General features: G+C 47.2%; 2 protein-coding genes across 2 annotated transcripts; one reads left to right on the top strand and one right to left on the bottom strand.

Annotated features, from left to right (window-relative positions):
• Positions 1-13,046: 13,046 nt before the first annotated feature.
• Positions 13,047-20,262, top strand: LOC144274816 (C-type lectin domain family 2 member B-like). Its single transcript, XM_077833907.1, has 5 exons — positions 13,047-13,192; positions 14,533-14,634; positions 17,388-17,578; positions 19,833-19,939; positions 20,154-20,262. Exons 1-5 carry the CDS (start codon positions 13,096-13,098, stop codon positions 20,260-20,262), a joined length of 606 nt encoding a protein of 201 aa, XP_077690033.1. The 5' UTR covers positions 13,047-13,095.
• A 17,349-nt stretch (positions 20,263-37,611) lies between these two features.
• Positions 37,612-50,327, bottom strand: LOC144274624 (killer cell lectin-like receptor subfamily B member 1B allele B). Its single transcript, XM_077833611.1, has 6 exons — positions 50,228-50,327; positions 44,023-44,121; positions 43,532-43,645; positions 39,230-39,384; positions 38,789-38,898; positions 37,612-37,949 (listed from the first exon to the last, which is right to left on the bottom strand). The coding sequence occupies exons 1-6, from the start codon at positions 50,310-50,312 to the stop codon at positions 37,829-37,831; spliced, it is 684 nt and encodes a 227-aa protein (XP_077689737.1). The 5' UTR covers positions 50,313-50,327; the 3' UTR covers positions 37,612-37,828.
• Between the last annotated feature and the right edge of the window lie 10,047 nt (positions 50,328-60,374).

The raw sequence follows: 60,374 nt of genomic DNA, 5'->3' as shown, positions 1-60,374 counted from the left end.
GAGTCATGCACCCACCTGGGGGGGTGGGGAGGAAGATCCTCCACACACACGCGCACACACACAGCCCTCCTAGGAGCAAGCATGAGGAGGATGTCCTGGGAAGGGTCTGGGGGGCTCGAACCAGCCCTCCCGTCGGGGCTTGAACCAGCGCCGCTCCCCGCCCACGGCAAACCAGCCCGCACCGTGGAGCAGCCAGCGGCACCCTCCGCCCTCTCCCAACGCTCAGCCCGGGTGGCCCTGGCCCACTGCAGCCACATCTCACCCCGCGCCGCAGCCTACAGGGCCCCAAGGCCTCCGCCGACCCGCACCCGGCTCCCGGGATGGTGTCCCCAGACGGTTCACGCAAACCCCGCCTCCCGCCAAGCCGCCCACACCCTCACGCCCTCCCACACACCAACCTCCTACCCCAGCCCAGAGCCCGCTCCTGCACCCCAAACCCCTCATCACCAGCCCCACCCCAGAGCCCACACCCCCAGTCGCAGCCCTCACCGGCCCCCCCCATGTCCATCACTAAGTCCACTAAGTCCGGCAGGAGCCAGGGCAGCTGTTACGCTTATAAAAAGCACACAGGACCTTTTTCAGGGGTAAGGCAATACGCCGTGTTTATTGAGAATACAATAGTAAGGCAGCTAGCATATGCTGACATAAACACACACTTAGACACACCCCCATTGTCCCCCCGCCAGTCGATGTTATAGTTACCAGTTACCAGTCCAGGGTCTGGAGCAATCTAACGGCCAGCTAGATTGATCACGGGTAGGGAAGAGCCAGGTTCCGTCAGTCACATTGTGGGATGCTGGCGGAAGCCAGTTCTGTGGACAAAACAATCAGCAGCATTTGTGGATGTTTGTGGACAATAAAGGGAGGGGAAAAGACAAAAGTCTCTCGCAGCCCTGACTCCTGCACCCCCCCACGTACCCCCAGCCCCCACACACCCCCTGCCCTGCCCTGATTCCTGCACCCCTGCCCTGAGCACCAAACGGGAGCTCCTGCACCCCCACCCCATCCCCACGTGCACCCCTCACACCAAACAGAAGCTGCCCCAGGTAAGCGCTCCACACCCCAACCGTCTGCCCCAGCCCTGAGCCCCCTCCTGCACCCTAACTCCTGGCCAGACCCTGCACCCCAACCCCCAGCCTGCTCCTGTACCCTAACTTCCTCCCAGACCCTGCACCCCCAGCCCTGAGCCCCCTCCCACACCCTAACTCCTGGCCAGACCCCGCACCCCAACCTCCAGCCTGCTTCTGTACCCTAACTCCCTCCCAGACCCTGCACCCTCAGCCCTGAGCCCCCTCCCACACCCTAACTCCTGGCCAGACCCTGCACCCCAACCCCCAGCCTGTTCCTGTACCCTAACTTCCTCCCAGACCCTGCACCCCCAGCCCTGAGCCCCCTCCCACACCCTAACTCCTAGTCAGACCCTGCACCCCAATGTTTTTTTACATTTTTTTTTATAAAGTACCCTTATCCAAAGCGCTTTACACTCGTTGGCTAATGGTACAAACAATATTTGGGAAGATCACTACGTGCTCCGTCGAGACCCTCGGCGATTTTCAAGTGGTCTGTGAAAAATAAGTTAGGCTACAAGAACAATCAGGGTCCCTCACTTTATTTTCATTTACTTCCTATTACTTACAGGAGGAGGATGAAGAAAAAAAGAATGAAAAAGAGGGTCTTGGGGGGGGAGATCAGAGCGAGTGTTCTTTTTCTTGGCTGGGTCCCAAGGAGGGGCCCCAAAAATGAAGCTGAGCACAGAGCCCCGTTAACGCTAAATCCTCCTCTGCACAGCCCGCCGCCGGGGTGAGGGGAAAGCCCTGTTTACACAGCCCCAAAGCACGGCTGTGAGAGCTCAGGCCTAGCGGCTCTGTGCTGAGACACAGGGCCACCCTTACCCATACGCAAAGTACGCAGCTGCAAGGGAGGGCAAATTGCCCCAAATTTCCTGGTGCCCTACATTGATGTGCACTGCTCCAGCGGCCAGCCCGATCCCCCGGCCGGCTGAGCCGGTGTGAGGACACAAATCTCAACCCTCCCCTTTTGCAACTAGGTGCAGTTTCTGCCATGCAAAGTGAACATCTTGGCTACTTCTCAGGACTGGCTACTGCCTGGCCAGGGTTGCGAATCAGGAGGGATGGGGTTTTGGTCGAAAACACGATTTGCTTCCTGCTTGCTAATGTGCCAAATTGATTTTACCGCCTGGTCCAGGGGTTGTGAATCAGGAGGGATGGGGTTTTTGTTTGAAAACAGTCTCAATTCCCTCCCTCCTAGCTAATGTGCGCAGTTGATACGTGAAAAGGGAGGTAAGGTTTGGGGGTACCGAGCATGCCCATGAGCACAAGGTGATACCACAGTGCCCCTTTGATTTTATTCACTGGCTTCCTCCTTGCTTATTTCCAATGACTTGGCTGACCATGTACCTGTCACTGGTCCAGGGATGGTTGCAAATCAGGAGGGATGGGGTTTTGTGGTCAAAAACACTCACGATTTGCTTCCCCTTTGCTGCTTTTAGAATTTGCATTATACACATGGACACAAATACCGAGAATATCTTTTCTCAAATGAAAAACATTTATTATTATAATCTGGTATATAAATAAAAAAATTTCTTTTGGTTGCATTATGTTTTGAACAAGAGACATTTAAACATAATGGGTTTTGGGGGTTTTTTTCTTTTTGGTAAAGAAGGGAACTATGCACAATTTTTGCAGTTGTACCCTTTCTTCTCATCCGTCAAGCTGTCTTGATTGGTTCCTTCTGTAATGCAGGGCATATGTGCCCACCTCTTGCAAGAATCACACTGGGCCTTTGATAAGTAACAATTGAGAAAATGAAATCACAGAAATTATAATGTTACACATACTTTGCATTCACCCACGCTATTCCTTCCACATGTCAGCAGTACCTAACAGATGCCTATCAGCATGATGAAAATGTTTACTGATGTGGAATTTTTACAAGAATCATGATCCTTAGGCAGTCTATGGCATTTATTTCTCATACAGTTCTATGTTTCTTACCATCGTGCAAGCCTCACTTTCCTTTTCACAGTTGACAAGGTTGCAGTATATGCAGTAGTCCTCCACGCTTTCTTGGAAATAAATATAGCCCTATGAAATGATGAATACGTTACGACCAACACTGAAAATGCAAATCTTGATGTATTAATTAATGTCAATATTTTAATCCCGTCACTGATTTGAACGTATCTTTTTCTTTTTTGTGAGTCATATTTTCTCAAATTTTTACTTTACTGCACCTCTATATAAGAATACCAATTTCATTCAACTGGTCGATCAATAGCAACCATTCACCCCATTCAGATTTTTGAGTACTTGAAGATATTATTGATTCATAGTCACCATTACAGAACCAGACCTGTGAGATATCCCACTTCAGGGATATTAAGATAACTGTCTGCTACGTGACATAATTCCACTCTTCCTGTTATCTTCACATGTACCTAATGAGTCCACAGTACATGGTAGAAAGTAATTACTTGACTCTTTCATTAGAAGAATTGCTATATGTTTTCTAAATGCCGTATTAGCCTCTTGAGTTGTTTCTACCGTACTGATGTCTTTGTGCTGCAAATACGTTTCTAACAACACTGATATTTAGAATAAACATCATAATTACCAGAGGTGAAAGTGGACCAGTCCAGCATACCGGTAAGAACCGGCCACTGGTACCAGCCCGTACACGGCTGACGTTACACTTCCTCTCTGGCAGTGCGTTATGTTTTAACATCGCTGCCCCCTTTATCACATTCCCCCCGCGTCAGCGGCCCTGCCATAGGGTCTGGCAACGCTGTTGCATGCTACTGGCAGGGCCGCCGACAGTGGGGGAGCAAAAGGGGCCCTGTGTTCTGGCAATTTACAAAAGCCTGGTGCTCGGGCCACTGCAGCAGCAGCAGCTGTCAGGAAGGGCTGGCTGGTGGAATCTGGCCCCCAGCACCGCACCTTCCGCCGGACGCCCCATCCCTTCTGGGGGCCACAAGCCCACCCCACACACCTTGGCAAGGATGCCGGTGCAGTGCCCACTGGTAATCTCTGGCATTTACTGTCACCCTGGATAATTACACGAACATAACAAATGATAATGGCAATTTGGTGTTCAATACCTTGAAGATGAGTGGTCCGCAGTTGTGGCCATCACTTTGTCTGGGATGCTGAACAATTTTACTATTCCAATCAGATGAGGATTTTCTAGTTAATCGTTTGATGAAGTTTCTGAAATTTTTAGAGAGTACATTAGCGGACTGCATAAATGAGCTTTTCTTTCCTTTTTTTTTTTCCCTCCGCTTTCTGGACATAGATACAAATCAATTCTAGCTCTTTTTAATGAATGATTGAAATGACTTATTGCTCACATATATACACACTTGCTGTCATAGGATTGTCTCACTCTTACACAATGTATCACCCGATTTGCCGTGCCCCGTGTTGATAATAACACATTCTCAGTCATGCAACATGCTACCGTTTCGTGTCCGCATTCTGTGAAGTCGTTCGCCCCAGTCAAATCACACAAGTTCACTCAAAGTCCGTTACTAAGCATATTTAGTACAAGTCCATGCTGTTTCAATTTTTAGTTGTAGCTAACAGGAAGATATTACTCTCACTATTGTTACATTCCCTTTAAAAAAATTTCAGTGGAACAGTTCAGGTCCACTGTAAAAGTAAGTATCTAATAAATCACCTTCAATTCCTCAGGCATGTTCTTTCATATCTCATCTCCTCACACAAGGGGTCAATTATTAACAATTCCATTTTTTTCACCAAGGCTATCTGTAAGTGTCAATATATTCACAAATTATACTGGAAATGCGATTATTTCAAAAATTTTATACTGATTTATCAAAAATCATTATGCAATTAACATATTCTCGTTTGTAATGTCTCAGTAACACACAAGAGAAAAGAATATTGTGAAATCATTGATCAATTCAATACAGAATGCATTCTTCCAAGTTACATTATCAACGAAACTTGAACAGAAGCATTTTATTTTTAACATTCACACTCCACTTTCCTTTGCATGCACTGAACTCACTGAAAACCCACAACACAGGAAATTATATCATTACAAATTACAAATCTCTTATTTAATACCACATTTATTGCCCATAATCCAGAAGTACAATACAAAACATCTTACCACAAGAACCCAATGACCTAGTGTGTGGTAAGGAAGCAACAATATATCATTTTGAAGTAATTCACTCTGTATTTATTTTAAAAAAAATAGAAAAGCAATTATAGTTTCCAGTGAAGCACACCATGAAATGTACATTATACTGTTTTTCCCAATTTCGTTAGCTGTATTACTAGTAGAGTACTCCTCCACATCAAACATCGGAGTGTATTTGCTGTTTCACCCTGTGTTTAACTCACTGAATGAAACTGTGCTTTGCTCATGCTACGTATGAAAGTGTGTTAGCATTTACCTTCCCTTTCATTTGTGGAGCTCTGCCTGAGAGAATGACAGTGGAAACTACTGATGAGATGGCTTGTACCTGTTGACAGTCAACAAAGTTATTAATGCATTAATAATTCTGGCACATCAAGAACAGAATGAATTTAACATAGATAGACATGCAAGGGATCCTTAGTGTTACCAATCAGGTATGTAAGAGAGTCCTGTAGAAACAAAAAGATTTGTAATCAATGTGGTCTGTCTTACTTAATGTAAAAACCGACTAAGCTGTTCGCATATTTGTGTTTAATTAACGGACCCACTGAACTGTACAGCAAAACTGTACAGCCACTAACTGTGGCCCACAGGTAGTCTAGTATTGTATGTCCGATATGCACCTCCAAATACATTTCAGTAAATGTTTGGCAGCAGTAAATACACTGAAATGTTGCAATTTCAGGTTTATGTTGATATTTCAAGGGTATTCGGACTTAAATATGTTGTGCGACATATTCACGTGATTGTTTACTTATTGACTCCATGTACGCTTTCGTGTACCATCCCAGTAAGTAGCCGACCTTTCCATCTGCTTTCTCGACCACACAGCTCAAATATGCATCAATAACCTACAACACGTGATGAAAGAAAAGGCACAATTTCAATAATATTTGCTGAATCAATGCCGTCAACAAATACATGATTAGTGGTACTTAAATGTACCTCATCACTTATCCAGCTTCTCCGTTTCAGGCAATGAAATGAAGAGCCATGCAATTTTATGTTTCTCACTTTGGCCTCCAGTCTCTCTGTGTGTTTGCCATCATTACAAATTTGACTAGGAAAATTGCTATTCCCAGAAGGCTGTGATGGGTGCCGGTTAAGGAGCGTCGCCGCTGAAATGCTGCCGATAAATGGCAACGCTTCTCGGCGGCATTTTGGCGGGCGGTTCTCTGGCGGCCGCTCTCGGCGGCAGCATTTCGGTGGCACGGTGTCCTGTGGGCGCACTAAAATGTCCCGGTGGGCACCATGGTGCCCGCGGGCACCGCGTTGGGGACCCCTGTCCTAGGCTAATCAATGCTTGGCATTGCAATGCTGAATATCGAACACCAACGTCCCTTTGTGGATCTTGGGCTAAGTGACTCACCTGGGGCCAGGCAGGGAGTCTGGCACAGCTTGGAATTGCATCCAGATCTTCTGAGTCCCAGTCGTCCAGGCCACAGAGCACAAGACAGTCGCTCTTTTCCCGATTCCAGTCCCCTCTGTTGCTCTTTTTTACACTCAGGGACTCTCTCTTCACACATAGCCCCTGACCCCCCCATTTCTGGCACCCCAGCTGGGCATATTCTTCCCTTGCTCTCAACTTTCCCACTCCCTTCACTGCACACTTTGTACATCACCTAGCACGGTGGGGGTTGTGACCTGGTTGGCCTCTGGCACTACTGCAATGTGTGTGTTATAAGAAACTCAAACAAAAAATATAATGGGATTGGAGGGCCATGTTGTCTGAAGCAGCTTTTGTCGGCCACTCTCAGACCAGCCCATCTATCCCACTAGTCTGATCTGATCGGGCAGTTCTTGGTTCTGTTCCTGCTTGTTCTCCACAGAGATGAGAAGGGACGATCTCTCACCCAGTGTTTCGTTTTTTTCCTAGTGGAAAAATCTAAGCCATCTCCTCCATGCCCGCCTGCTGCCTCCTGGTGCCTGGATGGCTGGTTCAGGAGCCAAGGGAAATGTTACTATTTTTCTAAAGCCGAAGGGAACTGGACCTACAGCGAGAACAACTGCTCTTCACACGCTGCCTCCCTGGTCGGGATTGATAATCTGCAGGAGCTGGTGAGAAGCACAGATGCTTTGTGCCAAGCCCAGCGATTGCTGGCACCACAGACTGGGTTGGAGTCAGGCTGGGCTCAGCCCCTGTAGTCCAAAGTGGATCCCGGATGCATCTCTGGCTGGGCGGCCAGAGTCAGTGCGGTTCTGGCAGCTGAATCCTGGCTGGACTTAGGGCTCCAGCCTCCCTGACGCTGCATCTGCTCAGCGCCCCGGTGACTCAGTCAGATCCAGGCCAGTGGGCTGCCCTGGGATTTGGAGGGCATGAGAACCTGCCTCCCCAGCTCAGCCCAGCCCAGCCCCAGGGTTTCCTCAAGAGTGGGGCAGGGAGAATCCAGCAGAAGGTAAAGCCGGCTCTATGCCCCCTCCCCTCAACTTCCCTGCCCTAGTGGCAGGAATCTGGCTGCCCCACCCCTGCAGCTCCCTCTCCCTCCTGGCCTTGCTGTGCTCTGAGAAGAGCTCAATTCCCGCTTCATCCAGTAGATGCCAGAGCTCCAAAAAAGAAGACTGGGGCGGGAGAAGGGTTAATACGTACTGGTTCCTTCACCCAATAACAAAGGCCGAAGTCTCTAGAAATCCCCTGTTGCTCTGTGAGGTGTTGGAGCAGCACAGAGTCAGGGTCTAACACAGCTGTTTGCTTATATTGCATTTGTAAGAGTTCCCTGCTGCCCTACAATGGCAAACTAGACCGCTGGATCGGCCTCTGGAAGGACACAGGCCAATATCCCCCTCCCCCTGTTACGCCTCCTGCCCCGCCAGAACCCACAGATCTCACCCAGACATGGAGATCACAGGGTCTGGGATTTCTTACACCATTTTCAAAGGCCAGTTAGACTCCATTTCATTAATTGTTTTATTTCTGCCCCTCCCCACACTCTGGGGAAGCACCGAAACAAGAAACAAAAAAAATCAACTCCACACAGCAACACACACCCTGACAACCCGTCTGGAGGCAAGTGAGTCAGATCCTCAGCTCACCACAACAAGTCACATCTGTTGCCGTAACATTCTGATCTGTTCATGCAGTTTCTGACTCCCAGCTGGTCTTGGGAATATCACTCTCAATTGGCAGGAGTTTACGACTGTTACCCTGTGGGTGGCCTCACTCTTTTCTGGGGCCTTTTGCTCATTGATCCTTTCTCAGGTTCACACTCCTCTCTCTGCTGAGCAGCTTTCATCTCTCAGGTAAGACGTGACTCTTGTATTGTGCAGAGGGATTGAGTTAGTGCCATAGTCAGAGGATATTACAGAGATGGGTAGCAAGATAAAACCTTAAGATAGATAGTATGGTGGGGCACTGTGAGAAAGAAAGAAATGGGCGTGTGACTCTACATTACATATATATATATCTCCATTCTGTATCAGGGAAGTATGTTAGGCCTTAGTTCTGAAATGTAACATGTCGGATTTCCCACACAGAGCAGGGGAGAGAGCACTGAAGGGGTGGGTGTGTGTAAAATTTAGATTGTAAGATTTTGGAGACTTTAATTTTTCTATAAAGTCCCATGCCCCTTAAGCTAAGCAACCAGACTAATTGATACAATCTCTCTTCAAGGCAAGGTTGCCTAGCTTCAGTGGTTCTCAGCCAGAGGTATGTGTACCCTGGGGGTACACAGAGGTCTTCCAGGGGGTGCATCAGCTCATCTAGAGATATTTGCCTAGTTTTACAGCAGGCTACATAAAAAGTACCAGCAAAGACAGGACAAACTAAAATTTCTTACAGACAATGACTTGCTTATACTGCTCTATATTACACTGAAATGTAAGTACAATATTGATATTCCAATAGATTTATTTTATAATTATTTGGTAAAAATGAGAGAGGCAGCCATTCTCCAGTACTAATGGCCCTGACACTTTTGTATTTTTAAGTCTGATTTTGTAAGCAAGTCGTTTTTTAAGTGAGGTGAAACTTGGGGGTATACAAGACATTGGATATTAGGAAACACTATTTCACTCGGAGGGTGGTGAAGCACTGGAATGGGTTACCGAGAGAGGTGGTGGAATCTCCATCCTTAGAGGTTTTTTAGGCGCGGCGTGACAAAGCCCTGACTGGGATGATTTAGTTGGGGTTGGTCCTGCTTTGAGCAGGGGGTTGGACTAGATGCCCTCCTGAGGTCTCTTCCAACCCTATGATTCTGTGATTCTAAGACAAATCTGACTCCTGAAAAGGGGTACAGTCATCTGGAAAGGTTGAGAGCCACTGGCCTACATCATGTTGTTGTTATTGCGGGAGGGTGGTGAAAGAAAATAAAAGTAAGAGAGAAGCGTGACAGGTTATCCTGATGTCCCTATCAACTTGGAGGAAGGGAAGAGAGAGAATGCTGCCAAGAGGTGAGAAGTGTCCAGAAGGAATCTGTACCCTCAAGCCAGCCAAGTAGTAAACTGCGTGTATGTGTGTGTGTTCATTCCATATTTTTTCCCTTCTATGACTGCTCCTCTCGTCCCCTCAATTTTTCATTTCCTCTCCCCATGATAAACCTTTCTTTCCCCGCCCTCCCTCTGAGTCTCCCCCTTCTCCTCCTCTGACCCTTTCTATGCCTTTCTGAGCCTTTCTATCCCCAATGTACTTTTCTCAGCCTGGCCCCAATTTCATCCTGTGCTTCTCCATCACCCTGACTCCCGTCACCCACCAGAGGCAGGGAGGAGGAGTAAGAACGCACCTTGTGGCTCAGCGTGGCTGAGAGCAGGGATTGAAATGTGCCATCCTTGGAGGACAGGCGGCTGTGGGGAGTGGTTCAGGGGTGAGGAAAGGGCACATTCGCTCTCCTTTTAGCAGAGAGGAAACTGATGCTTCCTCCATACTTTAACTCCTGGTTGACCATTCTCTGCTTCCTCCCATGTGTCTCCTCCCACTCCGCCCTCCATCATCCTCTTCCATTCACTCCTTCCCAAGTCCCTCAGCACAGCCCCATGAGATATCCTGGGGCTAGGAGCACCTGCCAGGCTCTCAGCCTTTGTCTACAGAGTCCCAGCTCACCTGTTTCACTCTCTCCCTTCACTCCCAGCGTGTTCTCTCCCACTTTCACTTGCACCGGGTAGAGACTGAGTCAACAGTGGTGCAGTGAGGAATTTGGGCACCGTGCCAGCTCTTTCTTCCTTCCCATGAGCTCTTAGTTCTGTCCCACCATGACTTCCAGTCTGATTGAGTTGCTCTGGACTGCCTGCCAAGTCAGCTTCCTGGTAGGGCGAGGAGCATGTTCAGTTCTGCCATGGAAAACAGCCAGCCTCTGAAATCTACTGGTCAGAACCCCCAACACCAAGGCAATTGCCTTTAACTCACCCATGGAAATGGAGCTTGGGCTGTAGCATCCCTGACATCACAACTACCTCCCGCCTACGTGGCTCTGGAGCTGACGCTCCCCATTGTATTAGAATGTGGGAGGCACCTGCACCGCTAGATCTGGCTGATATTTTTCATCCTAAACTTTTTGCAGGTTTGGCAACCCCAAAAGGTTTTATGAATTTGTGTCGATGTTGACAAATTGTTTTGGGCAATAACAATAATCATAAATTATTATTATTATTATTAATATTAAGAGCGATATAATTAATGGGGAACATGTATATTTCTTTTATTCTCCTCTCACCCCCCAAAAACAGTGAACCACTTTTGCTCAAAATCTGGAAAAATGTCCCCTGAGCCAGACCTGACATGGAAAATTTGAGACGGAGGGGTGAAAGTCTCAGAAAGTGATCGAACAGGGGATTGTGATGGAAACACATAGGCAGCCTTAATGGCTGCTATGGCCAGTGCTGTGCGGGTGCGAACCGATGGGAGATCCTGACTATGGGAGAAAGCTCAGGGCCAGCATTGCTTATAGCTGTCTCTTATGACGTGAAGTGAGCTGTAGTTCACGAAAGCTTATGCTCAAATAAATTGGTTAGTCTCTAAGGTGCCACAAGTACTCCTGTTCTTCTTATGACATGGGTATACAGTACTTAGGTTGTTGGGGCCCTGATCTCAGTTGAGGCCTCTAGGTGGTACTATAAGATACTTGATAACAGAAACTAGCTCCACCACCTTTGAATAACACACAGTTCATCAAAAGAACAGGAGGACTTGTGGCATCTTAGAGACGAACCAATTTATTTGAGCATAAGCTTTCGTGAGCTACAGCTCACTTCATCAGATGCATAAAAGTGGAAAATGCAGTGAGGATGTTTTTATACATACAGACCATGAAAAAATGGGTGTTTATCACTTCAAAAGGTTTTCTCCCCCCACCCCAATCTCCTGCTGGTAATAGCTTATCTAAAGTGATCACTCTCCTTACAATGTGTATGATAATCAAGGTGGGCCATTTCCAGCACAAATCCAGGGTTTAACAAGAACGTCTGAGGAACAGTGGGGGGGGAGGGTAGGAAAAAACAAGGGGAAACAGGTTACCTTGCATAATGACTTAGCCATTCCCAGTCTCTATTCAAGCCTAAGTTAATTGTATCTAATTTGCAAATGAATTCCAATTCAGCAGTCTCTCGTTGGACTCTGGTTTTGAAGTTTTTCTGTTGTAATATCGCAACTTTCATGTCTGTAATCGCGTGACCAGAGAGATTGAAGTGTTCTCCAACTGGTTTATGAATGTTATAATTCTTGACATCTGATTTGTTTCCAATTATTCTTTTACGTAGAGACTGTCCAGTTTGACCAATGTTCATGGTAGAGGGTCATTGCTGGCACATGATGGCATATATCACATTGGTAGACGTGCAGGTGAATGAGCCTCTGATAGTGTGGCTGATGTTATTAGGCCCTGTGATGGTGTCCCCCGAATAGATATGTGGGCACAGTTGGCAACGGGCTTTGTTGCAAGGACAGGTTCCTGGGTTACTGGTTCTGTTCTGTGGTGTGTGGTTGCTGGTGAGTATTTGCTTCAGGTTGGGGGGCTGTCTGTAGGCAAGGACTGGCCTGTCTCCCAAGATTTGTGAGAGTGATGGGTCGTCCTTCAGGATAGGTTGTAGATCCTTGATAATGCGTTGGAGAGGTTTTAGTTGGGGGCTGAAGGTGACGGCTAGTGGCGTTCTGTTATTTTCTTTGTTAGGCCTGTCCTGTAGTAGGTGACTTCTGGGTACTCTTCTGGCACTGTCAATCTGTTTCTTCACTTCAGCAGGTGGGTATTGTAGTTGTAAGAATGCTTGATAGAGATCTTGTAGGTGTTTGGCTCTGTCAGAAGGGTTGGAGCAAATGCAGTTGTATCGTAGAGCTTGGCTGTAGACAATGGACCGCGTGGTGTGGTCAGGGTGAAAGCTGGAGGCATGTAGGTAGGAATAGCGGTCAGTAGGTTTCCGGTATAGGGTGGTGTTTATGTGACCATCGCTTACTAGCACTGTAGTGTCCAGGAAGTGGATCTCTTGTGTTGACTGGTCCAAGATGAGGTTGATGGTGGGATGGAAATTGTTGAAATCATGGTGGAATTCCTCAAGGGCTTCTTTTCCATGGGTCCAGATGATGAAGATGTCATCAATATAGCGCAAGTAGAGTAGGGGTATGAGGGGACGAGAGCTGAGGAAGCGCTGTTCTAAGTCAGCCATAAAAATGTTGGCATACTGTGGGGCCATGAGGGTACCCATAGCAGTGCCGCTGATCTGAAGGTATACATTGTCTCCAAATGTGAAATAGTTATCGGTAAGGACAAAGTCACAAAGTTCAGCCACCAGGTTTGCCGTGACATTATCGGGGATAGTGTTCCTGACGGCTTGTTGTCCATCTTTGTGTGGAATGTTGGTGTAGAGGGCTTCTACATCCATAGTGGCCAGGATGGTATTTTCAGGAAGATCACCGATGGATTGTAGTTTCCTCAGGAAGTCAGTGGTGTCTCGATACTGATTGCAGCCAGAAGGCACGGGAAAGCAATGTGCCCCACTTGCTACATGGATCAAACAGAGAATGGAGAAGACACAGCCAAAGCTCTTACTAACCCTGCAGGCTCACAGACAAAAACCAGACCAGGTAAGCGAAGCTTCGCAAGTGGAAGAATGATAAAGAATTATGGAAAGTATTGCTGTGTTTACAGTGCGCCTTTAATCAAAAGGTTTTCTCGTCCAGTGCTCAAGGCCTGAAAAAAGAAATGCTGGGGTAACATTCTGGCACTTTTTGGGGGAGCCAGAATGACGTTCACAACATTCCAGTACTTCTGATAATTGGACTTTGAACCGACGTACCAGAACACTGATCTCCTCCCAACAAAAGTCCCAGAACAGTGTGCCGGAGTGTTCTGGCAGGACTCAGACCGTGTTCTTGTCTGATCCTATTTAGTAAGCGTGGGAGGACAAGAAATAGCTGCACAGATGCTCAGTAGTGTTTCCTTCACACTTCTTAGAAAACAATGCACATCTCCAAACTAATTGTTCTATAATATAACATTATAGCCCAGTCCCTATGTACTCTGTGGCGACCTGGGTTTAAATTCTGCTTCACTATTCCTGGATTCTGTTGCATCCGGTGGAAATTCTCCGGTGGCGTCAGATAAATTAAAAATGTGAACTGTTGTGGAATTAAATATGAAAAAGATAACGCAATGAGTGCAGCATCCTCTGTGCTATTTAATATGAAAAGCCCTGGTCAATTTTTTTTTAAATAAAAAGTTGCTTTTTAAAAAATAAAACTTTTATTGATGCTTTTAGCAAACATTTTAATTTAATGGTTTTCATCTTGGGGACTCTCCTTTTTTTCAATTGAAATTTTTGAAAAAAAAATTGCAAAATTAAAAAAAATGGAAAGGGGATTTCAACCGCAGCAAAATGAAAACAATTTCACAGTTTTTCTGCAATTGTTCATTTTTCAACCAGCTCTTATTATATTAAATTCAGCTTATTTCACTCACTTCCTACATTTTCCACATGTGTCACGTTGTTATCTCTAGGTTTCAGAGTTAATACTTCATAGTGATGAATCGGGTATTGTCCTATCTCAGAGCTGTTGGTTCAGGCTCTCTGCAGACTCAGGCAGATACTGCTGCATTGGTTGCACTCATGTCCCCTTTTCAAGCTGTTCTTTGAAGCCACAAGGACTAGAAATATGTATTTTTAAACTAAAGGTCAGATTCTGGAGCACAGTTATTCAGCAAGGTATGAATCCTGCAGCCATAGAATTGTAGAATAAACAGGGCTCTGGCTATAATGCACAATATTACATTTCCCAGGATTTACTGGCAAATACAGTTCATAACAGTGTTTGCAAAACAATACTTGGCCACTGGGGACTTGGCTGCAGGACATTGTTGATAAATATGTTTCCTCTATCTCTCCTAAAGCAGCCTCAGGAACAATAATGTATTTTTTCTTTTTCAGATAAATCTAACTTCTGGCTTTGCCGTATCCTCTGGAAATATTATAGGCTAGTCACGGTCCTGTTTATACTTTTTCTCATTATTGCTATTATTGTTTTGGCAGGTGAGTTGACAGCAATTCCTAATTGAGTTTTTGGTGTTTGTTTACCCTTCACAGTCAGAATCATGGAAGATGCACAATCCAGCCTCCCCAACCTTAGTAGTGCTGAACCAGCTTGCGATAGGAAAGCAAAGAGCCTGAAGTCTGACATTTCTGCTTTGCTTCATCCCTCTTGCTGAATCGTGAACTGGTTGTTTCACCCCCGTTTCTTACAACCTTCTAGTTGAGAATCTCTAGGGCCTCTGTGCCTTGGAGAAGGGACTTGAGATTTGACAGGGGCGTTGGCTTTGGGTATGTCTACATGGCGCAGATAACCCAGATGATGGACACCCAAGTCTGAGCACCCAGGCTAGCCTCGCCCAGGTGCAAGCATTCCCACAGCAAAGCCCTACCTGAGTTACTGTGTCCTCATTAGTTATGTGCTTCCCATGTCTCGCTAGGACTTCTGATGGTGTATCCCATGATTCTTTGTGGCAAGATGCTTTGGGATTCCTTCCCAGTCACTTGTGGGAGAACTTGTCTGTCCTTCAGGGGGCGCTGTGGGGAAAGACACTGGACGACTATGAGCACTTGAATGATTTTCATAAATTCATTCACTTGAGCAATTTAGCCTGCATCTTCCGTTCTAAGTTGGTGGGTTCCGGCCTGAGTTAAACCAGAGTCTGGATTCTAATCCATCCCCCAGCCACTGTGGGCTTAAATCACCTCCAAACATGTTATTGTTTTTTCCTTTGCGGATGGGGGGCTAAAACCTGGGGAAGAGCCTGAGTTAAGTTCAGTGACCCTTTGTGTCAAGGTCCTGCCCTGGCAGTTCCCATGAAAAACCACCCAAATTTAGACAAGTCATAAGCCTTTTAAAAATTTCCATTCATAGATGCTCAGTAGAGATTTGTTAGAGGCTTGGACTTTGAGTAGCCTCCTGGACTAACTTTTGCGTGTTTGACTTTACAAACTTAACACTTTTTTTCATGTAGTGTTTTGTCTGTATTAGACTGTAGGTTCCTCTGGGAAATAACTGAATCTTAATTCTGACCTGTAACATTCCACGCACACCGCTGTCACTAACTAATCATAAATGGGGCACAATGACAGAGATTTTCCTAGAACATGTAAAATTGATAGAGATTTAAGGGCATTTTTCATTCCTGAAAGGTCACGTTTGCAGATAGGAAAGCCAGAGCCCTGGGTGCAAAAATGCATGCCCCTGTCTGCACGTGCATGTATCATAACTGCACATATAAATAGGTTCTCAGCACCTGAGATCATCATTTTGATGCCTACCTAGTGTTTAGCCAGGAAAATATCTCATGTGATTTCAGACCAACCCATAGCAGCCTCTGCTAGCCAAATGGCACCCCCCCCCAGCCTCAGTTTCCCTCACCAAGATGGGCATCCTTAGTTTTCCAGACATATCTGCCTGAGTCTGCAGAGAGCCTGGACCAACAGCTCTAAGAGAGGGCAACTACCTGCTGGAAATGAGGCTGGTCCCTCCGGCTAAGTCACAAACAAATGTAACACCCTTCCAGGGTAACAAAAGTCCAACTAAAAGTCCCACCCTCCAGGGTGAGTTCCCAGTTCCTTCTGGGTTAACTTTCTGTGTCTCTGGGATGGAGAATTCCCCCCCACCTCCCCCCAGGCTGGAGTAACAGCCTCCTGCAGACCCTGGCTCAGACCCTTCCATAGAATCTTACCCACGCTCTGTGGTTCCACTCCAGATTGATTTCTTTCAGCCCCCTTAGTCCCACCCCCTCAGGCCGGGAAGCCCTAAATTATTTATGGCACAGATCAGGCAGTTCCTGTCTCTCCTTAAAAGCCTAGTCCCCCATGACAATGTTATTCCACAGTATTTGCATACCTATTTCATAAAACCCCACAGTCAGCCTGACGCTCTTGTGTCTGGTTTCCAGCTTGCATGTGCATTGCACATTAAGCCACTCACCTCCATTGCTTGCTAATGTGCTATGATGGAATTATACTGGGGATTTGGGGCCTTGCGTTCCTCCCATTAAGATCAACGGCAAAGCTCCCGTAGTCTTTCATGATGCAGCGTCAAAGCTTTGTGGGACTGTTCAGCCTAGAAAAGAGACAATTAAGGGGGGCTATGATAGAGATCTATAAAATCATGACCGTGTAAAGAAAGTGAATAAGGAAGAGTTATTTACCCCTTCTCATAACACACAAACTAAGGGTCACCCAATAAAATTAATAGGCAGCAGGTTTAAAACAAACAAAAGGAAATATTTCTTCACACAACGCACAGTCAACCTGTGGAACTCATTGCCAGAGGATGTTGTGAAGACCAAAAGTATAACTGGGTTCAAAAAAGAACTAGATAAGTTCATGGAGGATTATTAGCCAGGATGGGCAGGGATGCATCCTTATGCTCTGGGTGGCCCTAAATCTCCAACTTCTGAAAGCTGGGGGTTGGATGACAGGGGATGGATCACTTGATAATTGCGCTGTTCTGTTCATTCCCGCTGAAACATCCAACAGGATATTGGGCTAGATGGACCATTGGTCTGACCCAGCATGGTCATTCTTATATCCTTGTCCATGACGATAAAATTCACCCAAGTATAGACCCAGCACACAAACTTTGTGCCACTTGCATCCTATTTGGAGAATTTAAGTGGGTGTGGGGTATAATCCATGTCCACAGGTTCTCAGTCCAGGGTGGAATATCACTCTTTGCCTCTGAATCCTGTACAGAGAGGGGATGGGAAAGATCCTCACTGTTGTGTTAATTTCCTTTTCAGTGGTTAGAAGCAGGCCCTGCCCAAATCATGCCGCTACCACATGTCCAGTCAATTGGATCGGGTTTCAAGGGAGAACATACCAATGGAAATGCTACTATTTCTCAAAAATCGATGGGGATTGGAATTCCAGCCAGAACAACTGCTCTTCGCTCAGTGCCTCCCTGGCTACAGTTGACACCCTGGAGGAAAAGGTGAGAAACTCTGTGATCCCGATAGTCTGGGCTTGGCAATCGCTAGGTAATGATTGAGGAGGTGCTGCTCATAACTCTATAGTTAAACCTGAGGAATATTTTATGCTAGGGCTCAGCAACTCTAGAACAAGGAGATGCCTCAGTACCAGGTCTCATGATGAGAAGCCAAATTAAGGCCCTGATCCGACAGTGAGCTCCAGGCAGATAGATTCCTGTACTCACAGAGGCAGGGGGCTGCCCAAGATGAGTCTATTCTAGTCCAATCTAGATAGGTTCTTATGCCACACTCATCTCTGTAGTATATGAGCAGAATCATGGGCTTAATAATATTCTGGGAGTCAAATTCCTACACCGTCTCAATATTCCTAAGCAAAACACTTTAAAGTTTCTGAAGGAATTCATCTAATAATTAGACAAGCTACATAACTGCAGTACATCACCATTTAAAAAAAAAATAACTAGCACAGAAACAACTGGAAAGTGAAATAAAATTATTTTAAAACTGGCAACATTTGCCCCCTGTTGGCTGGCATTGACGCGCCCAAGAAAGGGTTATGGTCGAACCTCAAAGAGTTATAAACACCTCAGGACTGGAGGTTGTTTGTAACTTTGAAATGTTCATAACTCTGAACAAAAGGTTACGGTGGTTCTTTCAAAAGTTTGCAACTGAACATCAGCTTAATACAGTTTTGGAACTTTACTATGCAAAAGAAAAATGCTGCTTTTTACCATCTGCTTTTAAATATAACAAGCTCAGAAACAGTTTCCTTACCTTGTCAAATCTTTTTTTTTTTAAACTTTCCCTTTATATTTTTAGTAGTTTATGTTTAACACAACACTGTTCTGTATTTGCTTTGTATTTTTGGTCTCTGCTGCTGCCTGACTGTGTACTTCTGGTTCCAAATGAGGTGTGTGGTTGACCAGTAAGTTCATAACTCTGGTGTTTGTAACTCTGAGATTCTACTGTATATGGATTATGCTGACTCTCTGAGGCAGGTGGATCATCAACTCATCCCACAAATAAGTGAAGTGAGAGTGGTTTTCTTAAGAGAGGATCTAGGTTGAGGGCTGAGTATCCAGAAGGAGGAATTCTAGGAGCAGTCATTCCTGGGCGGGGAGGAAGATTAGAGCTGATCTTACCTTGTTGTTGATTTCTGTACTGGTCAAGCAAAACTAAGCTTTGTTCTACTCTTGGTGGACTTGGAGAACAACTGATCGTTGTCCTCTTGATGACAACCTTTTACATATTTGAAAACTGCTGTCATGTCCCCACCTCAGCTTTCTTTTCTCAAGACATTCCCAATTCTTTGAACCTTTCCTCATACGTCATGTTTTCTAACCCTCTGATTATTTCTACTGCTCTCCGCTAGACTCTCCCCAATTTGTCCACATCTTTCCTAAAGCGCGGTGCCCAGAACTGGACACAGTAGCCCAGCTGGGGCCTCACCAGTGCTGAGTAGAGCAGGACAGTGACCTCCTGTTTCTTACACACAACACTCCTGTTCATACACCCCAGAATGATATTAGACTTTTTTGCCCATAGCATCACACTGTTGACTCATTTAAATTTCAGAGTAGTAACCGTGTTAGTCTCTAAGGTGCCAGAAGTACTCCTCGTTCATTTAAATTTGTTATCCCTCTTTAATCCCTTGTGGGATCCGGCCTAAATGTCTATTTTTCAATGAATACATCTGGGGATAATTGGCATGTTAAAATTGTTCACAAGGTCATAAGTTCCAAGTATAAAAAAAACTGTTGGATTTTTTTTTTCATTCTTTGATATGTGCTATTGTAGGGGTTCTCAACCTTTTCCTTTCTGAGGCTCCCCCAACATGCTCTAAAAACTCCACACGGTCCAGCTGTGTCACAACAGCTGTTTTTCTGCGTATAAAAGCCAGGGCTGGTGTTAGGAGGCATTGCAAGGCTAAGTTGCTCAGGCTCCAGCGGCGGGTGGTGGGGCTCAGGGTCCCGGGCTGCAGTCCCATGTGGTGGGGCTTTGGCTTTCTGCCCTGGGCCCTAGCGAATCTAATGCCGGCCATGCATGGAGGGCCCCATGAAACCTGCTTACAGCCCCTCAGGGGGCCGTGGGCCCCTGGTTGAGAACCACTGTGTTATTGCATAGTCTGGTGGTCTTGTAAACTAGTTACATGCGTGGAATGTGATGCAGACACTTGTGTCTTTATTGTATCTCCTCTCTTAGCTTCTCAGTAATATGTACGGCACAATTTTCATTTTCACTTTTATTTGTTATAAGGATTTTATGCTGCGCTATAAGGGACGCTTAGAAACCTGGATTGGCCTTACCAGGGAAGAAGAAGACAAGCCCTGGAAATGGGTAAATGGCACTCCGTTCAACGACCTGTAAGTCCCTTTCTTTGCATCCCCTTTCTATCATTTTGGTCTAAGGCGACTAACGTGCAGGGAGATAGTCTCAGCTGGTGTGCACTGGGGTAGCTCCATTGACTTCTTCAACTTAGGCGGAGCTATACGACTTACGCCAGCCAGGAATCTGTGCCACTGACTCCAGCGGTGTTGTTTGATTTGTTTTTTAAATCCCATGGCCTTTGTGTTGCAGGTTTCCAATAAGGGGAGGAGGTGAATGCGCATATCTGAACGACGAACAAGGTATCAGCAGCTCAAGATGCAGCACGGGGAGGCACTGGGTCTGCAGCAGGCCAACCTGATGCACAAAACCATGGCAAAAGGCAGTGCAAGGCCTTCTGAGTGAGGGAGAGTGATGAAAACCACTGTTGATAGGTTTTACTCTCACATTATTTGTCACTTTGCTTTCTAAACTGGAGATGTCAACCACTGTCGACCCACTTGAGTTTCGATGGAAAATTGGGTTCGGAAATTTTTGATATTTTGTTAAAAACAAACCCCTGATAATCAAAATGTTTTGATTTGGGAATGCCACCGTTGTGTCGGGCGGTGCATCATGGGAGTTGTAGTTTTGTTTCCTCATGCCCCCAATCTCTTTTGTGGACCAAGCTCCCAACCTGGACTACATCTCCTATGATGCACCATGGACAGGGGCTCCCATGATACAGCACATCCCTTCTCCAAGAGGGGAGATACGATGCATTATGGGAGATGTAGTTCTCATAGATTTATAGGTTCTGAGGCCAAAAGGGACCACTGTGAACATCTTGTCTGACCTCCCGGGTAACACAGCCAGAGAACTGCCCCAAAATCATTCCTTGAGTAGATCTTTTAGAAATACATCCAATTTTGATTTAAAAATTGTCAGTCATGGAGAACCTATCACAACCCTTGGAAATTATTCCAGTGGTTCATTAACGTCACCATTACAAATTACACCTTATATCCAGTCTGAATTTGTCTAGCTTCAACTTCCAGCCATTGGATCATATTCTACCTCTCTCTGCTAGATTGAAGACCAATTATTAAATATTTGTTCCCTATGTAAATACTTATAGCCTGTAATCAAGTCACCCCTTCATCTTTTCTTTGTTAAGCTAAATCAGAATATTTCAGTTTGGGTATAAAATTTGAAGTTTTCTGCACAAAACGTCTGCCCTATATTCTGACCAGCTCAGGTCTCAAATAATGTTCCAGAGTGTCCAAATTAGGTCCTTCAAGTAACATAAAAGTTAATTTTCTGGATATTAGTATATTTTTACATATGACCAACTACAAAAACCATCAAAGAAAACACTATGTTCTTCCCTTCCTCTGGAAGCAATACCTCTCCTACCCGGGTTCTCAACCTGGATGTTGCAAACTGGCTGTTACAAAAGGGCTGTAACCACACCACCTTTCCGATAGTGTTAAATGAGAAGTCACTCCTGATGTGGAAAAGGTTGAGAACCCTTGATCAAGCAACTGCACAAACAATTCACAAACAGGCATTCTTATCTTAGTCAATAAAGAAAATGGGAGAGACACTTTGTGTATTGGATCTTATTCACTAAGATGTGAGCGGTGGCTGTGATTAGGTGACAAATATTGCCATAAGCCACCGAAGGATATGCACTGGTAGGCTCCTGGACTGTCCTATCATGGGCCTTGTTCTCCGTTATTGTTATCATGAGTCATTGTGTATTATGGCTGTGCATAAAGGCCTCAGCTGAGATCCAGGCCCCATTGTGCCGGGCGCTGCACAGACACACAGAGAGACAGTCCCTGCCCCAGCTGAGATCAGGGCCCCATTGTGCCGGGCGCCGCCCAGACACACAGCGAGAGACAGTCCCTGCCCCAGCTGAGATCAGGGCCCCGTTTTGCCAGGGGCTGCCGAGACACACAGCGAAAGACAGTCCCTGCTCCAGCTGAGATCAGGGCCCCGTTGTGCCGGGCGCTGCCCAGACACACAGCAAGAGACAGTCCCTGCTCCAACTGAGATCAGAGCCTTGTTGTGACTGTGAGTCACTGGTACATGAGCATGCAAGATGAAAGTCTTCATAGAAAGAGGACACAGCAAACTCAGGTAACTGTGATGGTTAGGAGTGGAGAGGAAGGATATTGGTTAAATCCCTCTCCCAGGGGCAGGTGAACCTTTCTAAGGTTCCTTTTGGCTGCAGAACAGCTGCACGAAAGATGGTTAATGGCCCAGATGCTTTTTAAGCCCGCGTGATCCTAGGTGAATGGGGAGAGACAGGTGCCTCCAAATGGGAAACCACAACAGCCAGCTGGCTAGGGGTCTCCTTGCCTGAGCTAGCCAATGGGAGATGCCAGTGAGAGGGGGCATGTTGTCACTGGTGCTGAGCCCACACTCAGAAGGGGCCCTGGTACTTGGACCGTGGCCCTCGCCCCCTGTCTCCGCCTGTGCTCCTCCCCGAGGCTCCACCCCCACGTGGCCTCTTCCCCCAAGGCCCCGCCCACTGCCCGCTCCTCTCTGTCCCATTTCCCCCATGTGAGTCATGGGCGGGGATTGGGGGAAAGAGGCCCAGTGGGGGGCAGGGCCTTGGGGGCCCAGTGTGGGTGGGACAGGGGCGGGGCCACGGTCCTAAGGTTGTGTCTTAAGCCCCATCTCTCTCATAGAGTTAGGGGCTTAAATCCGGGCTACAGGGAAGCCTCTCTTTCCACTTGCCAGGAACCCCTCTCCTGGAGCCAGGCGGCTTCTGCACCGAAACCATTTCTTGTGAAAAGGTTGGGCCCCCTGCTTCACGACATACATGAAACAAGCTGCCCTAGGAAAACATCCGGACTCTGAACACAGATTTCTCCTCCAAATGGGAAACTGACCGGCCAGGCCCTGGAAACCTGCTCCTGCTTGGCAAAAGGGCAGTGCTGTCCATATGCTCCTTGCTACTTTCTTCGTGATGGGTGTGACGTTTTGCACACTGCTCCTTTACCGCTGCGGCAGGAAGCCAGGCTGAGACGGGAGCTAGGGAAGCGTCTAGGAAGAAGCTGACCAACGGCGCTGGGAGAGTGAGAGACAGAGAAGCTTTAGACATCCCCAGGGTCCCCAACTTTCCAGTGAGTGCAAATTTTGCCCCCTTTTACTGTTGCCTCTTTTCGACCTGAAAAATTGAGGCAAATTTTTAGTGCGGTGGGCTAGACAGAAAATTGGGGGAGGCCCCGCCCCTCTACGTGACCCCACCCCCTGCAACTCCTCAGTTAAGTGATGACCCCTCCTCCTCCCCCTGATGTCCTGCCCCCTGGCCAGGTGGGAGGCTAGAAGCTGGAGCCAAGCAGCGCTGGGTGGCTTTTGCGCTGGCTGGTGCCATGGTGCAGAGGCGGCGAGTTATATGGGCCCGTGGTGCCAGGGCTCTAGCAATATTCAGGGCCCAGGGGCCCAATCAATGTTCAGGGCCGGGTCTCTCCCCCGGCCCCACCTGCCGCCCCACTGCACCTCCCCCGAGTGTCCCCCGGCCTCCCCTTGCTGCCCCGGCTCCCCAAGAGTCCTTGTCTCTCCCCTGCAGCTCCCCGCTGCCTCCCTGCATCAACTGCCGCCGAAGGGTCCTAGCGCCCCCCTCCCCACAACTGCCAGAACAGGCTGACCCTGAGCCTGCCCTTCCCCCTCAGACACTTTCATTTTCCAACGGGACCCTCCACAAGCACAGGGGGCCCCTCTGCCCACAGTCACCGCTCCTGCCCCACGCTGGACAAGGGGCAGCCCCACCCCCAGTGAAGCTACAGTGAGGGGCAGCAGCAGGGGAGGAGGTGCACATGTGATGGCAGCCCCCCTCCCCCCCGCACGGCACCCACCACAGGGGAGGCGAGGGGGCTTCCTGTACCTGAGAGGGACCCTAGGAGCACGTGCAATGGCAGTCGTGCGAGGTGAGTGTGGTGCAGGGGGGAAGTGGGGGGGCCCTCCCCCGGAGCTCACTGCTGCCTGCGGGGAGAGGGCTGGGGGGAATCCTCCTCTCCGGCAATTGCCCCGGGGCAGCCTGTCTGCACCCCAAACCACTCATCCCCAGCCCTGTCCCACCCCAGAGACCTCACCCCCTGCACCCCAACCCTCTGCCCTAGCCCTGAGCCCCCCCCAACCCCAAACCCCTCATCCACAGCCCTCACCCCTGCACCCCAGCCCTCTGCCTGAGCCCCCCCCACACCCAAAACCCCTCATCACCAGCCCCACCCCAGAGCCCTCACATTTTTACATTATTTTAAGAAACATACAGTAACTCCTCACTTAACCTTGTAGTTCTGTTCCTGAAAAATGCTACTTTAAGTGAAACGATGTAAAGCAAACCCAGTTTCCCCATAAGAATTCATGTAAATGGGGGGGGGGGTTAGGTTCCAGGGAATTTTTTTTATTTTTTTGCCAGACAAAAGACTATTTTATATATACACACACAGTATAAGTTTTAAACAAACAATTTAATACTGTACACAGCAATGATGATTGGGAAGCTTGGTTGAGGTGGTGAAGTCAGAGGGTGGGATATTTCCCAGGGAATGCCTTACTGCTAAATGATGAACCAGCACTCGGCTGAGCCCCCAAGGGTTAACACGTTGTTGTTAATGCAGCCTCACTCTATAAGGCAGCAGGAATGGAGGGGGGAGTGGGGAAGACAGCATGGCAGAGAGAGAGACAGAGACACACACCCTGTGTGTGAGAGAGAGGGGCTTTGAGACAGCAGCTGCTGCCAGCAAGCTCCCTCCATTCTGAGCCCTGCCGTGTCCCCCCTGCTCTGTGGAGATGGGGGTGCAGGAACGGGGAAGGGGGACACCCTGACAACAACACCCCTCTTCCCCCTCCCCACCTGCACATCGGGTGACCAGACAGCAAGTGTGCAAAATCAGGACAGGGGGTGGGGTGTTATAGGAGCCTATATATGAAAAAGACCCAAAAATCAGGACTGTCCCTGTAAAATAGGGACATCTGATCACCCGACCTGCAGAGCGAGCAGGAGGCTGGGCGAGCAGCTCCAAGGCAGAGGGCAGGAGCATCACAGGGCAGTGGGGGGAGGGACAGCTGAACTGCCCGGTAATTGACAGCCTGCTACACTTATACAAAGCCAGTCATTCATAGATCCCAAGGTGCTTTGGGTGAGCCCCTCTCCCCATCTCTCCCCCCTGGGTCACCCCTCTTCCCCCCTGATGGGCCCTCTCCCCCTCAGGCCACCCTTTCCCCTTCCCCACCCAGATGGCCCCTCTCCCCCTCGCTCCTTCCCTCCTTCCTTCCCCGTGGTCGCCCATCCCCACAGAGCCACCCCTCCTCTCAGGGCTGCCCCTCTCCTCCTCTCCCCTCATGGCTCCCCCTGTCCCCCTCCCTCCCCTCTGGGGCCACCTCCTTCCCTCTGCCTCCCTCCCTGGGGCCACCCCTTCCGTGAGGCTGCCTCTCTCCTTCTCCCCAGCACCACTCCTCTCCCCCTCCCTCCTTCCCCTCAGGGCTGTCCCTTCTCCCCCCATCCCCAGAGCCGCTCCTCTCCTCCCTCCCTCCCCAAAGCTGCCCCTCTCCCCCTCCCTCGTTCCTGCCACCCCTGGGGGCCACCCCTCTCCCCCTCTCTGCACCCTAGGGGCCGCCCTTCTCCCTCTCTCCCCCGCAGGCCACCCCTTTCTCCCTCCCTCCCTCCCCCTCCCTAGGGCCACTCCGGGACTATCATAATGGTCCCTTCTGACCCTAAAGTCTATGATTCTATGAATATCCACCAGCTTTTTGGGGTTTGGCTGCCCCATTCTTTGCAGTTCACCCTAATTGAGTGACCATAGCTGGCTCCCCACTGGGACCCGGTCACAGAGGCAAAAAGGCATCCTTTAAAAAGTGGAAGTTAAATCCTAGCGAGGAAAATAGAAAGGAGCATAAACTCTGGCAAACAAAGTGTACAAATGTTAGGAAAGCCAAAAAAGAATTTGAAGAACAGCTAACCAAAGACTCAAAGTAATAGCAAAACAATTAAGTACATCAGAAGCAGGAAGCCAGCTAAACAACCAATGGGGCCTCTGGGTGATCTAGACGCTAAAGGAGCACTCAAGGACAATAAGGCCATTGTGGAGAAACCAAATGAATTCTTTGCCTCAGCTGTAGGAGGGGGCCTGGTGATTAAAGCAGGAGGACGTATTATGATCTGTGTGAAGGAGGGAGCCTCCTTTGTAGGTGGCTGGTGGGGTGGAGGATCTGTAACCCTATGGCTGCTTTGTGCACTAAAGTGACCCCGAGTAAGGAGCTGCTGCTGGAACAGAGGAAAGTCACTCTCTGCTCTCTCAGGGAGAGCTCACATTGCATCTTACTTTGTTTCCTGTTCCTCTTCATCTCAACTAAATTGCCTAGCTGGTGGTGCAGGCTCTGCTGTTTCTGTAACATGATGGGTTTGAGGGGGGAAGTCTTGAGTAATTTTTGGCATTCAGCTAGTCCTGAACTGAATGTATTTGTAACAACAAGGCCCCATGTGGAGCTGGGCCAAAACATTTCCAAGCTGACTGTGTGCAGAACAAACTAAAAAGCCCAGCTAAAAATAGACCAGCATTTCCTAACATCCTCTAGCAAACCTCTGAAGACTCCTACAGCAAAGGGACCAGCAGCAGCAACAAGCCCTGTTCCAGAGAAGATAAAATGTAACCCTATCCCATGGCATGAACCAGCCAGAGAGGTGACTCTGGGCCACTGAGAGTCTGGTTTATCCCTCAGCCACCATGAGCCTCAGCCTAGCTCCACAGGGGAGAAGAGAAGGTTACTCACCTTGCAGTAACTGAGGTTCTTCGAGATGTGTCCCCTTGTGGGTGCTTCACTTCAGCTGATGGTGCATCCCGGCGCCATTGATCGGAGATCTCGGTAGCAGTGCCTGGTCGGGACGCACGCGCTCAGCTGCTGTCTTGCAGCATCGTTAGGGTCTGCCTAAGCGCGTGTGTCCCGCACCCCCCTCAGTTCCTTCTCTACCACAGAGTTGTCTGATTCCTACTCCGAAGTAGAGGGGAGGAGGGTGGGTAGTGGAGCACGCCAGGGACACACATCTTGAAGAACCTCAGTTACTGCAAAGTGAGTAACCTTCTCTTCTTCTTCGAGTGCTGTCCCCGTGGGTGCTCCACGCCAGGGGAATGTGAAGCGGTACCCACTATGGTTGGTGGGACTTTGGAGTTGCGGCAGTGATAAGGGTAGACAGTACTGTGTGGCCTACTATGGTGTCTGCCGTGGTATCCTGTGTGATAGCATAATGTTTGGCGAATGTGTGGTCAGATGTCCACGTGGCCGCCTTGCATGTGTCGGTAATAGGTACGTTGTGGAGGAACGCAACGGATGTTGACATCACTCGAGTAGAGTGAGTTCTGATGCCCTTGGGTGGTCGAGCGTTCTGGGTCTGGTAGCAGGATCTGATGCCGTCAGAGATCCACTTGGAGAGTTGTTGCTTAGAGATAGCAGCACCCTTTGATCTCTCAGTAGTGGACACAACTAGTCTCGGGGATTTACGGAATGCCTTAGTCCTGTCCAGATAAAATGCAATTGCCTATCTGACGTCGAGAGTATGTAATGCTGCTTCCTGTGAAGTCTTGTGAGGTTTGAGGTAAAATGCAGGTAAGTGTATTGGCTGGCTAAGGTGGACGCCACCTTGGGAAGGAATTTGGGGTGGGCTCGCATTGTTACCTTGTCTTTAAAGAAAACCGTGTAGGGAGGGTAGGCCATGAAGCCGCTTATTTCACCGACCCTTCTCGCTGACCTTATGGCAACCAAGAAAGCTACTTTCATAGACACGTGCAGCATGGATGAGGTAGCCAGGGGCTCGAAGGGAGGTTTCATAAGACCTCGAAGAACTAGGTTGAGATTCCTGGAAGGCGCTGGTGAGTGAATCTCAGGGTAAAGATTTTGAAGGCCCGTGAGGAAGTGTTTTAGGGTGGGGTGGACAAAAAGTGAATATCCGTCCAGCGGATTGTGGAAGATGGTGAGAGCCACGAGGTGTACTCTGATAGAGCTGAGCAAGAGCCTGTCCTTTTTAAGTTTTAAAAGGTAAGCTAAGATGTCAGAGAGGGTCATGGTCTGGGGTGTCAAGCATCTGTGGAAGCACCAGATGGAGAAGCGTTTCCACTTTTGCAGCTAAGTCTTACAAGTGGAGCCTCATCTACTGTGCAGGAGGACGTATTAGACCTGCTCCAAACAGGATAATTCATGGGTTTGAAACCATGAAGGAACCACGCCATCAGATGGAGTTTCTGGAGCTGAGGATGGAGAAGCCGACCGTTGTCCTGGGAGAGCAGATGTGTCCAGTTGGGGAGAGTCCTTGGAGGGCGGATGGACATGGACATGCACAGCAGGTAAGGATACCATGTCTGTCTGGGCCAAGCTGGGGCAATAAGTATGTGTATCAGTGGGATTGGCAGAAAAGCATACATGAGGGATTTGTTCCAGGGAATGCAATTCCCATTCGTGTTCTTCGGAGAAGTGTCTGCTGAGTGTGTTGGCGGTAGTGTTGTGACACTCAGGCAGGTAGGAAGCGGTGATTTCTATGTGATGTTGTATGCACCAATTCCATAACTGGATGGTTTCTGTGCATAGGAAATGAGATCTTGCTCCCCCCTGCTTGTTGATGTAGAACATACATGCTATATTGTCTGTCAGGACTCGGATGAACTTGTTCTTTATGATGGGGAGAAAGTGAAGGCAGCCATACCTGATGGCTCTGGCTCTAGAAGATTTATGTGCAGATGTGTCTCTGATAGGGACCAGCGGCCCTGTACCGTGTGTTCCCCTAGGTGCGCTCCCCACCCTATCAGGGAAGCATCCGTGGTAAGCACGATTACTGAGGTGTATAATCCCGTGTCTGCAGAGGTGGGCCACGACTACTGCTAGGGTCTTGGAGAATACCCTCAGTGCTGTGGAGAGACTGAATGGAAGTACTCTGTATTGGAAGTGGTCATGTCCGAGTGTGAATTGCAGGAAGCGTCTGTGTACTGGGTGACTGGATATGCGGAAATAGGCATCTTGTAGGTCGAGAGCTGTGAACCAGTCCCCTTGTTCCAGCTTGGGTATTATTGTGCCCAATGTGACCATTTTGAATTTCTGTACACGTACAAATTTGTTCAGTTGGCATAGGTCTAATATAGGTCTCCATCCCCCGCCTTTCTTTTGGGTCAGAAAGTAGAGGGAGTAGAACACTTTTCCCCGACATTGCATTGCTACAGATTCCACTGCACCTAGGTGTAGAAGATGAGCCACTTCTATGCGAAGTAGGTGCTCGTGAGAGGGGTCCCTGAAGAGGGACGGGGAAGGGGGAAGGGTGGGCGGGCAAGATATAAAGGGGATGGAGTAACCTGACTGAACTATTTCCAGGACCCAGTGGTCCTGGGTGATCTGTTGCCAGGCATGGTGGAAAACCTGGAGGTGGTGGCCAAATGGGCAAATAGGCAGTGGAGTCAAGGGGTGGTCAAGCAGACCCTCGACCAACACTTCAAAATTGTTGTTTGTTTCCCGATGGGTGGGAGTTAGCTGGTTGCACCTGGCTCTGCCTGAACCAAGCAGGTCTGTTGCAGTTCCTCCCTGTATCATATGGTCTGGACTGGGGCTGGTGATATTGTTGTGCGCGGGCCCTTGATAAGGTTGATACCGTTGTCTCCTGGGAAGGGACGAGTATATGCCCAGTGTGTGTAGGGTGTCCCTAGAGTCTTTCATAATGTGAAGGACTTTGTCGGTTTTCCTGGAAAAGAGTTTACCTTTATCAAAGGGAAGATCCTCCACTTTGGTCTGCAGGTCTTTGGGGATACCGGATGCAGACAGCTGGGAAGACCTGCGCATCACCACTGCAGTTGTGTAGTGCGCGCTGCTGTGTCCGCCATGTCCAGGCATGCTTGTAACGCCATCCCAGACACCAGCTGTCCTTCGACAAGGACTGACTTAAAGTCCACTCTCCTGTCCTCCGGGATATGGGAGGCAAAATCAAAGAGCTTGTTGTAGTTGTCGTAGTCACAGCTTGCGAGGAGGGTGGAATAATTTGCTATTCCAAATTGCAGAGTGGAGGAGGTATAAATCTTGTGGCCGAGGACCTCAAGACGTTTATGGTCTTTGTCTTGCGGAGTGGGTCGGTATTGTGGCTGCTTTGTTCTGTGTGTCACTGCATCCACCACAAGAGAGTTGGGTTGTGGATGGGAAAAAAGGAAATCTATGTCCTTCGCGGGAACATAGTATTTACATTCAGCTTTCTTGCATGTTGGTGGGATGGAGGCAGGGGTCTGCCAGAGCTTATCAGCTGGTTCTATGAGGGCTTTGTTTATGGGAAGCACAATCTTTGAGGACGCAGAGGGTTGGAGGATTTTGAGGAGTCTATGTTGTGTCTCCTAGACTTCCTCTAGACAAATGTCCTGGCTGAGTGCCACTCTCTTGAAAAGTTTCTGGAATTGCTTAACATCATTCACATTTTGTGGAGATGGAGGCATGAGGGGTTCATCTGCGGTTGATGGTGAGGCAGGAGCCAGTAAATCCGGGAAGGGTTCATGGCCCGCCTCTGCAAAAGGCGGTTCAGGAGCTCTAGATGTTGATGGAGCTGGCGAAAGAGGTGCAGAACGAGCTTGCGGTCTGGTGGAAGGGGTGCAAGGAGGAGTGGTGGCAGGAGCCAGCCACAGGTACCACTGAGGCCAGGGCACAGGGTAGGAAAAATGTTGCCCCACCCACAAAGGGGCAAAGTAGGGAAACTGAGGCTGGTTCTTGTTATGTACCATGCCTTAAGCTTGATAAGGTTCCGGTGGTGGTGGGGAGAATCAGGCGGGGAGAACTCTGCCTGCTGCTGCATGTCGTTCTCACTGTCAGTGAAAGTAGCCAGGTCGGGTGGCGAGAGCTGTTGTTCAAACAGTGAGTGCTCCATGTCGAGGAGTGGAGAGTCGGGCTCAGGGGCCACTGAAATATCATGTTGGTGCAGGAAATGTTGCTGCTCCGTGGGCTGCGGGGCTGTGGAGCGTGGAGAGTGAGTGGCAACCCAGAGCAATTTGTGTTTGGCTTTAGCGGGAGACGCAAGAGGCTTGTAGGAGCCCTGCAGGGCTTCTGCGTCTGTTCCGAGGGTGATGGGCAGGCTCGGTGATGACATTCTTGTCGACATCAGGGTGGGATGCGCTGCTGGTACCGGGTCCATTGTCGGTGCTGGGGGGGCCGGTGCCAAGGAAAGCTTCCTGCTGTGGAAAGTCGGGTCCCTGCATTTGCACCCCACGTGAGCCGCTGCTGAGGTACTGGGGCAGTCGGAAGTGCCTGCTCTTGGCACTGTCAGCACCAAGGGTAAAGACCTTGCAGGAGATCTTTTAACCTTCTGAATGTTCCTGCGAAGAGACATTGGGACTTCGTGCCTCTTCGCGTGAGAGGGTGAAGCCGCGATCCCGGTCGGTTCCGACTTGGCAGGGGAGTGTGAGGGAGAGGGTTTACTGCCTTTCTCCATGGCGGTTGCAGAGCTTTCTCCATCAGGAGCATTTTTAGGTGCAAGTCTCTGTCACGCCGAGCTCTTGTTTTCAGGTTGGTGCAGTGGAGACATGTGGCAGGAACGTGTGTCTCGCCGAGGCATTTCACACAGAGAGAATGCCCGTCAGACCGCGGCATAGACTGCTTACAGGAATCACATTTTTTAAAGTTTGGGGACCCCGGCATAATGGAATTATGATTGCCTTGGGGGGGGAAGTCTCAAAGGGAGACTAACGTTAGAAAAAAAATTTTTTTTTTAACTAACGAACTATTCTAAAGGAAAGGGAGAAAACTGGGATATGTCTAGCTAACTATTTCTATTTCTATCTACTTATTTCCTTCAGAGACCAGGGAAGAGGTTAGCAGTGCCCCGAGTCCTGTCTTCAACCGAGGACGGTTGAGAAGGAACTGAGGTGGGTGCGGGACGCGTGTGCTCAGGCAGACCCTAACGCCGCCACGAGACAGCAGCTGAGCACGTGCGTCCCGACCAGGCACTGCTACCGAAGATCTCTGATCAGCTGTGCCGGGATGCACCGTCACCTGGAGTGCCCCACCCACGGGGACAGCACTCAAAAGAAGAAGGCACCACTCCAGGGGTCTCCACAGCCGACCTGATGGATACCGCTAGGAGAAAAGCTTTCTGGTGATTGTGCACACGGCACACGCACACACCTATTGGAATGCACATGAGCAATCACTCGAAGAAGAAGACAAGATCTACTAGTTCTAAATCCTGAAGGACATAGTGACCAGAAATAATCAGTTCAATTCACTAACTGTGGCTACTACTGCCTTTGCTTAATAAATCAACTTTAAATGCAAACCTATGTTTTGATAAGAAAAAAAGTTTATGCATCTAACACATTTAAGGTAGTTTTATTCAATAAAACATTAAAATTCTGAGGTTTGTGCACTTGTAACCCTTCTGCCCGTCAGAGTTGGCAGCAACAAGGGCCGGGTTCAATATCTAGGGGATCCATTCCAATAACACAATGCAAACCGGCTCGAGCCCCCACCCAGTGACCTGGGACAAATATATACCACCCCCGCTGGGCGCCTCCAAGAGGCAATACTTCCCCTCTCGCAAGCACATAGCCTGAGTGTAGCAAAAGCCTTTTAATAACAGAGAGAAACAATGTGGCATTATGTTGGGGAAACACCACCAACAGGATTCATAACACAACCCATGAGCAAAAAAAAACCCACCCCAGTCAAATTGGGGCATGCCCTTTTCCCTTTGGTTCTTGAGTCCAGCAACCCCAAATCACCCAAAGTCCCAAAAGTCCAATGCCCCAAAAGTCTCTGTCCCTGGTCAGGGCAGCCCCAGAGTTCGAAAGTTTATCTGCGGAGCTTTACCTCCCAACCTGGGTGGAAATGGGACGGGGGTAAGAGGCACCTTACATGATCTGAAGCTGACCGCCCCATAGCTCCATAGCGGCGCTCCGCTCTGCCAGCCACCCCACGAACTCCTTCGCTCAGCTGCGCTCCGCTCCGCCAGCTGCCCCACGAACTCCTTCGCTCAGCTGCGCTCCGCTCCGCCAGCTGCCCCACGAACTCCTTCGCTCAGCTCCACGACCCACAAGCAGCTCCTGCCATCCACACACTGCTCCGCGTCGAACTGCTTCACCAGCCGTGCCGCAAACTGCTCCACAATATATCTTCAGGCTCCCCCACTACTTAACACAACACTCAGTGATTTCAGCTCTTAGGTGAATTCAGCTTGTAGTAGGGGAGCCCCAGTGCTGGTGCACTGTCAGCCCAAAGTGAGCTCAGCAGCCTATAACTAGACTTCTAATGAAATCAAAATTAGCTCTGATATTCCACAGTGGAGAGAGAAGGAAGTGCAATTAGCATGGAAGGCCCTCACCAAGGGGCCCATGCCACCAAGTATTAATACTTGTCCCCAGCCTCTCTCTATTCACACAGTTTTGGAACCCATGACCCTTGCCTAGTGAGTGCTACTTAGTTGATGGTGAATCCCTCCATCATAACAAAAGGCCACGTACAGTTCCAAGCACAGTTCCCATAATCAGGGTAAAAACAATTTATTCTTCCTGCCCCAATAACAGAGACGCTGGGGATCCCACAGCAGCCAAAGTGACCATTTGAGCAGCTATGGTCTCATTCTAGGCGTGGTGGGTGTGCCTATGCAAATGACATCGGCCCCTGAAGTTCTTTTCCACAACTTGCCACACCTCACCACCAGATGTCAGGGTGGAGCTCATCCTGACACTGCTTACACACTTTTAGTTGAATTTCCGTCCAAATAGTGCTTGACATAAATCACAAGTAAAAGATTCATCTAGTAATAAAACACATGTACAAATTAATCTGAATAAATGTACAGTAAGCTCTATAATTGCTCAAATAAATGTGTATAGGTATGGTGTATCCTCCTGGTTAGTGTAAAGGCTGTATTTAAAGACATGCTCATCTGAACTAATGGTTATCAACCAAGAAGAATCAATCTTTCTTTAGGAAAATAAGAAGTACAAATGCAAAACAATTTAAGTTGATTATTTAAATCAAGTGTTCTTGTTTGCTGATCTGAATCATGATTAAAATTGTTAATTTAAAATCAAAGTGATTTAAATCAATCCACCATGGGCATGATAGAGACAAGAGTCTGTCTCACAGTTCTTAAGGACATGAGCGGGAAAGTGGGGATGGCAACCCCAGTGCTGGGGGCGGGGTAGGGGGTGAGCCACAAGGGGGCACTTGGAGCTGAGGTGGAATCATGTACAGTTCCCTTGAAGGGGTGGTGGAGCCTGGGGTTAGCAAACCCTGCTCCATGACATGGCTCTGTTAAGGAAAGAGGTACCCAAAGAAGCAGCAGACCAGCTGAAGAAGGTGGCTACCTTCTTAACATGATAAAACGCAGCTGTTAGGGTAACTGCCAGGAAGAGGGTGAGGGCAGAGAGACTGGGGAGCAAAACTGAAGGGGAGCCTTGAGTCCAGAGACTCTGGGATAGGAACCAGCATGGAGACTGGGAGGCTAGGGAAGCCTGCTTGAATTGCAGCACACCCCTAAGGAGGGTTGTGGGGTCCCTTGACCATGGGGAGGGAGTTGAGTCAGGCATCAGGGCAGGAGGAGACCAGTGGGAAAGACTCGCTGGCGAGACCAGGGGCTGCAGTGGGACTGGCAGAGCTCTCTGGCTGGGGAGAGAGGGGGGAGACAGGAATCTAAAGCCTTGGCACAAGAGTGAATTGAGACTAAAGCTTCCTGCTGCCCAGGTAAAGCCATTCCCAGCTCCAGCCAAGACTCCTTTCTCTACCCCTCCTTGCCCCCTCCATGCCACTAAGGTCCCTCCCTGCCCTTTTTTCTCCCCCAGCCACCTCCAGAGCCCCCTGTGATGAAAGTGGGAATTTACTTTTATGAACAATACATGCAGGGGGTTAAAATGCTCCCCCTGGCCAGAGAAAGCAGGTGGTGTTTGGGACATGGAGCCACTAGGACTTTCTAGTTTCCAGTCTACAGGGTTGAATGGGAGACCCTATGGACCAGTGGAAACCTCAATGCCTGGGCATGACACCTACCAAAGGGGAAACTGAGGCAGCTGAGCTTGCTGTGGCTGGAGAGCAAAGGGATGAGGTTGCTGCTGGAGTCAGAGCAGGATAAGGAGAGAACAAAGATGGAAGCCAGGGAAGCAGGGCATGGTGAACCCATGGGACCCTGCCCCCTTGGATCTCTGGCCTACGACTACCTCTTTGATGCTAGCCTACAGCCTTTCAGCTTCTGTATGGCAGGTGACTGATGAATTGGTACCTTATGTTGAAAAGGCTGCCTGGGGTCACTGCAGGTACTCACTGAGGGCACTGCACCCTGGAGAGGAAAGTCTGAACAGGACCCTACCTCAGTTCAGCTTGCCAAATGGGTTGCTTGGGCTCCAAGGCCCCGGTCTCAGGGTCGTTGAGGCTACAGGCCAGCTGTTGCAGAACAGTGGGGATCCTTGGGGTCCAGGACATTAAAGTAGTTACTAGCAGGAGACTGATGGAAGGTTCGGGCATAGCACAGACCCTGTGGGTCAGTGACACTGCCCTGCCTCCACCACCAGAAAAGCTGAAAAACTGGCCAGTCAGGCTGGAGGAGCAGTTTATGGCCAGAGGGTGACTATCAATGGCTAGCAAGTGCCGGCTCTGAATCCTGTGAATTCCCAGAGCAGTGTCTGCAAAGATTAGGATCAGATTTTCCAATGGGAGGTCTCACTATGGACTGTAGATTAGCACACAAAGAATTGTACCTACAAGGGTGTTTTGGGGGGCAAATGCCATGACAAAGTGGGCATTTTCTGCAATATTTTGACACCTATGTGTGCCTCAGTTTCCCTGTGTGCTTTGCATTGCTATCCGGGGGGTGCAAAAGGGTAACATCTGCTCTTGAGGGCAGATTAAGAGACAGGAGGTGTTTGCGTCACACAGCTGTCTGGGATGGTATGAAGGGGTCATTAAAGGACTGGTAGAAACTGACCCAAATCAGTGGAGAATCTGGAAAGGCAATGGGAACCCCACTGGCCATGATGTTCAGACCTAGCAAACACCAACCAAAACAAAGGTGATTTCCCCTGTCACATCTTGGAAGAGAACCAGGACAAAGGCCCCAGCTAGAGAACAAAGGGGAAAGGTGATGGCTGGGAGAAGAGCTGGCCTCTGGAGAGACAGAGAATCTCGCACTTGGGACTGATAAGGAGACGGAGACAAAAATGGATCCCATACCAGCTTGGCTGGCTGATTGCACTGGCTTGGCAACTGGGGACCAGGCCTTAACCTTTGCCTCTCTATGCTGCCCTAAGGACTTACAGATTCTGTAGCCAGGCGGCTAATAAATTGTTACCGTCTTTTGAAAAGGCTGCCTGGTGTTGCTGCAAATACTCACTGGGAGCACTGTGTGCTGCAGGGTACAGTGTACACAAGCCTCCCAGGGGAGCAGAGGCAGATTTACAGTAAAACACAGGGTGCTCTGGCATGGGCCCCCCCAATGACAGGGGGCCTCAGGGCCAGGCAGCTGCGGGGGCAGAAGCTTGGTCCTGCCAGCTCGTGGGGTTCCTGCTGCAGGCTCCGCCCCCACCGGCAGTCAACCTCCTCCCTCCCCCAGCATGCTGCATTCCCGCCCCTCCCCCCACCACCAAACAGCTGTTTTCCAGTGCTCAAGTCGCTGGGAGGGAGGGGGAGGAGCTGGGCTGCAGCATGCTCCGGGGAGGAGGTGGGGAAGAGGCGGGGATGGGGCCTTGGGGAAGGGGGTGGAATCGGTGCACGGTGGAGCAAAGGCAAGGCCCCCGCACTCCCCCTACACAACCCACCCCCCCGTACCAGGAGCTGCTCAGGGCAGAGGGCTGGGAGCACCCCCATGACCCAGCCCACACCCCCAGCCCCCTGCCCTGACTCCTGCACCCCCTCACACATCCCCTGCCCCCCCACACATACCCAGCCCCCACCATACCCCATGCCCTGACTCCTGCAACCCCCCACATTCCCACCTACTCCCCTCACACCAAATGGGAGCTGCCCCAGGTAAGCACTCCACACCCCAGCTCCTGCCCCAGCCATGAGCTCTCTCCCGCACCCCAAGTCCTGGCCAGACCTCGCATCCCACTGTTTTTTTACATTTTTTTTTATAAAGTGCTTTTATCCAAAGTGCTTTACAATAGTTAGCTAACGGTACAAACAATATTTGGAGAGATCATTAAGTGGTCCGCCGAGACCCTCCGTCATTTTCAAGTGGTTAGTAAAAATAAGTTAGGCTGCAAAAACAATCAAGGTACCTCACTCTATTTTCATTTACTTCCTATTACTTATAGGAGAAGGATGAAGAAAAAAGAATGAAAAATGGGGGTGGGGGGAGATAAGAAAGAATTTTCTTTTTCTTGGCTGGGTCCCAAGGGGGGGGCCCAAAAATGAAGCTGAGCACATGGCCCCACTAACTTTAAATCCGCCACAGCGAAACAGTCTGGATTTGCTGCAGGGAGCCACAGAGAGAGAGAGAGAGAGATAGCTGGTTGCTGAGGACCCAGTTTCAGAGTCTTGGAGGCTACTGTGTGCTCAGATTTGGGTGCATAAATGGTAAGCAACTACCAGATGTGGGAATACAAACTGGTGCTTCTTCACCTAAATCTCCCACAGAATTAGAGGCTACTAGTGAAAGTGGGGCAGGGTGGAAGAATGATCAAAAGGGTGCCTTTCTGAGATGTGGCCAAATGGCACATAGATCTCCGGCGGTAACATTGGTGCCTTACAACTTTTAATTTTCAAACGGTTCCTAAGAGCCAAGTGTGTCTGCTCACACACGATGCCCAGGAGGCAGCCAGCTCCTCATGAAATCAGACCCAGCTCCTGAGGAACAAGTGAAAGGATCTTCCTTGGAAAATGGGTTTGTTGGAGGCTTTAGAATTCTTTAATTAGCAAATGTGTTTTTCTTTTAGAAAATAAACAAGGACACTTGCTATTTCAGTTACGGAAGTGCAGCTCATTGGTGTGACTGCTTATTTCAGGGCAACTTTCTCACAAATCCATTTAGCTAAAGCCAGGCAGGTTTCCGAAATAGCACAGTTCCCTTTCATCAGCACACAGCTCTCCCTTTCAGCAGCTCCTGTTAGCTGGAACCTGGGGAACAAAGAGCAGGAGTCACTGGGTGTTTAGCTTTACTGAGCAAGATCTTTAGCAGCTATCCCTCATTCGGAGGGGTGGTCTGTCTCCATACTAACTTCCTTCATCCGTACTTTTCTACAGAGCCATAATTAGTAATATGCCTCACAGAGTGGGAAAGGAGCTGGGCAGGCTCAGTTCAGTGCTGGAAAACATCGCAAAATCCACTGCAATGATTGACCAATACTGCCCGTGGGTGTATTCAAACCCCACTGCTGGGGAGCCAAGCCGAGGAGCCCAGCAGCGCCCATGTGGTCCTGTTTTGTACAACTGTGCCATGTGCACTGAGTGGTGTCTGAAGTGGGTAGAGCTTAGTTGGTAGGCGGGGCTTGGGAAAGTACCACCCCTTCCCCCACCCCCATGGCAGCCCTGGTGGAGGTAAACTGTACTGCTCAGCAGGAGAGGGGACCCTGACCCTGCATTAACGAGCACATTGCTGGACAAGGGCCACCTTACTCAGGCAGAGCAGCACAGCTGAGAGCTAACATAGGTGTGAACTCTTCAGCAAGTGCCTCTTCAGCAAGACAAGGATTGGGCTTAAGCTAGTGTTTTCCCTGACATGCCTATTCTCCAAACAGACCCTGACCCCCCTTTATCCTGTGGCTTTGCAAGCACACAGGGGGCTTGAGACTGACCATCTCTCCATGGAGGACTCTGCCTGGTGCTTAACTTTACTTGTGCTCACAGACAGCCTCTGCTCCTGCTAGCACTAGAGAGCACTAACCTTGTGTTCCCACTTGTGCACCATGCAAGACACACTCAGTTTCAAAGCCAAAGTAGGAACCATGAACACTCACAGTGTTTCATTGAACTTGGAGCCGTCCACCCAGGTCCATTTCCTCTCTGGGGATGTAACACTGAGTCCAAGCCAAACCAGGTTCAATTGTGGAATACTCAGTATATACGCCTGTAAGTGACAGGACGGAGGAGTCTGGGTGAATATAACCTGCTAGAATTCTCTGGCTTCTTTGCTCTCTCGGCAAATGAAGGAAGAGAACCTGCTACATAGCTCTGCAATAGATATAAACCCAATTTCTGATGTTTCCCTTTCCTGGTCTCACCCTCTCCTTCCCCTCCGCATAACAGTGATATTTTAATGTGCTCTGTAAAAGACTTTTCTTAAGCCAAATGTCATACAGCTGGGGCATTGTTGTTTTGCTGCAAGCTCATTGTATTACATTATAACTAGTGACACTCATCTCTCAAGGGGCGGGTTAAGCCATTTTTATTTACTGTACCATCTCCTCCTTGTCTTGGATCATGACCATTTGAGAGCTCTTCGCTGAGCAGTCCACACGACTCTCATTCCATGTTTTACTTTCTTTAGAGACCCAATAGCACTTGTTCTTGTGCGGCAGCCAGTCAGCGGGGCACAGTTTGCACTCACAGCCCTCTAGAAACAGACATGGAAAAGGCAACATTAAATGGGCCGGAAAGTTCTGAACAGTGCTGAGCTTCCCTATGTTCATGAGGGGCTTTCAAACTATAAACATTCTCAGCCAAGACATTTCTCTTTATTCATTGTTTGTTTGAGGAAAGGCCCATTATTCAAATAGCAGATGGAGGTGCGGGTCAGGAGAGAGGTGCTCTGGCAGAGCTGTAATGTGAATATGAATTCATAAGATTGGGCACACAATTCACATTTTACGGGCTCAGTATCACACAATGCATTTCCCCCCAAGTAGCACCGAACCTCTGAAATGAAAGACACAACAAAACTGTCGCCTTCTCTGCTGAATCACTTCTGGAGCATTTTAAAAGTAGGAGGAGGGAGGCAAGGGATTCTCGTAGGAAGTTCTGGCTTCCCAGAATGCTCCCAGACAATTGAGGGCTACGTGCTGATCTCACACACACACACACAAAACCACCTTACAAGAACAGTATTACAGTTGCAAAGTCAAGCACTCAAAACTTAGGAAGTGTCAGAACTGAGGTTGCCTGTGCAATCTTTATTGGACCCCCTTGTGCATATGCATTATGATCCAGTCCATAATTACATAGTCACATGCCAGTTTTCTACACTAGACCCCATGCTTCATTCTGGGCACATGACGGATGGTGCTGCTGACTTACCGAGCAGCTATTCAATATTTTATTTTCTTCTCATTCAATGTGTAGCCCCAGTAATACTGCGCACTATTCAAAGCCGGCTCTGAAGACAGAACTATTAATTTCCTCATGGGCTTTCCTCTGGCACCCTGCTCTATAGTATCTGAGTGCTTCACAAAACAGTAATGAATTTTCACAGCACCCCTGTGAGATCAGGGGATTGCAATATTTCCATTTTACAGATGGGGAACTTAGGCACGGAGAGTTTAAGGTCAAAAGTATCCACTAATACCGGGTGCCCAACTTGAGACACCTAGGCTCAGACTCTCAAAAGGTACTTAGGATACCTGAAAAATCAGGGCATTTAAAGTACTTAGCATTCTATAGTACTTCATATGTTCAGGGCACAGCTCCCATCGATTTCAGTTACAGCTGTGACCGCTCAGCACTGCTACAAATCACACCCCAGCAGGGCCGCTGTAAGGATGTTTCGCGCCCTTGGCGAAACTTCCACCTTGCGCCCGCCCCAGCCCTGTGGCAGCTTCCCGCCCGGGACCTGAGGCGCCCCCCTGAGGTAGCTCTGTGCCCCCCCAACCCTGAGGCACCCCCCACGTGACGGCTCCCCACCGCCCCCTCCCTCTCCTCAGCCGGGGGAGCCATGCGGCAGCTCCCCGTCCCAGCTCACCTCTGCTCCACCTCCTCCCCGAGCATGCCGCCGCTTCTCCTGCCTCCCAGGCTTGGGGTGCCAAACAGCTGTTTGGCGCCACAAGCCTGGGAGGAAGAGAAGCAGAGCGGGGCGGTGCTCAGGGGAGGAGGAGGAGCAGAGGTGAGCTGGGGCGGGGAGCGGTTCCCCTGCACGCCGCCCCGCCCCTCCCCCATTACTTGCTGCAGGCGGCCCTCCCTGCGCCAGCTCACCTCTGCTCCACTGCCTCCCCAGAGCGCACTTTTGGCCACCCCCAACCACTTGGCGCCGTAGGGAGTCCACCTAGTTCGCCTAGTGGTTGCACCGGCCCTGCACCCCAGGCTCTCAATTGAGGCACCCAGTGAATGGAGGAACACAGTGAGTGACCACCTGTGAGAAGATTGGTTTAAGTAACTCTCCCCCACCACCAGCCCCAATGTACTCTCTCCCCCGCCTTCTGGCTCTTGTTCCTTCTGCATTCAACTCAGGCAACTTCCTCCTCCATGCTGCCAGGGCTCAGGAGGACACAGCAAGCATGTGAGAGACAGGCTCCCCGCTCTCAGTGCCACTGTCAGGACCCAAACCTGCATGGAACGTCCTACTCAGCCCCCTGTAGCTCTGGGCTGGAGCATGCTCATTGTTGATAGAATCATGAATTTTCAAAGGCTTATAACTTGGCCAAATTTGGGCAGATATTCACAGGCGCAGCTAAAGGAAGACAGATCCCTGATTCGTAAGCCACCCCCTTGCCAAATTTCAAGTCCCTATTCCACAGCATGGGACAGAACTAGAGCTTCTGAAAGACAAAGTCTCCAGAATTTGTTTAACATGAGGAAAACAATGTATTTTCACTAGGCTGATTCTCAGAAACAGCTGGACAATTATGTCTGAAACTAAAATAAAAAAATAAAAATCAGGCTGAGGCAGACCCCTGGCATGGAAAGGTTCAGCCCGAACATTTAATCTTCAGCAAAAATAAAAGCAACTGAAAACAGGCTCTCCTAGTGGGAAGTATTGTGCTGTCTTAACAGGTGGTGCTACCAGCCTCACCGATAATCTGCACATCCTGAATGCCCGTACTCAGTGCCCCAAAAACCAGTATAGGGAAAGCCAGCGCTACCTAGCGGTGGAGTAGGGAGGCTGCACACCTGGGTTCTAAGCCCCGCTCTGATACTGCCCCATTCTGGGTGTGTCTACACTTGTGATCATTAAAATCCCAGCATCCTCTTTTGACTAACAGAGGATTCACCAGCTTGTGTAACTACATTTTTTCCTCCCTAAAAATCTCTCTGGCAATTTCAATTGGATGGGGAAGATATTTCCGAATTGTGGTCTATGGGGTGCTTGTAGGTACTCCATGAAAGCTGACAGGTCACATCTGCCTGGATCCTCCTCAATTCCAGCTGCTATTTCTCACTATAAGACATTTACAATTACATTTAATGCTTTCCCAGTACTACTTGTTTATGTGAGCAACTGCTGCAATTGCCATTGGGATGTAATAGGATTGCAAAAGGGAGGGAGAAGGGTCTGTGGGTTTACAAATGGGAGGGCAGGCGTCCAGTAGGTGCTCTATACAAAAACAGTTGAAACACTCTGGGATTTGGAATTGTTCTTCACTTCCTCTCCTGAGGTACTGTATAGTGTTGTGTGTGGCTAAACAGCTAGCAAGTTTCACCCCACATGTTGTGACGCTGCAGTGGTAAGTGAAAGGATTTCCGTGTTACACAGTCACATAAGAAAATTTGTTTCTCTCTTTTCCTTTTGAAGAAGTTCTTAAGTTACATTTACGGATATGTTAAAAGAATGTTGTTTAGGCTGCGAAGGCAAGCAGCTGAAAGCTAGGAAGTGTAAGAAATAAGATTGCCCAGACAACCTTTAATCGGCCCCTCTGTAAAACATTGATACGGTCTTTAATGACATGATCACATTCTGTTTTTTCCATGAGACCCTGCCTCATTCAGTGCATAGGATGGACAGTGGATGAGTCAGATGGCTTTAAGAAGAGGACAGATGCTCTCGTGTTGAAAGCACTGGACCAGACTCTGCCACAAACTGTCTATGTGATGTTCAGCAAGAGCCTATCTAATACAAGAGGGCAAAGTGAAGGTTTTACGCACAACTATACATCTGTCATTTCCTAACTTCTGAGTGCTTGACTTTGCAGCCAAAACATCCTTTTAATGTAGTTTTTTTATGTAATAGAAATTTTATTACACTACAAAATGTGCCTGTTTCGTACACAATGGAAGTACTCTGAATGACCAGTAGATGTCACTCCTACTACTTTGCACAAACAGCTGAAAACGTATTTATTAGAGCTGCTTGAAATGTGGGACTATCCACAAAACATTTTCAGAGGGTTTTCCCCTTTTTTACCTTATTTGCTTTCTCTCCTTTTTTTCCCTCACTGGAGAAAAAATGTGAAAAGATAAAATGTATAGGGAAGTGGGGAAAAGGTCATGATTTTGAAACTAAATATTTAGTTTTTCTCTGAAAATTTCCCCTTTGGAAAAATTTCAAAAAATTGAAAAATAAATTTTGTCATGAAAAATAAATGTTGACAAAACCCTCTTTTCTGATTAAGAATCAGAAATGTTTCAGCCAGTTGTAGCATTTATCTTGCAGCCATCAAACAGAACAAATGACAAGAAAAATAAAGAAGGGAAGATGAAGGTCTGGTACATCTCAGCCATGTATAAATTATTCTGACATAGTTGCTGAAATTTCAGTCAGCGAGTTTGGAGTGAGAGTTCTTCCAGGTAGGCACAATGTTGCAAAGAGCGCAAAGAATAGCAGATACAGTTACCTGTTGAGTTGTTGTCTGGCTTTGGATACACACTTTGATTCGAGCAAGACTGGGAATCCTTCAGACTGGAATTACATTCAATTCCATTTGTTGTTCTCGGTCTTCCAGTCTGACCTTCACAAGGATGTGTAACAAAAGAGAGAAGGTAAAAAGTATCAACTCACCAAATACCGTGGGATATCTATCAAGTTAGGATGGGGACAGAGAAGCAGCGTGAGATGGAATCTCACTCATTATCCATTGTAAGGTTCATTTCACATTTTTGCACGTCTCACAGTGGAGCTGTTACAGACAAATAATGCATGTTTCATTTATCAAGCTCTCAACTCTACTTTGTTTAATGTAACACTTTTGATGTCTATGGCAGTGATGAAATGCCTGGTAATTTATTCAGAAATGTTTTGGAGGCCAAAAAAATAGAATCTAAATGGAACTGCAGGGGAAGAGGAGAATTCACTGAGCCAGTGAATCTATGGTGCTGAGATACTCACCCGAAACACCAAGCGCGATCACAGCTGCCACCAGGATGATGTTCCCAGCCCATCCAAGCCATAGAGCCAGCCGATGCCAGCGTGGGCACTGAGGGATATCTGCAAGAGTCAAAACCTAGTGTAAAGATTTATAATGAAATATGGAAACTTCTTCTCCTTTGGAGGCTGCTCAACTGGAGATAAGGATTAAGTTCAGGCTCATGTAATATGAGGAGGAAAATGATCACGCTCAGAGTTTAAAACTCTGAGACCACATCACCCTCACAAGGGCAACATTAATTGTCTAACTCGATGGAAGTAGAGGAAAGCTGAAGAAATACCAAAGATAACTAATGTTTACTAAAAAGAAAAGGAATACTTGTGGCACCTTAGAAACTAATAAATTTATTTTATTTATTTATTTATTTATTTGAGCATAAGCTTTCGTGAGCTACAGCTCACTTAATCGGATGCATGCTCACAAAAGCTTATGCTCAAATAAATTTGTTAGTCTCTAAGGTGCCACAAGTCCTCCTTTTCTTTTTGTGAATACAGACTAACATGGTTGCTACTCTGAAACCTAATGTTTACTAGTTAACAAGTTCACATCATCCTGTATCACAGAGGGCCAGATTCTCTGCTGGCATCACTGTGATGAAGTGGAAATTTTCTGTAATATTTTTATGAATCCTATGCGTACCTTACTTTCTCCCACACTTTGCATTGCTATGCAATGAGGGGCGGGGGGGGAAAAGGATTAAGTTTGCTCTCAGGGCAGACTAAGGGCTAGTCTACACCGGCAACGCTAAAGCGTTGCCACGGCAGCGATTTAATGTGGCTTGTGTGGTCATGGCAGAGCGCTGGGAGAGAGCTCTCCCAGTGCTCTAAAAAACCCGCCTCCAATGGTGAAACTTGCTGCTCGGGGGTGTTTTTTCACACCCCCAAGCGAGAAAATTGCCATGCTGTAAATTGCCAGTGTAGACAAGCCCTGAGAGAGGGTGTGTGAGTGTGTGTGTGTGTGTCACTTAGCTGTCTGAGTTGACTGAATGGGTCATTAACAGGACTGTCCAAGGCTGACCCATATCAGTGGAAATTCTGAGAAGACAGTGAAAAGCCCAGTCACCAGGGCACTGACACCTAGCAACCAATGATCCAGAGGGAGGAGGATTTGCCCACCTCTCAGCAGAGAAGCAGAGCAGAGACCCCAGCCCCAGAAAAAAGGACCAGGAGGTGTGAGGAGAAGTGTGGGCTCTGGAAGAAGCTTATGGCTCTCTCTGACCTGGGAACTGACTAAGAAAGGAAGTCAAAGAGAGAAAAAGAGCGTGAAAATGGAGTTCATTATAGCTTGTTAGGTGAATTGTGACCAGAACAGAATGGTCTGTGTTTTACCTTTATGTGTCTGCTAACCTAAGGACTTCCCATCTTGTGTTCCAGGTGACTAATAAATCCTACTCTGTTTTGAAGACGTTTTTTGAGGCGTCACTTCAAATACTGGCTGGGGTGCAGTAGTGGCTGTAGGCTGTATGAGTCTCTGCCAGGAGTCTAGCTCAGTTGGACTCACTGAGCAGAGCTCACAGTGTGGAACAGGAGTGCTGGAGCCCAGTAGCTCAGTCTAGGAGGAGGTGAGGCTGTGTGGTCTACCCTGAAGGAAGCATGAGACCCCTTGGGGGTCTGGCACACTGAGGGGGATCCTCCAAGAGACGGTTCAAAAGCTGGGGAACAGCTCCGATCCCGTGGAACCGTGACAGTGACTCCAGTGAAGTTAATGGCATTCCGTGGAGTTTTGTCAGCGGTTAGGTCAATAGTGTTCGTAAAGGGGAGATATTTCACCATATAACTGCATGGCAAAAACAGGCTACAAGTGGCAGCAATGGCTGCCTCTGACTTGGCTTTTTTTATCCATCCATCCATGTAGACATGTATCCCTCAATGTCTGCTGTGCGCCAGTCCCATCAGGAGACACTTGGTAACTACCCATGGCGCTGTTGACAAGGTGATGGGAAGAACTGTGAATTGAAAGTTCCTGACTCCCATGCAGAATCTCCGGTATTTGCAATGGTTCTTCCCAATAGCCAGGTGGAAGTATCCATCTTTCATGTTGAGAGATAAATACAAGTCTCCTTAAGAGTGAGGGAAGGATTTGAAGCCTGACATATTTATTCATGTCTTTGGGGCCCAGAATAGGTTATAGACCTTCCTTCTTCGGGATGAGGAAGTATGGGCGTAGAGTCCCTTCCCTTGGTTACACAGAGGAACTTCTATAGCTACTTTCAAGAGGAGTGAGTCCCCTTCTTCCAGGAAGACTTTCTTGTGAGGGGGAGTCCCTGAGGAGGGGACCTGGTGCAGAACTGGATGGAATATCTATCTTGAATGGTCTCTGTCACAGGGTGGCTGGCTCCTGTCACTTGAAGCAGGTCCAGTGTCCTGTGCCATAGCAGGTGCTCCCAGTTGGGCCAGTCAAGAGGGGAGGCATTGCACCTGGGGCTACAGGGGAAGTTCCACTGAGCGAGGACCAGCTGTGAGAAGGAAGCTGACAGAGAAATCTAGGAAGCTGCAGGAAGCAGGACTGCCAGAGTCCATTGGGAAGGGAGGCAGGAAGAGTCTAACATCTAAAGGGTGAGCTGAGGAACTGTTTGTTTAAGTTTGGACAATAAACCTACTTAAAGGAGACTGTGGGTGTGGCAGTGAATCCTTGACAAACGGGGAAGAAGCCCTGCCTTGTGACAGTCTCCAAAGCCCAGCAGTCAGAAGTTATTTATTGTGCACCAGTCGCTGTAGAAGAAGAATAGACAAGGACTGAAGGGAGGGGACAGACAATGTCAGAGGGGAAGGTGCTAGAAACTTGTTTGGCCCGAATGTCCCATTAAACCAGCTGCTTGTAGGCAGAGGAGGAGGACTGTGATGAAGAATGCTGGAAGTTTTCGTTCTTGTGCTTTCGAGGTCTCCTCCCACAGCCACTGTGGAGAGAGGCTGGAACCTTCTTAGTGAGCAATACGCCTAATACAGATTGTTGCTGAGCCCTCCCTTTGAAACCTGTCAAGGTTCAGATAATTCTCAGGCTGGGTAGGACCTACGTTTCTAATAAGCACGGCCCTACTGGGACAGACCAAAGGTCCATCTAACTCAGTATGCTGTCTTCTGACAGTGGCCAATGCCAGGTGCCCCAGAGGGAATGAACAGAGCAGGTGATCATCAAATGATCCATCCCGTGTCACCCATTCCCAGCTTCTGGCAAAGAGTAGATCTGATCTTGTCCAGATCTTCTCACTGGCCCTTAAAAGGCAGATCTTCTATCCTCCACTGGGCTGCTATAATGAGGCCTGGGCAGTGGGGTCAGGAATATCTACACAGGACTATCCCAGTGGCCACAGCCCTTGTATTGGTCTCCTAGTAACTTGCTATGTTGACATTTGCACATAGTTTTGAAATTTTAGGGAAGAAAGTGTTGGTTGGTTGGATGGTGCAAAAAGGCTGTGAGAGAAGATTTAGAAAATCGTCAGTAGACCGTGGCAGAGGGAACACGCTCACTCCCTGAACTGTCCACTTCTTGACATTCTAATATTTGGTGCTTTTAAAATGGCTCTGATATTTTCCTACTGTAAAAAAATTAGAAAAGTCACCATGAAGTACAACTCTAGAAATTGCTTTACATTTTCAAAGCTGTCCTCGAAGAGGAAAAGGGCAAGAGACTTAAAAACGTAATTTAAAATAAAAAGAGTAATAGTCTCTACTAGACTCCACTGAGTTTGAAATCATGACAGGAGACTTCAGCACTTTCAATATCAAAGAACTTAACTTCGAGTAACTTTAAAAACTGTAGCCCATTATTCATAAAAGTCCATCTTATGTGAGAGTTCTCACTGACAATAAATAAAACTTATGTCCTTCATAGAACAAGATGTTCTGGAGACATACGTGGACAAAAAATGGTGCATTTTTAAAAAAGTAAAAAGCTGCTTTTCTGTTTAATTAAAATATTTAAATGATTTGTTAAATTGATTTCAATTTTTCAAAGAAAACAATTCTTGTCTGGCCCCAGATTAACAAATTTCAAGATAAAACAGGGGGGACGTCAGAGATGGTGTTAAAAAATTAAGCTTGTACTAGAAACTCTTTGACCACTGTAACTACTGTGGCTCCACAGTTTAAGCTCCAGCTTCCAAGGGAAGCAAAGGACATGTGTAGAGACCCACCTCCTGGCCACAGCAGCCCATTTCCATTTTCCAGCCCCGGGGGGCACCGCATAGGGCTGGAGCTCCCCCAACTCCCTAGAGAGCTGGGTCAGGTTTTCCCTAACAACATCCTGGACCCAGCCCATGACCCCAGGGGCCTGGGTGCATCACAAGGGACAGAAGTTCCAACTCCTCGAGGCTTGAAGGGAGAGAGAGTTGGCATGGACTGGGCTCCACCAAGAGCCACCCCACAAACCAACACCTGAACCCAGTGGTCTATTTCCTCCCTCTGCGATAAGTGTTTTGCTGCAGCCAGCTAATTAAATTAGTCTTGTTCAAGCAGTAGCAGTTTGTGCTGCAATGCTGAAGCTTCAGGGTTCAAACTTTTCTCAAAATAATGTTATTTAGATTGCAAAGTCAAGCACTCAGCAGTTAGGAAATGCCAGATTTACAGTTACCCCAGCAAACTTCTCTCTGCTCCCTTGTGCATATGCATTATGACAACATATTTCCATGTAATAAAGACTACTTTTTTCCCAAAGGATCCCTGCCTCATTCAATACACAAGATGGTTGCACAGTGGGGTAGAATTAACGTTGTACAAGCAACTGTATGTCTGGCATTTCCTAACTTTTGAATGCTTCACTGTGCAAAATAATGGTTTTTAACTTTTTATATGTAATCCTGCATATTCTGTACTGTACACAGATGCATCTGATGAAGTGAGCTGTAGCTCACGAAAGCTCATGCTCAAATAAATTGGTTAGTCTCTAAGGTGCCACAAGTACTCCATTTCTTTTTGCGAACATCTGGACTGTTAGTATTTAATTTGCTTGTCACCTGAAATATCAGCTTTATATATTTTAATTCTAAGATTAGCAGCAGAACAGTCATCTAAAATGTTCTCTCATTAGTAGCCCAACTATTTATAGAAAATATGCTCTGAAAATAGTTAATATATTTACTATTTTACCACAGTTCTGCGAAATATTAGAATTTTTTATTTTCATATACCAATCTTTTCAGCAGAGTCTTGTAAAAAGTTATACTATGATTTATATATTTACATTTTACATCCTTTTAAGTTTAGTTTACAGTTCCTTGTATATTCATTGTTCCTGGAACACCGAAAGCTATTATGTTTCCTCCTCTCCTTCCTACTGTGTTGGTCTCCCCAAGTTAAGAGTTGTCCAAACTTTAATTGCTCTCAAGTGTAATGACTTGACTCCTCACAAATCTTCCCTATCCAGGTCCATTCAGAATCCAGTACAACCCCCTGCTGCATCCCCCACAGTTTTCATCCTTTATTGACCAAATTGCCCTTCGTGTCTTTCTCTTCTCCTCCCCTATTTCCTAACCTGGGTTGCTAGACTTCAGTCTCCCTACTTGCCTCTTCATGAATCTTAGCAGATCCTTTTCTCCACACTTCCCTCACCATGTGGAATCACCTCCATGACCTTCTGCACTGACTTCTCAGCAATTTTCCAAAACCAGTCCCTTCTCCCTGATCTGTGTGACATAACATTCTCTCCAAGAAGAAATGAAAGACAATTATATGAGTCTCCCAGACTCCTTGTGTTCAGTCTTCCCAAGACTTGATCAGTGCATTGCTCTTTACCTCCGACTTACCCCACTATACTATGTACTGCATCTTCAATACAGCATGAGTATCCACCCCCAAGTGTTTATGAAGTAAGTAGAAAAATGCCATAAAATAACCCTGTATTGTTCTTCACATGTAATTTACATCTATAGACTGGCAGTAGCTCTGAAGATTACTGTGACACTTTGTATTAACGTGAAAGTAAAATGCACAATATTGCATTAAAGAGATTCAGTTCCTAGTTCTGACAGATGGTAAATTACCTCATATTTGCTGAGTCCTAACATACAAATGGAACATAGAGACTCACACCTGCCCTTTGTTTCTAGAAAAACTTTCTTTAAATATCTGTGCTACCCGTAAAAACAAAAAAATACATTCAAAAAATTGGAATCCAAACCAAAAAAAGGAGCGCATACCAGTACAAAACTAAGAAGCTAAATATACTTACTGGGGTGCTGAGATGGATGCAGTGACTTTGAAGTGGAAAAAGCTTCAGGAATGTTTAAATCAGCATATACTATTTCTCCAGCCATGGCAAGTGCAGAGGAAGATGAGAGGCTACAAGAAGGCGGACTGTCTAAGAGTTGCCTCGCATTTATGCATGAACCAAGATGACAGACGTATCCAGTCAGAGGAAGTGTCTATCAGAAGGTTTTGAGTTCCTTCTTTCCCAGCAATCTAAGAGTGAAATCCAGGCACTAGAGATAAAGTGTCTAAAATACAATTGCACGAGCTAATCTGAGACATTCTCTCAATACATTGGAGCTGATGCTGGGATTTCACATAAACTGTTGATTTTTCCTATATTAAAAGAAAGCTGCTCCCTGGTGCGTTTGGTTCAGAAGCTCTGGGCATTTTAAGAGAAGAAATTCTTATCATCGCATTAAACTGGAAAACAGATTGAAAAATAAGAACTTTTTAATTACAATTCATATTTCCCATTGGAGAGAGATGTCTTTAATTTATGTCTCATCACTAGGGACAGTCATACCCCTCTCTCTAACTATTCTATTCAGGTGCTACACTGTTACCCCTTTTAACCTGACTGTCTGCTCAAAGTTGGGACCTCTGTGGGTCGTTCCAGTTAGGAAGAGAAATTGCTGATGGAGTCTGTTACCTTTGATGCAATCTGATTTACAAAGAATGTACAAAGTCATGTTTCCCCAAACTCAGGAGGAACCAAACAGGAGCCAGTGTCCTTGTTCACAGGTCCAAAACTCATTTCACCTTTCCAGCCCAAATCCTCTCTCTAGGCTACTCCCCTGGCCAAACCATGCTTCTAGTGGCTTGTTCAGCCTGTGTGTCTGTCCCCCTCTCACCCTCCACCCCCGGTTTCTCTCTCTCTGCTCTGTCTGATGCTTCTCGTCACACAGACACACACATACATTTCTAGTCAAACAATACACAGTGGAGTCTTCTCCCACACAGTGCTAATTTCTGGGTGGGCTCACGTCCACCTTTGTCTTAAGTGGGGACTTGTGATTATAGAATCATAGAAGATTAGAGTTGGAAGAGATCTCAGGAGGTCATCTAGTCTAACCCCCTGCTCAAAGCAGGACCAACCACAACTAAATCATCCCAGCCAGGGCTTTTCTTAACTTATCTTAAATTGGGGGTTCTCAAACTGGGGGTCAGGACCCCTCAGGGGGTCACAAGGTTACTACATGAGGGTCACGAGCTGTCAACCTCCACCCCAAACCCTGCTTGGCCTCCAGCATTTATAATGATGTTAAAGATGTAAAAAAGTGTTTTTAATTTATAAGGGGGTGGTCACATTCAGAGGTCTGGTGTGGGAAAGGGGTCACCAGTACAAAAGTTTGAGAACCACCATGACTTAAATGAAGGCCAGTGGTTAAACCTGCAAGAACAGCATTAGTCCCATTCCTTTGAGATATTCAGACTCGTAATAGCACTTCCTTGGCAAGCTGCGCCCGGTCCAGGGAAAAGCTGCTCTGTTGCATTAGGACTACAAGGCACTGAGTGACATCAACTCCTACTGAAGTAACGGGAGGAAAGGGCGCTCAGCACTTCACAGGATAGAGCCCTGTGTCTGATGCCGGGGCTGTAGGAGTCAGCCAAGGTTCTGCAGAATTTGTGCCCACAGTAAAATAGTCAGGTTCCCTTGTCACACAGTGACCTGACAAGTAAGAAGTACAGTTGGAGGAAACTGGTCTTATGCAGTAATGCCGGCACCCCTAGGTCTCACGTAGCACTTGCTAGTAACATTAGTTTATTAACTACTTGGTTGATAAATCTGCAGCTCCAGAGTCGTCTCCACCTCACTTCTCTGTCCATCCCTCATACCCCTCCTGTTACTGCAGCAAATCCACCCCTCTGTACAGCAATCCTAATGACTACAGCACTGCAGTAAAGGAGGCAAAACAACCCTTCTGATCCTCCAACATCCATGCAGCAGAATCATAGTCAATGGAGCTATTTTGCATGGTGAACTGGCTAAGCAATCCAGGCTGCATAGCCCAGACATCAGACCCAGGCGTCCGCTGCTGTGAAGAGCTGTCAACATGCTTCACTGATAAGATCAACCGAATATGTACCAATGGAGCTGACTGGGAAAGAAAATTCCATTGCTGACCAGATTGTATTATTCACCCCACCATCTCTGAGTTTGCCCCCATCATACACACTGAACATCAAGAAATCCTGAAAAATGTTAGAGATACAACCTGTGAAACAGATCCATGCCCCTCCTCGCTAGTACAAGTAAGAACAGCTATGCCCACTATTCATGGAAATAATCAACACCTCCTTTAGAGAAGCTCACCTACCAAATTCCTTGAGAAATGCAACAGAGACAATTTGGGGAATCTGTTTTTGTACAACTCATGAATTCTGGTTAATTTTATGAAATTCCTCTATCACTGAGTGCCTCAGCGTGTCTGGCAGGGCCCTTGAGATGTACAACACCCTCTTCCTTTCCTTTTATGGTCTGAAAGAACCTGTAGAACAAATAAAATAAATCATTAACTTAATACCTGGTCTTTGGCCAAACAGTGGGTATGTTAAGGAAGGTGCCTGATCTGGGAGAACCAATTTGACCCAGATGGTCTGAAGGGAGCGGGTTTTGGAGAATAGAAAGTCCACAAACAGGAAAACAAAGAAACCAGGTGGTGATTTTCTCCAAAGACTCAGAGGGACTCTGAGACAGAGGAAGTTTGAGCAGGAGAGAGGAATAGAGAGGGATGCTTTTGGAGCAGAGAGGACCTTCTTTGACTCTGGGACCAGCCAAGGTCAAAGGAAGCAGGCAGAAGGAGAGAGCAGACTGCACATTGCAGAGGAGAAGTCATGAGGAGAGAGGTACAGAGGAGGGGACTTGGAATTCTGAAAGGACACTGCCCCAAATCCTGACAAACACTCCAGCATGGAGAGGAAAGTGAAACAGGAATGATGTACAGTAACTTCCCACTTAAAGTCATCCAGCTTAACATTGTTACGTCACTGATCAATTAGAGAACATGCTCCTTTAAAGTTGTGCAATGCTCCCTTTTAACTTTGTTTGGCAGCTGCCTGCTTTGTCCCCTGCTTGCAGGAAGAGCAGCCCATTGGAGCGAGCTGGTGGGGGCTTGGAACCAGGGTGGGCCAGCAGCCCCCCATCAGCTCCCCACTCCACTAAGTTCCCTGTGTGGCAGCTGGCCAGCAGGCTATCAACTGCGGGGCAGTTCAGCTGTCCCTCTCCCCCACACACCGTGTGCTGCTTCTAACCTCTGCCTTGGAGCTGCTCCTGGGAACCTCCTGCTTGCTGTGCGGGGGCGGGGGAGGGAGGGAAGAGGGGTGCTAATGGCAGGGTGTCCCCCTCCCCCCCATCTTCACAGAGCAGGGGGTGGGGGGAACAGGACATGACAGGGCTCAGGACGGAGGTTGCTTGCTGGCAGCAGCTTCAACTTCCTGATCTGCTTTAAAAAGCAATGTACTTAGAGTGGGGTCAGCGTACTTAAAGGGGCAATGGGCGTCTCTCTCACGTACACATTATGTGTGTGTGTGTGTCTCTCACACTCTCACACACACACACACACACACAGTCTCTGTCTCTCTTTGCCATACTGTCTCCCCTCCCTCCATTCATGCTGCCTTGTAGAGTGTGAGGCTACATTAACAACAATGTGTTAACCCTTGAGGGCTCAGCCGAGTGCTAGTTCATCATTTAGCAGTAAGGCATTCCCTGGGAAATATCCCACCCCCTTCCACTCTGACTTCACCCCCTCAACCAAGCTTCATAATCATCACTGCTGTGCACAGTATTAAATTGTTTGTTGAAAACATATACTGTGTATGTGTGTGTGTATATATATATATACGTATAAAAATATAAAATATAGTCTTTTGTCTGGCAAAAAAAATTTCCCTGGAACCTAGCCCCCCCCCTTTACATTAATTCTTATGGGGAAATTTGATTCAGGGGGTTGGACTAGATGATCTCCTGAGGTCCCTTCCAACCCTGATATTCTATGATTCGTTTAAAGTAGCATTTTTCAGGAACATAACTACAACATTAAGCGAGAAGTTACTGTATAGATGTTTCAGTGTATTGACAAGAGCTGTACATCTCTGGAGCTATCTAAAATGAACAGTGATTGGTTTGGGAGCCTTTTGCAAAGTCTCTGTGTTACATGCTTCAACTATCACACTTCCCTGGAGAGGTAAACTGTAACCCCAAATACCCATAACGTCAAACCTCTGGAGAAGAGTGCTTGAGATACTGGGATGTCTGTGTGGAGGTCAGCACTGATCCTGGGGGCCTAGGGTAACTGGAACACAAGGTCCCATTTCCATGAAGGGGCCACAGACATAGCACCTGCATCCAGGGAGCATGCCAGAGAAGCCAATGACAGAGAGAGCGCAGGGGCCTGCTCAGAGTCAGGAAGCTTACAGCACAAGGGTCTAGCATGATAGGACCCAAACACAGAAGCCTGGTGAGTGTCCAACAGAGGGAGCTTTACCAGGGCTAATTACTTAATTAAATATTCATGGTAAATAGGCCCAATGGACTGTGATGGGCTATTAGATGGGGTGAGATCCGAGTTACCCAGGAAAGAGTTTTCTGTAGTATCTGGCTGATGAATCTTGCCCATATGCTCAGGGTTTAGCTGATCGCCATATTTGGGGTTGGGAAGGAATTTTCCTCCAGGGCAGATTGGAAGAGGCCCTGGAGGTTTTTCGCTTTCCTCTGTAGCATGGGGCACAGGTCACTTGCTGGAGGATTCTCTGCTCCTTGAAGTCTTTAAACTACGATTTGAGGACTTCAATAGCACAGATATAGGTGTGAGGTTTTTTGCAGGAGTAGGTGGGTGAAATTCTGTGGCCTGCGTTGTGCAGGAGGTCAGACTAGATGATCATAATGGTCCCTTCTGACCTAAATATCTATGAATCTATTAACAAAGAATTAAAGGAAGGTAGTATAATCAACACTAATCAATAAAGGGTTTATGGAAAATAGATCCTGTCAAACTAAATTGATAACTTTTTTATGATGACATTAGAAGTTTAGTTGATAAAGGGAATAGTATTGACATAACATACAGAGCTTCTGTAAGCCATTTGACTCAGTACCAAGTGACATTTTGATTTAAAAAGCTAGAGAGCTATAAAATTAACAAGGCAAACATTAGATGGATTAAAAGCTGGTTAATGGATATGTCTCAACGTGTAGTTATAAATGTGGAATCATCATCCATCAGGTCTGTTTCCAGTGGGGTCCTGTAGGGTTCGGTTCTTGGACCCACACTATTTAACGTTAATAAAAATGACCTGGAAGAAAACATTAAATCATCACTGATAAAGTTGGCAGATGACACAAAAACTGGGGGAGTGGTAAATAATGAAGCGAACAGGTCGTTGATACAGAACTATCTGGACCACTGGGTAAGCTGGGCACAAACAAACAATATACATTTTAATATGGCTAAACATAAATGTATACATCTAGGAACAAAGTCTGCAGGGCATGATTAGAGAATGGGGGGGGGGCTCTCTCCTGGGAAGCAGGGACTCAAAGAGACTTGGGGGTCATGGTGGATAGTCAGCTGAATATAAGCTCCCAGGGCAACACTGGCCAAAAGGGCTAATGCGATCCTGGGGTGCATAAAGAGGGGAATCTAGAGTAGGTGTAGAGAGGTTATTTTATCCCTGTATTTGACACTGTTGTGACTGCTGCTGGAATGCTTTGTCCAGTTCCAGTGTCCACAATTTAAGAAAGACGTTCATAAATTGGAAAGAGTTCAGAGAAGAGCCATGAAAATGATTAGAAAATATGCCTTGAGGTGATAGACACAAGGAGCTCAATTTATTTAGCTAAACAAAGAGAAGGTTCAGGGGTGACTTGATTACAGTCTAGAAGTACCTACAAGAAGAACAAATATTTAATATCTTCAGTCCAGCAGAGAAAGGTCTGATATGATCCAATGGCTAGAAGTTGAAGCTAGACAAATTCAGACAGGAAACAAGGCATAAATTTTAACAGTAAAAGTAATTAACCATTGAAACAACTTACCAAGCATCATGGTGGATTTTCCATCACTGACAACTTTTAAGTCAAGATAGGCTGTTTTTTCTAAGAGATCTGCTCTAGGAATTATTTTGGGGCAGGTCTCTGGCCTGTGTTCTACAGGAGGTCGGACTAGATGATCACATGGCCCTTCTGGCCATGGAATCTATGAAGGGTTATGACAGCAATAGCTTGCTCAATCCTCAAGAAACCAGCACTTGACCCTGAAGACCTGGGCATATTTAGTCTTGTGAAAAGAACCCTGGCAGGTGGGAACCTGATAACAGTCTTCAAATATGTTAAGGACTGTTATAAAGAGGACAGTGATCAATTGTTCTCCATAGCCACTGAAGGTGGGACAAGAAGCAGTGGGCTTAATCTGAAGCAAGGGAGATTCGGGTTAGACATCAGGAAAACCTTTCTAACTCTCCGGGTAGTTAAGCTCTGGAACAGGCTTCCAAGGGAGGTTGTGGAATCCCCATCACTGGAGGTTTTTAAGAACAGGTTGGTCAATCACCTGTCAGGGATGGTCCAGGTTTACTTGGTCCTGCCTCAGCACTTTATGATTTTTGAGGTCCCGTCGGAATTACATTTCCATAATTTTATTTGCTAGGTGGATCTGCAAAAAGGTTAGACTGAAAGAAAAATATATAATTCACACATAAGGAAGTGCTAGGTTCAGAATATCAATTGGTGTAAATTGTTGCAGATCCATTGAAGTCAATGTCACTGTGCCCATTTGTACGAGCTGAGGATTTGACCCCATAATCCTCATATCAAATTTTATCGACATCTCATGTTGTAATTAGGCATAAAAATCAATGGCCAAATCTTTAAAAGACTCAGCATGTCAGGTGAGGAAAAAAGCAGCACTGTCTGGCATTAGAATAGGGGGCTGAGTTGTATTTCCAGCTCTGGCTCGGATGAACTGGGTTGTTTCAAAGTGGGTATTCTTCGGATGCTGCTATGGGGAGAGCTGTGCAAACAACTGTTTTTTCAGTTCACAGACTGTGCCGAAAATTTGAAAAGTAAAACAGCAAAACAAAAAAAATTGTTCCAGATGTCAAACAAAATGTTTTGTTTGACCCGAAACCAAACATTTAATTTTGTTTTCAGTCTTTAAAAAAAATTTTTTTTAAAAAATACATTTCAAAAGGAAAAGCCATTTAGATTCAAAATGTTTAGTTTTTAAAAAAAAAAAAAATCTTTAAAAGATATCCATTTCCATTGTTTCCATTTTGCGGGGAACTTTTTTAGGTTTCTCTTTGATCAAAACAATTTAGTAAATTAGACAAGAATTCACAAAAATGTTTCACTCGCCTTGAATCTGCGTTTTTAATTGAAAACTAGTTTTCACCCAGCTCTAGACTTAAGGTTGTTTAAAAAAGTGGATTGGGGAATATGAAGATGGGACCACTGCTCTCGTCTCTTTTTGAAATGTTTAAAATACTATATAAACATAAAGGGCTTGTCTACACTACTGCTTAAATCGATGTCAGTTACATCGCTCGGTGTGAAAAAGCCACCCCCCTCCCCGAGCGACAACAAGTTACATCAACTTAAAGCGATGTCTACACCAGGCTATGTGGCAGGAAACGCTCTCCCACCAGCAACGCGCACGCCTCTCACTGTGGTGGAGTCATTAGGCTGAAGGGAGAGCCCTCTCCCATCAGCATAGCGTGTCTTCACCAGACGTGCTGCAGCAGGGCAGCTGTATCAGTCCAGCTGCACCGATGGAGCGCAACAGCGTCACCAGCCCTGACACTTTTAAAAAACATTCTGTTAGCTGCTCTGCTCCCTCCCTCCTGCACTTTTACACTTCGACATTTACACATGTTTACACCGAGAAGAGGGCAGGAGAACAAGGGACAGGTAAGAAAGGAGAGGAGACAGCATAGAAGGTGCATAGGGGGCTTAAAATGGAAGCAGGAAGGGGGATAAGGAATAGAAATGAAACAGTTTTTCAAACGTCACTCACAAAGAGGCTTTTTTAAAGCACATTCTGATTCTGCCGGTGGGATTGTTGTCCATCAGTAACAGAAAGGGAAGTGGCAAGTATCATTCTTTTATAAGACAGAAGTCATGTTATTCCTGAGTGTTGCCTGCCAGGCACAAGGAGAGTGGGACTGAAGTGCCCTGAGCTTGCTACCCTTACACAATGGACACAAATCCGATGTCAAGAATTATAACATTCATAAACCAGTCGGAGAACACTTCAATCTCTCTGGTTATTCGATCTCTGACCTAAAAGTCGCAATATTATAACAAAAAGACTTCAAAAACAGACTCCAACGAGAGACTGCTGAATTGGAATTAATTTGCAAACTGGATACAATTAACTTAGGCTTGAATAGAGACTGGAAGTGGATGAGTCATTACATAAAGTAAAACTATTTCCCCATGTTTATTCCCCCTCCCCTTCCTCAGACATTCTTGTTAACTGCTGGAAATGGCCCACCTTGATTATCACTACAAAAGGTTTTCTCCCCCCACCCCCGCTCTCCTGCTGGTAATAGCTCATCTTAAGTGATCACTCTCCTTACAGTGTGTATGATAACACCCATTTTTTCATGTTCTGTGTGTATATAAATCTCCTCACTGGATTTTCCACTGAATGCATCCAGTGAAGTGAGCTGTAGCTCACAAAAGCTTATGCTCAAATAAATTGGTTAGTCTCTAAGGTGCCACAAGTCCTCCTTTTCTTTTTGCAAATACAGACTAACACGGCTGCTACTCTGAAACCTACCCTTACACTGAGGTACTCTACTGCATTGCACCAATATAATGTGTTGTGTCCATAGGCCGATATGTGAAGAACAAAATACTTTATTTAAAAAACAGCCTCAAACTCTGACCTCAGGCCTGTGTTCTAGGCTGGTGTTTGTGTCAGCTGCACTGGAGAAATCTATACCACAGAAGCCTCAGCAATGACCAAAGCCTGCCTGAACATTGACTTACTTTGTGCTCTTTTCCTGTGTGATCACTAAACATAACGATTCTGCTGGCGTCACCACATGCTCTTTATTTCAGATGCATTTTGTAAAGAGACCTCTTATTCTGCATCCTCCGGAAAAGTGAAACTGTTATGGAGGATGAAAAAAACATTGTTAGAAGCAGAGTAATTGAAATACCTCAAAAAAGGTGTAAAGGAGTCTGAATGAGATCCATTAAGTTAAGTACCCAATTATTCCTATTGAATTTCAGTGGGATTCGAGCGCTTAAATCTCAGGCTCAGATGAAAATCTCCTAAATTTGTTCTTCGTTGTTTATAAAACGTGCATGAATTTGTTCTCATGAAAGGGGGGCGTCTTTCAGGGCTGTCTGAAACTACTACCAAACAGGCTGTTGCGGTACAAGCCTCCGTGTCACAGGGCACTGTCTGCCGTCTAACTCTGACCACAGAACCTGCTACTGTTCTGTCAACCCTGGGATGTTTAAGTATGATCTGTTGAAAAAAAAAAATGGTTACTCACCTTCTTGTAAGTAGAAAAGGAGTACTTGTGGCACCTTAGAGACTAACCAATTTATTTGAGCATAAACTTTCGTGAGCTACAGCTCACTTCATCGGATGCATACTGTGGAAAATACAGAAGATGTTTTTATACACACAAACCATGAAAAAAATGGGTGTTTATCACTACAAAAGGTTTTCTTCCCCCCCTCCCCCCTCCTGCTGGTAATAGCTTATCTAAAGTGATCACTCTCCTTACAATGTGTATGATAATCAAGGTGCGCCATTTCCAGCACAAATCCAGGTTTTCACTTCAACAAGAGACTGCTGAATTGGAATTAATTTGCAAATTGGATACAATTAATTTAGGCTTGAATAGAGACTGGGAATGGTTGAGTCATTATAAAAAGTAACCTATTTCCCCTTGCTTATTCCTTTCCCCCCCAACTGTTCCTCAGACGTTCTTGTTAAACCCTGGATTTGGGGGGGAGGGGGGGAGGGCGAGAGAAAACCTTTTGTAGTGATAAACACCCATTTTTTTCATGGTTTGTGTGTATAAAAACATCTTTTGTATTTTCCACAGTATGCATCCGATGAAGTGAGCTGTAGCTCACAAAAGCTTATGCTCAGATAAATTGGTTAGTC

This window comes from Eretmochelys imbricata, chromosome 14 (assembly GCF_965152235.1).
Source record: "Eretmochelys imbricata isolate rEreImb1 chromosome 14, rEreImb1.hap1, whole genome shotgun sequence".
Classification (NCBI taxonomy): Eukaryota; Metazoa; Chordata; order Testudines; family Cheloniidae; genus Eretmochelys; species Eretmochelys imbricata.
This window is presented reverse-complemented; position numbering and strand designations above follow the sequence as displayed.

Excerpts from the sequence above, each read along its gene's own strand:
- LOC144274624 (XM_077833611.1), bottom strand. The coding sequence starts at position 50,312 with ATGGCTGGAGAAATAGTATATGCTGATTTAAACATTCCTGAAGCTTTT. Across the intron at positions 43,646-44,022 it reads GATCGCGCTTGGTGTTTCGG|GTCAGACTGGAAGACCGAGA; the intron begins GTGAGTATCTCA and ends ATCCTTGTGAAG. Across the intron at positions 37,950-38,788 it reads TCCAAGTTCAATGAAACACT|GTTCCAGCTAACAGGAGCTG; the intron begins GTGAGTGTTCAT and ends TTTGTTCCCCAG.
- LOC144274816 (XM_077833907.1), top strand. The coding sequence starts at position 13,096 with ATGTGCCCCACTTGCTACATGGATCAAACAGAGAATGGAGAAGACACA. Across the intron at positions 17,579-19,832 it reads TTGACACCCTGGAGGAAAAG|GATTTTATGCTGCGCTATAA; the intron begins GTGAGAAACTCT and ends ATTTGTTATAAG. Across the intron at positions 19,940-20,153 it reads GGCACTCCGTTCAACGACCT|GTTTCCAATAAGGGGAGGAG; the intron begins GTAAGTCCCTTT and ends TTTGTGTTGCAG.